The sequence below is a fragment of the Ursus arctos genome, unplaced genomic scaffold (assembly GCF_023065955.2).
Source record: "Ursus arctos isolate Adak ecotype North America unplaced genomic scaffold, UrsArc2.0 scaffold_37, whole genome shotgun sequence".
NCBI lineage: Eukaryota > Metazoa > Chordata > Mammalia > Carnivora > Ursidae > Ursus > Ursus arctos.
Window position 1 is genome coordinate 6,328,519 of NW_026623053.1, and position 67,665 is coordinate 6,396,183.

Sequence of the window (67,665 nt, forward strand, 5' to 3'; positions counted from 1 at the left end):
TATGTGCTCAGGAACCATTCGCCCAGTTCTGCAGCCGCTTCCTATAGCTTCCCAACAGAATGATTGCACTTGACAAGACGAATGCACCTGACCGTGGGCATAAGCTCATTCAACCAAAACAGCCCCGGGGCAGCTCCAGTCCAGGACAGATTTAATGGTATGAACAAGAAGTCTCACAAAATGCAGGTAAAGAACAGCCTTGGACAGCAAGCACAGCCGTGAACAGAAGAGAATAGAGCACGGAAGGTCAACACGGACCAGCGGCACAGGTAGCATCCCCTCACCGACGCGGAGCCAGAAGCCATCCCCACGCTGGGAGAGGAACAGCACGCATCTTGGAGAACATCTTAGCGTCTCCTCAGGAACAAGACTGGCAAAGACTTAAGAAAAGCAAATGCATAAGCGAAGCCCCTATATTCGTCTGCTAAGGCCACCATAACAAAACCTCACCGACTGGGTGCTTAAACAATAGACGTTTATTTCTCACAGTTCTAGAAGCTGGAAGTCCAAGATCAGGGTATCGGCAGGTCTGATTTCTCCTGACACCTCTCTCCTTGGCTTGCAGGCAGCCAGCTTCTCGCTGTGTCCTCCTATGGACTTTTCTCTGGGTGCTGGCTCCAGTGTGGAAAACATATCAGAACCTTCTCTATATCATTTAAAGTTCATCATAGCGGGGCGCCTGGGTGGCACAGCGGTTAAGCGTCTGCCTTCGGCTCAGGGCGTGATCCCGGCGTTATGGGATCGAGCCCCACGTCAGGCTCCTCCGCTATGAGCCTGCTTCTTCCTCTCCCACTCCCCCTGCTTGTGTTCCCTCTCTCGCTGGCTGTCTCTATCTCTGTCGAATAAATAAATAAATAATCTTAAAAAAAAAAAGAATACTTAAAGTTCATCATAGAGAAACACGCCCATGTCACGTGCATTCTCACGCTATAACAGAGTTTGTCTGGTCTTTGTCCCAGCTTCCTGGCACAGAGCTTCTAAAATCCTGGGACTTTCCCAAGTGATAGAAGTGTAGTTGCTATTCATGAGCCCCCGATCACACCTGCTAATAAGAGGATGGGCTGGTGGGGGGGCTCCTGGATAGCTTCCAGATGGGGGCTGGTCACTACAAAGACTAACAACATCCTTCGAAGGTTGGGACTGAGCAACAGTCCACCTCCAGGGTGAAGAGGACGGCCTGGAGATCACATGCAATCACTTGGTCAATGATTTAATCAATCGCACCTATGTGATAAAACCCCAGTAAAAACTGGACACCGGAGCTCAGAAGGGCTTCTTGGTTGGTGAGCTCATGGATGGGCCGGGAGGGTGAAACTCCTGATTCTCCCAAAGACTGCTTTCAGGACCCTTCTAGACCTTGCACCATGTGTCTCTTCATCTGGCTGGTCCTGTACTGTATCCTTTATAATGAATGCATAGTCCTTGAAGATAGTGCTTTTAGCAAATTATCAGACCTGAGGGGGCTGTGGGAACCTCGCAAATTTATAACCCATTGGTCAATAGTGTGGGTGACTTGAGAACTCCCAAAGTGTGCCTGGCATCTGAAGTGGGAGCAGGACTGAGCCCTCCACTCACGGAGTCAGCGCTGGTTCTGCGTGGTTAATGCCACAAGCGGATTACAGTACGCAGGTGGTATCAGTCCGGTGGGGGCTGAAACAGAATCCAGGCCGTATTTTGTTTCAGCCACTCTTAATTTCAAATCACAGAATCTCTTGTCAAAGGGAGTAAAAAAATCTTGTCTCAAGACTCAGATGGGGGCAGATTTGTCCACATGTGAGGAACACCACTGGCGTTGGGCAGCTCAAAATCCAGATCTTGTGACCTGGTGGCCAGGTAGGCTCCAGGTGGCCCCCAGAGACTTAGTGCCATGCATGCTTTCTCCATTGGCCCTAACACCACTTGGGGGGGAAGCCTTCGTATTCCCCTTCCTGGCCACCCTGCCACCACTGGTCATCTGCATCTGGGAAGTGCTGCCTTCCCTAGGCCTCAAGCTCGCACATCAGCACATCTCATTACGTCCTGCCACGAACTTCCTTCTCAACCACCAATGTACTCTTGATGTTTTGGTGGCCTCTGCAATGAAACTGCGGCCTTTCACACTTTTAAAAAACTAGCCACTGACATAAGCAGCATTTGCCAATACTAAAACCCCTCCTTTCGCACCCTTCCTGGATGAGCGCAAACCTCAGCTTCCCTACAGCTTTCCACTAACTCCCCACAAATTAGGAAACGCTGAGCTGTGCTTGGGATCAATTCATCCAAGAAATTGTGTTGAATGTCTTTTAGGAATGACTACAGTCAAACTTCCAGTCAGTAGTGGGCAGGGGGAAACACCCCTCTTCCAGAATGCTTTCTTCATCGGGCCCATTTCAGTCCAAATAGATCACAGTTGATACATTCAATGAGCCCAAGCAAAGCACGTGAATTAGAAAGATGGGGTCTTCATGATGAATACACCATTTAACCAGTTCTGCCATTAACGTCCTTCAGGTCTTTCTAATCATTTGTATTATAAATTTGGTTATCAAATTTTTTTAGAACCGGAAGTAAAATCCCATTACGAATGACTCTCCATAATGGTTCTCTTCCAAGCCGTCCACGGTGGCAATGCTTCGGATCCCACCGGTAGTCTGTGTAATAGTAATTGGCCAGGAAGAAAATCCCCAACTGCCTCTTCGCTCTATCATAGATAGAGCTGGAAGAACTCCACCAGCCATGCACAGAGCAATCCCATTTTCCCCCCACTGCTTTGAAGCAAATGCCTTTTTACCACTTGCCTCTGTCCCTGACCACCCCAGGCATTCTTACCATTTTCCCCAGAAAAACACATAAAAAACAGGTATTTCAATGTTTGGAAGTTGGGGAAAGAAAAGGAATGGGTTCGCTAGCCTTTTTCTCTTTGTTCTGGGTGTGGAGCTCCTGGTCGAGCACTTCAGAGGCGAAGGCTTCTCTCTGAGTCATCCCCAGGTTCTACAACCCCTGGCACCCCATCTTCTGCCTGAGCCAGTTTGGCAAGAACCACATAAAACCACATGATGTCGAAAGAGCTAGTAGACCCTGCCCCTAGCTTCCTGAGCTCCCCGCTTTATCTTGTGCCAACGAGACGAAGCGTAACCACAGGTTCCCATTCTGGGTCGACCTTATCAAAATTTCTAGGGGTCCCTAGAAATCCATCATTGCCAATTGTGTTCCTGAATATACAAGAAAAGAATAATATTCTCTATTGCAGAATGGACGGTAGGAAATATATGACATACCTAATTTACACACACACACACACACACACACACACATCGTTAACATATTTTGCCTCTGTTTTGTTTCTGTGTGATTTGGGATTATGCCCCCTCTCACATAACTTTCCACTTTTTTCAAAACATTGTCTCTTAACATAATATTCGGAGATATTTTCAGGTAGCAGTGACTGGAAAAGAAGGAAGTCCAAGTGCTTTCATAAACACTTACAGTTTTCACCAAAAACGAATGTTTTTATATTCACCTGGTCCTTATACGCATATAAGTGTAGTCATATTAAACCTGAAAATGTCACTGATGAGATTTTGTTATCCCTCCATAATTGGACCAACTCTAAAGCCAACTAAGATTGCTAATGTGTTATTTTTCATTCTCAAAGAAAAGAGACTTTTTTTTTTAAAGATAAAAACTTCTTGGTCCCGGCGAGAACCCCAAGGACTATTCTGTCTCTTTGCATGTATTTTACCTCAAACACACACATACAAAAATCTGCTTCAAACAAACCACTACCATTAACTCAAACCTGATCAATAAAGTCAGCAGAAGAGGACCTCTGTCCACGCCATTAGACAGAAAAAACACCACCATTATTTGGGAGGCCTGGGGAGAAGCAGATCTAAAACGTTTTTTCCTTTGGAAATAGTAAGAAAAGTAAATACCAGTCCTTTAGATTCTGTGAATGGGGCCATATGGGCTGGAGTTTATTATGCAAGGTCTTTAAAAAACCCTCGTGCTATTTTAAATGGAACATTAGACTTTTGCTAAATCTGGTGGTCGAAATACTGAAGACTCAGGTGAAACTAAATTCTGCTCTGCTGGCTGCAGCAGACTCCAGCGCTGCTGGTCCCCGGACAGACTGTCTTCTCATCTGCAGAAAGCACTTGGTATTCTCTCAGGAGCTGGAATAGGACCGCAAAGCAGGTCTGTAAAGGGCTCAGGATGGACACCAACCAGGGTCACTTGGTGCAGGTGGAACAGTGACCCAGCCTCCTGGGGAGCAGTGTGCTGGGGCCAAATCAATGGTGTGTGCTAGGGAGATGTCCAGCACTGCGCCCCCCCCCCCCCGTACTCTGCTGTTCTAGAGATGTGTATAAAAGGGGCCCCATGGGGGGAAGAAACATTTTAGATACGCACACGCAAGGGTTCTGATCTTAGGTGCCCACGGGTTAGGGGGACTCTCCAACATGCCCCAGCTTCTTCAGAGAACTTGCTAGCCCTCGGTCCCGTGGGGCATTGGATCTGAGAGCTGGCTCATTGCCACCTGACTCAGAGAGAGGCCCAGGCTCAGGGTCCCACACCAGGCAGTACTGCTGGTCTCCACCACAGACAGCAGTATATAGTTGTACTTGCATGAGTGCGCAACGTACACAAATATACGGTTGTCTGGGGGGGGTTGCAATTAATATATTTAATATTTTAGGGTAGTTTTAGGTTTCGGGTGATAATGACGTGTCATTGTAGATTCATGAGTTGTAACAAATGTGCTACTCTGGGGGGAGATGTTGACGATGACGGGGGTTGAGGGGTGGGGGCTGGGGGGGAGCTAAGGGAAATCTCTGTACCTTTCATTCAGTTGTGTATTTGTAATGTTCCAATTGAAACACATTTGCTTATAGTTGCCCGTTCCATCCATACGACCTAAAATAATATGGGTGGTAATTGTAACATTTTTTGAAGATTTTATTTATTTATTTGACAGAAAGAGAGAGAGAGAACACAAGCAGGGGGAGGGGCAGGCAGAGGGAGAAGCAGGCTCCATGCTGAGCAGGGAGCCTGATGTCGGACTCGATCCCAGGACCCCGAGATCATGACCTGAGCCAAAGGCAGACGCTCAACCAACTGAGCCACCCTGGCACCCCATAACATGGGGTTTTTTTTTTTTTTAAGATTTTATTTATTTATTTGACACAGAGGGAAAGAGACAGCGAGAGAGGGAACACAAGCAGTGGGGAGGGGTAGAGGGAGAAGCAGGCTTCCTGCTGAGCAGAGAGCCCGATGTGGGGCTCGATCCCAGGACCCTGGAACCATGACCTGAGCCGAACGCAGATGCTTAACTGACTGAGACACCCAGGCGCCCCGTGTAATGTAGTTTTTTTAATGCTCCCTTGACACTGGAACTATTGGTCCCCTCAAAGACTGAGAAGAGTTGATCAGCAGTGTTAACAATGAGAGCCTTGCTTTCAGGCAACATTATTGAGAGAAGAAAAAATCATTTACGTCCGCTGAGCACTCCATACTGTGTTGTCCTAGACGGTAGCAAATTGGTTCTTCCTCCTCTTTTCTTTCTAGTTTTCAGTAGCTTTGCCATCACCCCAGCTAGAAACCAGGAAGTCATCCTTTTTTTTTTTTTTAAGATTTTATTTATTTATTCGACAGAGATAGAGACAGCCAGCGAGAGAGGGAACACAAGCAGGGGGAGTGGGAGAGGAAGAAGCAGGCTCATAGCAGAGGAGCCTGATGTGGGGCTCGATCCCACAACGCCGGGACCACGCCCTGAGCCGAAGGCAGGCGTTTAACCGCTGCGCCACCCAGGCGCCCCCATGAAGTCATCCTTGCTTTATCTTCATCCGTCCGTGCTCCCACCACAGCCAGTCACCAAACAGTCCGGTCCTGCACTTCTCAAGTGTCATCCCCTCCTCCCGAGCCCTACTGCTCCCTTCGCTCACACCCTCGGCACTCCCGCCTGGCCCGCTTGGTGGTCTCCCTCCCGCCCGCCTGTTCTCCAGAGCCACCAGCACTGGAACACGAGTATGTTCCAAATGTTGAGGTCTCACCCTGAGCAAAATTGTATGTCTCTTACTAAAGACACAGGGGTGGATGAGACAGGTCCCCTGCTCTCGAGGACCTCACATCTAACATGCAAATTCCCTTTTGTCACTCACGTCACTCATTCGCCTGAAACGCTTCAGAGGATTCCCATTGCCTGGAGGACAAAGTCAAACCTAGCAGCACAGCACACTTTGTCAGTGTTCGTACTCACGGGATCCGGTCCCCATCAGACAGCCGGGCCTCGTCTGCCACCCTTCTGCCGCCCGCACGCAGGCCGCAGCCCCCTCAGCTCCCTGTAGCCCGTTCCCCGCTCCAAGATTCATGCAAACCCATATCCTCTCTCTGGAAGCCCCTCCCTCTGGGAGACTCCTGGAATTTTCTTCAAAACAAATGAAGTCTCCTCTTCTGCCTCCCTCCCCTGACACAGTCGATTCCTCCTGCCTTTTCACAGGTGGCCGTACAATTTCCATGCCCCTCCGTCTTCCAGGGGGCTGCCCACCCTGGAGGAAGGCGTAAGTAAGCAGGCAACTTCATTCACTCATTGACCATTTGTCCATGATGCCTGCTCTCTGCGAGGGCCTTCCAGACATCCCACCCAGCCCTCCCAACAATCTCAAGTGGCGTTGCAGTGTGGAAGAAAAGGAAGAACACAGAAGACCGGCAGAGGCTAGCCCACGGGGTCGCTGCCTAAGGGCCCCACAGGACATCCCTTTGGAGAAGTCGCCATGGCTGAATGTCTTCCTCGCAAGCTTACAAGCTCAGACGTCTGATTCTGCCTGCACAGAGAGAGTAGGCCAGCATCTCAGAGTCTAAGCTCCCAGAGGGCCACGTGGATGAACCACAGGGCCAAGTGAATCATCTTCCACAAGCACCTGCCCCCGGCCAGGCGCTGCGTGCTTTCACGCACGAGTCCCCACTGGTAGGAGGCAGGTACCGTTAGTATCTCCATTTTACGGATGAGGAAACAGAGGCCCAGGAAGGTCCAGTCCCCGGCCCAAGGTCACCGGTTAGGAAGTGGCAGAGCCAGAACTTTTTTTTTTTTCTTTTAGCCTTCAGCTTTTTACTGAACAGGTTCCAGAGGGGGGGTTAGTCAGACAGACCAAAGTGCACGGCCTCACGGGACCCCTCAGATTCTTCTTTGCATCCACTCTCTCCCCGGCAGGGACAGCCGTGGGGCAGGAGCCCCCGCTGAGGCGGCGACACGACGGTCACCTTGCTGCCATGCAGGCTGACGGCCCAGGAGAGGCTGCTGAGCTCCCAGACGAAGGCCCTGGAGCGGCGTGCAGGGCAGCACTGCGGGCCCAGGGCTAGTCGCAGAATGCAGCAGCGCCCTTGCCCAGCGGGGCCTCAGCCTCCTCGGAAGGCCGCTGGAGAGAGGGGAGGCAGAGCTGGAATTTGACCCTGGTTCCGAAGTTGGTGTTTTTAACTATTTGGGTGAACAGGAGAAACAACTCCCAAGGGAACCAGTTGTTCTCACCCTCCCGTAGGAAGTTTTATCCTCCCCGTGGGGCAGGCTACGTGGGAAGGCAAGGAGTGCCACGAGAGGGTTCCCTGGTGAGCACGTGACCTTGACTCGAATGTTCGATGGGGTCAGAGTGGTCAGAGGCATCCCTTTGCACACAAACACTACGCCAGTCCCCCGCCTGAGCAGCGCCTAGCCAGCGTGGACCCCTGCCACTCCTCAGGGCGCTGTGGCTCCTCCGCTCTTGTTCGAACGACTCGGTATCTGTATTCAGGCTTCAGTCCATCTCAAGAGGCCTGAGAGTCTTTCTGCCTCCTCCAAGGGACTTGGCGCTTCTCTGCTTTGGTCTATTTTATGCTGATTTTCTAGCTCAGAGAGCACTTAGCTCCCCGTTTCCAAATTCGTGCGGGTGGCCTCAGTGTTGCCTCCCCATTCTGCCTCCAGGTAATATGAACCCATATTTGAGGATGACAAAACAGGGACTAAGGTCACAGAGCTGGTTTCCAAAGCAGCACTTGAACCCACATGAGGCGCTCTGTGCTCAGCAGGGAGTCTGCTGGAGATTCTCCCTCTCCTTCTCCCCTGCCCCTCCCCCTTGCTCACATGCACAATCTCTCTCTCTCTCTCATAAATAAATAAATAAATAAATAAATAAATAAATATAAATAAAAAAAATAAATAAATAAATCTTTGGGGAAAAAAAGCTCTGCTGCTCCCCTACTGCCTGTGGCCCTGGATCCTTGGGCCCAGCCTGGAGCGTCTGCTTCCTCCTGCTTCACCCTGGCCTCAGCACCCCGCCCCAGGACCCTCCCCTTGTTCCAAGCCTCCGTGGTGTCCCCACTTCACATCCCCAGAGGCTCTGGACCCACTCCGTGCCCTACCCCCTGGTTTCCATCTGCACCAACCGCAGGCGTAGACCTGGCCTCCGGTGCCACTCGGCCCACACCGCCCTCTGCTGGCCGTCGGCAGCATTTGCACTGCCCTTCTGGGGCTTTGTCACCGGCTCTACTCACCTTCACCTTCCATACTGCAGCTCTCTGTTCCTTGGCCCTCAACCCCAAGATCTGACCCGATCTCCTCCGCTTCAGCTGGACTCCCAGGCAGACCCACTCCCTCCCGGTGCCCTCTGTCTAGCTTCAGCATGGCTTCCACTCCCCACCCTTACAATGATTTGGCACACTGACTAAATGCTCTGCATTTTCCAAGGCCATACTGATTTCAACTATTCTGTCCCATCGTCAGACCACTTGGCCCAATTTTTGGATCAGAAATAGAGTCAATGGAGATTTATTGCACCTGGATATCATTTTCGTAATTGGTGCCACACGCACAGGATACAAAATTCAAAAGGCATCAAAGAAGATAGAGGGCAAATGAAGTCTCTTCTTAGCCCTGGCCCCCAGGTCCACAGGCCCCCAACTCCCCTGTTGAGACCCTGTGACTGCGAGCAGTTTCTCATCCTTTCGAAGAGCCCACAGATCTCCGACCTGGATGAGACTGGCCATATTTCAGCAACAGCATTGGCAATTTCTTAATCATTTATAAATTAAAAATTATTTAAAGAAAGAAATTAGAAAGCTCAGCTTCAATCCCACTCACTAAATAAATTCATGTCATTTCTCTAAACTGCATTCTAATTTTTATCTATATGCACGCGTTTTTCATTGTTTAATCACGGTAATGTGAAAAGTTTAGATCTACTCCCATTGCTAATTTCAAATACACGTTTCATTTTCATTATTTTTAATGGTTTACGTAATATTCATTTCACTTAAAACCCAATTATCAGGCTTTTATCTCAAGTTTTAACAATTATAAATAATATCAGTATAATGACCTATAACTTTCTTCTTTGAATTATGGCTTTAGAATAAGTTCCCAGAGTGGTAATATTGAGTGCAAGGGACAGTTTCTGTCACATTTATCCAAATAGCTCTTAGAAAGTTGACAGAAGTTTGCAATGCCTCATACAGAAATGAGGATACATCTTACTTTCATTCCATAAAATACAATAATTATAATTATCAACCAAAAATGCTTCCTCATACTGTTCTCGCTTAAGTATTTTTGTAATAGATAACTCAGGTCAAGACCACCTGTTTAGGTTTCTGTGTTTCACGTAGACTTCTGTTAGAAGCCGTCCTCAGAGCTAACTGGAAAAAGGTGACCGGTTGGCTTTCTAGGACCTTGGAGAGGTGTTTGTGGCGCCCCACAGAAAGGGCAGTTTGGCAAGGTCATGAGTGAATGGGCACACTCTCATTCTCTCTCTCCCTCTCTCTCTCGCCCCATCCTTAGTGATATTGTTCCATATCCACCAACCTCTTTTTATGTTACTAGAAAGGGCAATAGTCTTTCCAATTGACATTCTTTTAAAAGTGATCTCTTTGAGTGTCTTTGCAGATGTATTTTCCTTAGCGTGTAAAATGTGTACCTAAGACCCTCCCACTTTGGACAGCGAGACTTGGACTTGAACTTGGACTATGCACTCACTAGTTATATCTCTTGAACAAATCATTCAGCCTCTCAGAGGCTAATTTCTTTTTTTTTTTTTAAGATTTTATTTATTTATTTGACAGAGATAGAGAGAGCCAGCGAGAGAGGGAACACAAGCAGGGGGAGTGGGAGAGGAAGAAGCAGGCTCATAGTGGAGGAGCCTGATGTGGGGCTCGATCCCAGAACGCCGGAATCATGCCCTGAGCTGAAGGCAGACGCCCAACCGCTGTGCCACCCAGACGCCCCTCTCAGAGGCTAATTTCTATGAGTAAAAGGAGAGAAAAGAAGATCTGTCCACCTCACACCATTGTTGTGAAGGGCCATGAGAAGACGCAGGAGCGTGAGAACTGTGTTGTAAATGGCAGTTGCTCTTGAAATGTTCTAAGGACTCTATGAGACCGTTTGATTCTTCTCGCTTCAAATCTCATCTCTTATTGGTTCTGGGGGAAATATTATTGCATTTGTAACTATTGACTTAGTGCCCTCTTTTTTGTCTGCTAATCCAGGAAGTCTGACTATGCAGAAATTGCGAGGCAGAGCTCCATTCCCCAGAACGGCCCTCCAGAAATGCTTCATTTCTTAGTTTAGTTTCTTAAAATTCTGGATATATTGCTCAAGGGTTTTTCTTGGGGTTTTTTCTCAACCAATTTAAGTGCAATTTCTGCTTTGTGCAGCCCAAACAACACCCTCAGTTTGTCTTTTGCAATGATCGTTATCTTCATTCTTTTTAATTCTGATCCTCTCTCCCTTGAGAGGACATGGTATCCACTTCATTTCTCTGAAAAGAGGCTCCAACCGTTTTCTGAATTCTGTGTGTGGCTCCCTGTGGTCGCTCTTTGTCAGGGTTAATTAAAACAAAGTTTTTGTATGTTCTCTCTTCTCTTTTTTTGAGTGATGACACTTTTTCAGGGAGGTCACATTAATTTTTCCAGCTTAACGCATTCTGCCTTAAGTTACCCTAGTGACTGAGATCTGCTGCATTACTGAAAATTCTTTAGTAAGGTTTCTGGTTGATTTTTTCTTTTAAAGATTTTATTTATTTATTTGACAGAGAGAGAGACAGCCAGCGAGAGAGGGAACACAAGCAGGGGGAGTGGGAGAGGAAGAAGCAGGCTCATAGCGGAGGAGCCTGATGTGGGGCTCGATCCCAGAACTCTGGGATCACGCCCTGAGCCAAAGGCAGACGCTTAACGACTGAGCCACCTAGGCGCCCCTCTGGTTGATTTTAATAGAATTTGTGATTAGGAGTTTCATTGGGCTTCTATTCACTCCACCATCTTCCTGGATAATTTCCCTACCCTGTCAGGTCTTTCTATCCTCTGGTTCAATAGAGTCTGGAAAGAACCCAAGGACCAAAGATGGGATTAGAACCAGAGAGACAAACATTTTCAATAGAAAATTAGAAAATGCCTTTTTGTGCTTTGCTGCTGCTGTCAAGGTTCATGCTGGGCACAAGAAAAAGGGAGCAAAGATGGAGCACTGAAATAAAATCTTATCACAAACCCCTTAATAACTCGATGTATTAGCTGCATTCCTAAAGTTTCTAAACCTTCCAGGCATCTTGCAAGCAGCAAAGGCTATGTTGGTTTCTCTAGCTACAAATGAGGGAAATGCTAAATTATTCCCAAGGTCTTTTTCTGGCTCTGAATTTCTTCAACATTAAATAATATTGAAGCTGTAGGTTCAGGCACTCATTGATGTGACCAGAATTATCCCCACTTCCTGCTACCTCACCTTCAAAATGCCCACGTGCGTGTGTGTGTGCGTGCGTGTGTGCGCGTGCGTGTGTATGTGCGTGTGTGTGCGTGCACACACGAACACCTACTCTGATTTCCTCATTAGTAAATTTTTCAAATCGACTGTTATTAAACGTAAAACGAAACCGCGAAAGGGACAGTAAGGGAACTGCATAGGAAGCTGGTCTCTCTGGAATCATGGCAGCTCTGCTCCCCCAGACCTGCTCCAACACATGAGGTGCCTTAGAGCCCACAGGACAGCACCCACAGCCCAGCATGGCGGAGGCACCAAGTCTCCACCCAGTCCGCTCTCCGAGGGGCAGCCCTGCGGCCCTCTGGTGGACACACTGTGGAATCGCAGCCTCCCACGCCTTGCGAGGGCACAGGAGCCCCCCGTGGGAAGAAAGCCTCTGGTGGTTCTGCCGAGTGACCTGAAACCCTAACCAAGGGCCCACCCGTGAAGGACAGGCTGGGTCTTCGCCTCAGAAATGGTGGACTTGTGTCATTTGGAGGCACGCTATCCTTCCAGCTGTTAGATCTGAGGCTCAAGAAAACTAGGTTGGATTTCACACTGGGCGATGTTGAAGGGCCTACCTCGTTACTAGTATTTTGGGTAATCCCCAAAGTAAGAGAACATTTTTTTAACTCAGAATGAAGTTTCTGGGCCCAGGGCTCTTGTCTCTCCTTTGAACTTCTGTTACTCTTAGTTTACACAAGCCAGACTCATGGGTCGAGAAGACACCTGTGGCAGCTACTAGGAGAGAAGTGAGGGGTGGGAGAGGTTTGACAGCCTGTGGCTGGGAGGGCGTGGCTCCCTTAAACAGTGATCGGCCAATAACAAGGCGTGGGCCTTTGCCTATTCAAATCATGTCAGCAACAAATACTTGTTATTCACTTTGTGCCAGTCATGGCTATTTGCTCTCAGATCTCTTCCGTGTGCTCTGCAAACACTGTTCCCTGTTTACCCTCGCCAACTGCCTTCCAGCTGGAATGGCCAGCAGGAGGCCCTAGCAGCAGGGGAGAGGCTGGGAAGTAAGAGAAACCAGATTATGTTTTCCATCCCTCTCTCCGTATTTTAAGCATCATTTTCCTGCCGTGGGCCCACCTCCTCACCAGACAGCCCCTCTCTGCAGGGTCCTGGGCAGTCCCTGCCGTAGTAGAGCCTCGGCTTCGGACTCTAGCGACACGACACCATCCCTCCCCTGGGTCCTTCGAGCCTTGGTGGTCGCGGCAGCTTCCTTCGGGTGCTGATAGCTGGTTGTTTCTTCAGCCCATTCAGCTTCTTTTTTTTTTTTTTTAGATTTTATTTATTTAACAGAGAGAGACAGCCAGCGAGAGAGGGAACACAAGCAGGGGGAGTGGGAGAGGAAGAAGCAGGCTTCTAGCGGAGGAGCCTGATGTGGGGCTCGATCCCACAACGCCGGGATCACGCCCTGAGCCGAAATCAGACGCTTAACAACTGCGCCGCCCAGGCGCCCCAGCCCGTTCAGCTTCTGAACTCCGTCCCTAACGTGTGTGATCCATTCCGTGTTTTCAATCCCAGCTGTGACGTGGCCAGGACGATGCTGTTGTACTTGGGAAGAGGGATAAGGCAGTGAGCAGGACGGGCTCAGTCCCCCACCCCGTGCTGCTCAGTCGATCAAGGAAAACAAATACTAAATAAACAATCTCAGTGTTAAGTATCTCAAAAGGGATTTGCACAGGAATGTGGCGCAGAGAGACCTGATCTAAAATCAGAATAGGGGCGCCTGGGTGGCTCAGCCGTTAAGCGTCTGCCTTTGGCTCAGGGCGTGATCCCAGCGTTCTAGGATCCAGCCCCACATCCGGCTCCTTGCTCGGTGGGGAGCCTGCTTCTCCTTCTGCCTCTGCCTGCCACTCCCCCTGCTTGTGCTCTCTCACTCTCCCTCTGACAAATAAATAAAATCTTAAAAAAAAAAAAAAAAAAAAAAGATAATGATGGGTCAGTTATGGTAACTGAGTCAGACCAAGAAAAAGAGGGAGCCCAGGCGTTGCTTGAGACTCTGGGCTCCATGAGAAAATGAAGCCCTAATGCCCTAGGGCATCTATTGTATGTAATAAACTACCCCCCTTTTAGAGTGGTATGAGCTACGAGCTACGTACCATCCTTGGGAGAACTGAGAAAGTAGTCACCCAAATAATATTCTATAGACCTCAATTCTCTTCTGGAGCCCCTGTTGAGGAAGGCCGGCCCAAGAGCAGAAGCTGGTTCCAGTAATACTTCTGTCACTCTCTTGAACCTGTCTAGTTCAAAGGACCACACACGAATGATTACACTCACAGCATTAGCACTAGTCTGGAAGGAGTTTATTTTAAGAATATGGGTATAATAAAGGCATAGTGAGAGAACCTGGAAAAGCAACCAAAGGAGCCCCCAAGAAGTCCACACCCTGGCCTCCTGATGGCCTTTTATCTTCCTTCTGCACGTGTGAGACCCAGCAGATGCTTATCAACTTAACAAGGTGTCCATTCAACGAACCAAACCCATTCAATTTTGACAGAAAACGAACAAAAACATTAGACCTATTTTTATCTGACCGGATCACCTTTGCAGGGTCCATTTTCTGGAGAGATCTCCATAGGAACGCCTACTCCCAACTACCCCCACAGAGCCTTGTAGGCAGGGAGGGGACTGAGACGCTGGAGTGAAGAACGGGTGGGGCATGGGAGGCAGGATTGTGTTATCCGCCTAGAACCTCCAGAACCCTCCCTGGGGCCAGGGAGAGCTTGGGGGGGAGGGCGGGGGAGAGATGCAATGGAGGGCTGGGAAAGAGGCGCAGATAAATAACACTTAGTTTAGCACTTTTTTTTAGCAGTTGTTTTCGGGATGTTTCATTGACATGTCCTAGCCCCTCAGCTAGATTTAAATTCCTTGCGTGCAAGGACTAAGTTCATGCCGTAAATCTTTAATCTCCTACAGTGTTCAGCACGGTGCTCCTCCTGCAGATGCTTAATCAGCATACTGTTGATTAATTAGAATCTGCTTTGGGTAAAAAATGTGCATCCTTGCAACAATTACAGTATGAGATTTATGTGAAAGTACCGCATGAATATTACAAAGTTTAAAATACTGAATACTCGGGCACTAGGAGCCAGCCCGCCCCACCGTGCCTCATGGGAGCCACCCCACCCCACCCGAATGTCCCACACAGATAGAACCCTGAGCTAGGGACTCTCTCCTCACCACTGGATTGAGCAGAGCTGCCCCTGGAGACAGAGCCGAAAGGCTTCTTTCTCACTTAATTTTCCAGAAACAGCAGTCAGGATGGAAACTGAGGACAAAACTAACCCCCACACACATTCCACCCCTGCTCTGCTCCCTCAAGTCGAAGCTTCCTCTTGCCCCACCCCCATGTGGGTGCCCACACCCGCTTTACGGCTGAGTTCTAGAGTCTCACCGTATCAGGAACCAGCTTGTACTGCCTCCCCCAGGGTTGGCAGCTCAGCTGGGCGGGGGTCTGGTACTCTTCTGCGGTCTTGGAACCGGTGAGATCTGACTGCGCATTTCAGGCCTCGCAGGGTCCTGCCCCTGGCATGGCTCCCCGGGCATGGCTCTCGGACTGGTCAGCCTAGAACTTGGGTAGTCAACACCTTGGGGGGAATATGATACTGACTCTCACAACCCAAACTCACATGAAATTGACTGAGTCTCAAAAACCAATGGAGTAGATTTCAGCGGGGAACGTTACCTCCCAGTGATGAGAAACGGTGTTAGCCGGGACCCACACCTCGTACTCGGAACAACAATCGGAAAGCAGCGGAACGAATGCAGAATCAGCTGGGAGGGAGTTGGCTGGTGCTGAAGGATCCTTCAACCAGACCTTGACCGTCCTAACAAGCACCCACCTTCCACACTGCAGCACACCTTTGGGGTGACCAAGATGGCCGCATCTACCAGAAAACATGGCTTTCCCCCAGGACAATACTAGAAACCCTATAAATTCTTACCTCACAGCTGTCTTTCGCCAAAACCTCATAAGCTGACCTCTCCTTCCTTTTTCCTTAACCATTCCATTGAATTTTCAATATTATCTTAGCTCTTTACTAAATATGGACCCAATCTTACATCATGTACTGACAACTAAGGATCTTCGACTGACACCACAATGGCAGGGCTCCCGAGGCTTTGCTGGGGAGATGGGTGTCTTGCCCTTTCTTTGCTCTGCCTTCCAGAGTTCATCTCCGCTGCACTTTGGGAGCTGGTGCTCTTTTCTCTCCACTCATGGCCTCCAGGGGACTGCGGCAGCCAGGTCTGCCCTGGGACCTCTACTGATCTGACCTACAGAAGCTTGTCTGACCTCTTTGCTCGGTCTCATTGGCTGTTGGGGATCATGGTGATGTGTCATCCTCCCTTCCTTTAAGGGTCCTGCATTTAGCCCCCCTGGGGAAATGCAGAGCAATTCTGAACACCCCACCTCTCTCCACCGAAGGCCAGAGCTCTGGGATGAATATTCTGCCGTGCAGTCAGGCATACCCTCTGGCTCTGCTCCAAGGCAAACTTGGTCTTCCTATTTCTGCCAGTCTGCAAAAAATGAACACTCAACCATCATGACCTTTATACCATATTTATCAACCTTAGCAAAGGGAAATCTGGACTTTGAAAGCTATTCGGCAGGCTTGACTGCCCAAAGAAGTTCAAAGCCCAGCCTAACCAATTGTGTCAAAGTTGATGGTGTTCTCTAGGCCCATGACTAATGCATTTTTATTCAATATCTTTTAAGTCGCTGTACTCAAATAGGCAATAAGACCTGGAAAATGATCCGCAGTTCTGAATTTGGAGCGCCCAGGAAACTTTCCAGCTCAGTGAACTCTACACAAATAGAGACAGCTTAATGTGCTATAGGACAGTGGCTTTCAACCTTTTTAGCTTCCCAGGAAGAAATGCAAGTTAAACGGCAACCCGATATACAGACACCCACACGCACGCACACGCACACATGCTCACACCTCTACGTCACCGAAACAGAGCTTTCTTAAAGAGATTTATTTATCTCTTTCTTTTTTTTTTAAGATTTTATTTTTATTTATTCGACAGAGAGAGAGAGCCAGCGAGAGAGGGAACACAAGCAGGGGGAGTGGGAGAGGAAGAAGCAGGCTCATAGCGGAGGAGCCCGATGTGGGACTCGATCCCATAACGCCAGGATCACGCCCTGAGCCGAAGGCAGACGCTTAACCGCTGTGCCACCCAGGCGCCCCCTATTTATCTCTTTCTGAAAGAGATTTATTAAGAGATATTTTCAGGGAAAAGAGTTAGAGGAGGTGAGGAGGCTAGGCCACGTAAGGTGCAATATCGAGCCAAGTCACGCAGAGGGTAATCTGGACTTAGGGGGGCTTGGGGGACACTGTGGGTCACACCTCAAAGGCATCTCAGGGAGAAGACAAAAAGATTTAGAGTGTGTGTATCTCATTCCCAACGGTCTTTGGTTAAGGGCCGTGGAGGGAGGGAAGGGACATTCTTAGGCCCCTGGCTCTCCCGTACCTTCCAACAACATCCTGCCTTTGGGGAAAGAGCAGGCCCTGGATTTCCCCTGCCCTGCACGGAAGTACAGAGAACCCAGGGGACGCGGGCAGAGGAGAGACTGCTACGTTTTCTGCTCTGGTTTTTCATTGCTGCGTTTTGGTTTTTTATTTGCTGGCCATGGATTTGCATCTCAACGCAGCCCCTTAGGATCTGTTATTTTACCTGCTTGAGGCCTTTCCTCATTCCTAAAATGAGAATAATAATATCAACTTTGCTCGCGGTGATAAGAATCAGAATTGACACAGATATCCCTAGCAAATAGTAGGCGCTCAACTTGTAGCTATTATGGTCAATAAATGTATCCTCAAAATGACTCCAAAGAGTAGTACAAAAATTTCCTTATGCTCTTGACTGATTTCAAGACACGCATGCATAAAAACCCAAGGGGTGGAGTACGGGCTCCTTTGCAGAAGTACCAACGGGGCGTCTGCACGAATATTCACCACTTCCTGCCTCCGTGTCTTTGTTTTTTGGTTTTTTTTTTTAGATTTTATTTATTTTATTAACAGAGAGAGAGACAGCCAGCGAGAGAGGGAACACAAGCAGGGGGAGTGGGAGAGGAAGAAGCAGGCTCACAGCAGAGGAGCCTGATGTGGGGCTCGATCCCATAACGCCGGGATCACGCCCTGAGCCGAAGGCAGACGCTTAACCGCTGTGCCACCCAGGCGCCCCTCCATGTCTTTGTTTTTTATTCCCTTTGACTAATGAAGCTCATTAAAGCTCCTCTTAAATGTCTCTCTTTCATAAAGCTTTTCCAGACCACCCGAACTAAAAATACTCTCTCCCTCCTCTGAATTGCCATGCCATTCTATTTGAAATTATTTTATGGCACTTTTTCCACTTTCTTTTTTCCTCTCTGCAATAGCTATTAAAATCCTGACTTGGGAACAGATAGACAAATCAATGGAATGAGATAGAATCCAGAAATAGGCTCAAATACATATGGGAATAATGAAGAAATCAAGACGTGGAGGGAAAAACTCCAACAGGGCTGAGATAACTGGCTAACCATTGGGGGAAAAGGTTAACCTGGGTCTCTATTTCACTTCTCATACAAACACAAATATCAGATGGCCCAAAGATTTAAACACACACACATATTGAATAACTACATGAAAACATGTATTTCTTTATCCTCTTGGAGTAAGAAAGGCCTTTCTGAGCATGACATAAAACTCAGAAGCCATAGGAGAAAAGATAAATAAATCTGAGTCCATAAAAATTTAAAACACCTACATGACATTAAAAAGACATAAATTCAACAGTCAAACTGAGAAAAATATTTGCAAGTCACGACAATCAGTTAATGTCCTTTCATAAAGAGTTTATAAGACTAGATAAGAAAACAGAGTAAACAGGGGCGCCTGGGTGGCACAGCGGTTAAGCGTCTGCCTTCGGCTCAGGGCGTGATCCCTGCGTTATGGGATCGAGCCCCACATCAGGCTCCTCCGCTATGAGCCTGCTTCTTCCTCTCCCACTCCCCCTGCTTGTGTTCCCTCTCTCGCTGGCTGTCTCTGTCTCTGTCAAATAAATAAATAAATAAAATATTAAAAAAAAAAAAAAAGAAAACAGAGTAAACAACCCAATAAAAGTGGACAAAGGACACGAATAAGCAGTTTATGAAACAAGAAATACAAATACCTGTAAACATATGAAAAGATATTCAATCATCTTAATAAAGAAATGTAAATTTAAAAAAAAATGTTTTCACCCAGATAGGCAAAAATTAAGATGTTCGGTGAAACTACACGCCAGGAGGCTGTGAGGACCCGGGCGCCATCCCACTGAATTGCCCTTTAGGAAGGTTCCCTGAGACCAGAGAAGGGCAAGCTTTTCTGGAGGGCAACTGACAATTTCTATCAAATGCCAAAAGTACATATCCCTGGCTTAATGACTCAACTATTGACGTGGGTTTAGTATGAGTTCTCCTAGCTATGTGTACAAAGATGCTATTGCAACATCATCTGTATTCGAGAAAAGTCAAAAACAACTAAAAACAACAGGGGACTGGCACATGATAGTCCATCCAGATAATGAAAGAAGGAACAAGAATGAAGTGGATCTGTATGGCCCTGCTCGTCAAAGATCTCCAAGATACACCAAGCAGGTTAAGCAGCGGACGCCCCCCCACACACACACTGGCACAGGAATGAGTGCACATAAAAAATGAACACTGAATAGGGCCTTCGCTCTAGTTAACTGTATTGCATCAGCGTCAATGTCCCGGTCTTGATATTGTATTACAGATGTCACCTCTGTAAGGTGTCGTCACTGGGGGACACTGAAGGCAGCATACCCTGGGACACTAGGTCCTACTTTGGAGTCTGTCAATGCTTCAAAATAAACAGGTTGTTTTAAAAAACAAGGTGCAGAATGTATGCATCGCGCGATTCTTTATAAGAAGTATCAGAAGGTAAGAACCCTCCCGACGTCATTACATTCAAAATGAGTGGGTAGAGCGTTCACAACCAGAAGGACAAACACACCCATGCCCTTCACTCCCAAGGGTTTGCTTGAGACAAAAGGATAATAAATGCTTCCCCATTTCCTTTGCAGAGATTAAAAGGAGTGCCGTTTGGCTCAAGAATTTGATCTGGATTCCAAATCGAATCCATGGGGCGCCTGGGTGGCACAGCGGTTAAGCGTCTGCCTTCGGCTCAGGGCGTGATCCCGGCGTTCTGGGATCGAGCCCCATGTCAGGCTCCTCCGCTGGGAGCCTGCTTCTTCCTCTCCCACTCCCCCTGCCTGTGTTCCCTCTCTCGCTGGCTCTCTATCTCTGTCAAATAAATAAATAAAATCTTCAAAAAAAAAAAAAAAAAGAATTTGATCTGGCCCAACAAAGGAGAAAGCCCTCAGAAGCAGACTGCTGGGTCCTTTGGCAAGGCTTGTGACGGGGCTTATTCCCTTCATAGCACAGGCCTCGTACACTGTTCTGACAGCAAGGTAAAGGAACTGAAACTGCTTTGCATAATAATGTCAAATGTTATCTCCAGAGAGGGCAGGCTGGCACCTCTGGGGACACGGCTCTCTTTCTTAATGTAGCTTTGGGTAGCATTGTCCCTGAGAATGGCTGCTGGTCCTTGGAAGGATGTGTGTGTGTGTGTGTGTGTGTTCAGTTCCTCACAGGAAAACGGAATACCTCAGGAGAGGCAAGGGGACATGTGCTCGTCTCACCCTGCCAGGGAGATCTCACGGGAAACACGTGGAGTTCCAGAACCAGACTTGCACTATCGTGCCGGCCGGAGCCAGCCAAAGCCCACCCTGCAATTTTCCACCAATGCCCCCCCGACAAATAAGTCAAACTAGCAGGAGTTAATAGCTTCAGGAGACTCTTGCTTCAGACTTCTCCGAGGCTCTGATTCCAAGCAAGGCCAGATCCTCTGGGAGAAGAGCTCCTGTTGTTGCATTGGAAAGATTCTGAAGAAACTGTTAACTGTGCTTCAAGGCGAAAGACCTTTAGCCCTTGATCTGTGCCCTCTAGCTGATGGCTGAACTAATTATAGCTTCTCTGGGATGTCAACAGAATACCGACTGTGAGGAAATAAGGAACCAGATATTCTAAGAAGATCAAGCTTGACCACACTAGAAACTAGGCTTCCCCTGATGCTAGCAAGTCTGCTTGCGATCATATCAAGAATAATGAACTGCTACATGACTGCTTCCCCAGCGTGTGGACCCTCACCACTTCCCGGTGCTTCCCCCTGAAAAACCCTATTTGGTCCAGGACTTTGGAGATGGTCTTTGGACACTAGTCCGCCATCTTCTCGGGTTATCCGCTTCCTAAATAAAGCAAACTTTCCCTCCCAACCGACACTTGTCTCTAGAGTATGGCTTTCGAATGCCAAGCAGCCACACTTGGGTTTTGGTAACAAAAGAGGCTGCCAGTGAGTCCTCGGTGAAGCAAATGCCTGGTTGGAGTCAGGAGTCAAAAGGGTTGAGTGGGAGTAACACCTGCAAAAGGAGAGGGAGAAAGAAGCACCGAGGAGGAAGAGCTGTTGGACGTGAGCACATCTGACAATAAGGCCAGCCCAACAGGAAGCTCTAAAGCAAAGACGGTGTGTTAGAGGAGCCCCGTGTTGGGCACAAACAGGAAGGTCCTTGTTCCGCTGCCCTGCTAATCAGTGACTGGGGCCAGCCTGAGAAGGAGTTAACTGGCGGCTGACGGCTGGCCGCTAATCAGCCTCCCAGGAGCCAGCACCAGTCCTTTCTAGAAGGAAGATCTGAGCTGTTTTCTGCATCTCCACACCTGCATCTTATAAGGACTGTCTCTGTGGGAGAAAAGGGGGAAACCACAATTTTGAAAACAGGGAATTTGTGCCTATAAGGGACCCAAGAGGAAGTCATATTTGGCATCCCTTTGGGGGGATCTCTCCCTCTATATTGTAATTCACGCTACCCCCAATTCCTCTGAGAATTTCTTGGCGTGATGGGATCGTGAGGAATAAAGAATGAGGCAGCTGGGGAAGAGTGGCCTTCCTCATCTTGTCCCTGCCCCAAAGCCTGCAACTCAGCATCCACGTGGAAACCACAAGAAAGCTAGGATCCTGGAGTTGCCAGAAGGGACCAGTAGCAGAGAGCACTGAAGCCCAAGATGGGGCCAACTGCTACCTGAAAATAGACTGGGGAACACCCCACCACCACCGCCACCCGTTCTTAATAAAGTGGCAAAAGCAATCCTGGGCGTGAGGGAAAAGAGAAGCCAATGCCTGTCTTATAAGAACCTTCTATCTACTGCTGCCTGGAGCTCCTGAAAAGGGCCTGTACAAAGACTGGATGCATGAAACTAAATGGTGTTCATGAACAGCGACCTAAATACAGGGCAATCGGGGACAAAAATTGAAAAACCAGAAACTCAATAAGCTATACAATAGAGTTAGGAGCTTCTAGACAGGTCAGTATCTCACAAAATGAATAAGCCATTGCATTTCTACTTTTCCTTAGTTTGTTTTGTCTTCTGTCAACTTGACACCCAACATAGGGCTTGAACTCACACCTGAGATCAAGAGTCACGTGCTCTGCGGACTGAGCCAGCCGGGCGCCCCAAGCAAGCCACTGCATTTGAATGACCAGAGACGTGTCAGTCTCTGTCACTGACAGATATGTTCGCTGCTTTAGTTTTGGGTTTTGTTTTGGGGGTGCTTTTTTGGGGAGGGGATGTTTTTGCTTTTTTTTTTTTTTTTTTAAGTAAATTAGTTGCCTACATTCAAAAATCAAAGAGTTCATATGAAAATCCAGATCTCTACCTTCGGTTTAAAAAATCCTAAGATCTGGGGCACCTGGGTGGCACAGCGGTTAGGCGTCTGCCTTCGGCTCAGGGCGTGATCCCAGCGTTGTGGGATCGAGCCCCACATCAGGCTCCTCCGCTATGAGCCTGCTTCTTCCTCTCCCACTCCCCCTGCTTGTGTTCCCTCTCTCGCTGGCTGTCTGTCTCTGTCGAATAAATAAATAAAATCTTTAAAAATAATAATAATAATAAATAAATAAATAAATAAATAAAAAATCCTAAGATCTGGCATCACAGGGCTGGCGCCTTCGAGAGCGAACGTGGGCGGAAGTGAGTACCCATCAAGCGTGCAGCCTGCAGGTCAGCAGGACCCAGCAACCTCCACAGGCTCCCAGCCACCAAGGCCACACTGTGTCACCACTCTTACCAAGCTTCTGCCGTCGACCAAAGTTTAAACCATTCTATGTACCACGTAGCAGAGGTTAGGACAACAGGAAAACCCACTTGAAGAAAACAAATCCATCAGAACTGGTCAAACCTTTTTCAAGGTAATTTGACCATAGCCATCAATTGAAAACATTTGACCCACGGTACAAATGTACTTGCACCAAACACAAAACATATATACACCCAAGCTTGTACACTGTAGCTCTGTTTGAAATAGCAAAACACTGGAAGGGACTTAAATGTTCATCACTAGGAGACTGGCTAAATAAATTATGGAATATCCACACAATGGAATACTGTACAGCTATTTTTAAAAGGGAGAGAGAGAATAATTGTGTACCACTCAGAACATTTTCTAAGAATGTATTTTAAGAAATGAAAGAAATAAAGGAGAAAAGGGGAGAAAGGAAGGAAACAAGCAGTTTGAAGGACAGTATGAATAGTGTTCTTCCATTTGTGGGAAACATTTTTAAGGGAAAAATGCATGTAATGCATAGGAAACTTCTAGAAGAATATACCAGACCAGGAGTTACCTGGGGAGCAGATAGAAGCAGCATAAGGAAGAGTTACCTTTTTACTTTTCACTTTAAAACCTTCTGTTTCTTTTTAAAATCATGAACATGGGGGCGCCCGGGTGGCTCAGTCGTTAAGCGTCTGCCTTCGGCTCAGGGCGTGATCCCGGCGTTATGGGATCGAGCCCCACGTCAGGCTCCTCCTCCGCTAGGAGCCTGCTTCTTCCTCTCCCACTCCCCCTGCTTGTGTTCCCTCTCTCGCTGGCTGTCTCTATCTCTGTCGAATAAATAAATAAAATCTTTAAAAAAAAAAATAAATAAATAAATAAAATCATGAACATGTGTTATTTGTATAATTTAAAGACTAGGTATTTAATGATTAAAACAACAGTGCTGAAAGGAAAATTCCAGTTCAGAGAAAATTAATTTCTATGAAAACTGTCATTCCCCAACAACGTCAGAAAAACGAAGCATAGCTATTCAACATACACAGCAGGTCAGAGTGTCATGACTCACTCTGATTTCACATGCGGGGATAAAAATGCTTCAGCAGATTAGAAATATTCAATAAAATGTATAAAAAGCACCAACCCCTTGCCACATTTAATAAGTAGGCGTTCAGTAAAGGTCGCTGTTATCCCACAGCCCTCCCACGCTGCCCAGTCCAGACTTGTGTCAATGACCAACCTAGGATGATTATTGCAAAATGCAAGATTTAAATGCCATCCCAGGTGACTGTCCACCTCAAGGAAGATGGGAGTGTCCCCCCAACAGGAAGGCATTTCCTCAGGATCTGCAGATGGTACCGCCTCCATACATACAAGAGCCATCCCATTGCCTATTAATGTTCCCCGTTTCAAAGAGACGCCTACACAGCCACACATTTCCCCCAAAGATTTCCTTACCCTCCCTCACCCCCCATCCCCCCCCAGTCTCCAACAAACCAGCTTGGTGAAGAGTAGGAGCTAGAGACACCCACACCCCTTGCCTTCCCTCTACCTTCTCCTGTCCACAGATCCCCTCCCTAATGTCCCCTTGCTCTCTCCAAAGAAATGGTGCTGGAGACCAAATATCAACCCTGCCCAGGCGAGGAGGGGCCATGTGATCTTCACTAGGCTCCCAGGCCAGAATTTCCTTTTTTCAGAACCCTTTGCTCTTTGAGGTGTGGGCTCCCTCCTCCTCCCCCAACCTCAGCCTCCCCCCCCCCATCTGGCTGCCCACCTCTGGGCAGGAGATGAAGAGAGATCAGATTTGCCCTGGAGGCCTGTCCCTGTGAACCCAAAGCCCTGAGAACGTGAGCTCCAATCCTACGACACTCTCCCCACACCCACAGGTGGAGAGCACTGGGAAGGGTTCCCACAGTGCATTAGCTCTGAACAGGGGAGGAGGAAGAGGAGTGTCATGCTATCCAGCCTCTGTTGTCAATAATTCATGAGGTTCAGACTGAGGGGCACCAGTCAGAGAGTCAGGTTTCCCCGGACATGGGGAAAATTAGACTTGAACTCTCTTATCTCGTCAGGATGTGCTGAGTACCAGAGCTGAGCACTGCGGCTGTAGCGCCTTGCTTGAGGAATACGCTATAAACCCAGTGCACGCCCGACAGACCACTTGTATCCATACATCCCCTGTTGAGCACAGAAATCCTTTTCTCGCGGCTCTGCAGAGCTACACATAGACTAAATCTCTAGCAAGTATGAATTCTATTAAACAGCGACTTCCCGAACTGAATTTCACAGACCAGGATTCTCTCTCCGCTCATTGTAAGGACTGACATAGAGTTGCCAGACTGGTGATTTCACCAACTAAGAACACTTTTCTCAAACTACCCATCTGCTTTCATCATCTTTTCTTAACAAAAAGACTAACACCCAAAAAAAGAAAAAAAAAAAAAAAAGAGCAAAAGCATATCCCCGAATAAAGAACTGTCAAGTTAAACAAGCTTAGCTTTTTGAAACTCACCCTTTCGTCTTTCTCTGTCTCAGTTCGCCTGGAATGAGTGCCAACTTTGCCATCGACCAGCACCCCCACTGCTCAGCCTGGCATTTGGAGGGCACTGGGCTAAACCAACTCAGCCACTGACACTTGGGTCTGTTGGGGCCTTTCTGCGGTGTCCCATAAGCCATCCAGATTTATTAATTCTCCCAGAAACCTAGAAGGGAGATCATTTCAGCCTGCTCGGCAGAAGTGTAGGGTGAAGTCTTGGACACAGAATTTATAGCTCGAGAGGACCTGATTCACCATTTCCCCCACTGTCCTCTGTTTACAGATGAAGAGCCTGGCCTGTAGCAACGATAATAGTAAGTCTACAGTGGCAATAATTACTATGTGTTTAGAAGTTTCCAGTTTATAAAGCGCTTTTACATTCAATAAATATTTATTGAACCGGGATGGAGGCTAAGACCTGGGGACATGTGATTATGGAGAATTGAGTACCCCTGAGTTTGTGTTTCCACCACTGGCTGGGAGACCCTCTCACCTCTTGCTACCACTCAGGCCCTGTACAACGGGGCAGTCCTCTTGGGGTGGAGGGTTCCAGAAGTCTTGTGCAGTCAGGATCTTTTTCCCTGCGCACTGGTTACCATAGTGATCAGAGTTCGCCCTCCAGGCCTGTGAGGATGGAGGAGACCCTGAGCCAGTGAGAAGGGCCGTGACAGACCTAGCCCCGCGGCTCCCCCTCATCACATCTCTCTCCCAGGCTCCTCCGCCCTCACCTGAGACCCTCACCTGGTGACTCCGCGGGGACCACAGGTCTCACTTCCATGAGCAATCTCAAAACATTTGCCCTCTTGTGAGCTATCACCTATGTAGACCCAGACTTTCCTGGAGATGGAGGTCCATCTTGACGTTCTGGGAAGAAAAAGCAACCAACTCAAAGCTCCCCCACCCCGAAAAATAGCAGGGTCAAGCGGCGGGACGTTGCCGAGGGCGGGGAAGTCTCTGGGTTCGGGCAAAGAAACCCGGGGAGGGAGGGGGACCGCACAGTTCCAAGTCTGCCGGGGCGAAGCCCAGGACCGCGGGGCGCGGCGGGCCGTCCGCCGGCAGGGGGCGCCCCGCGGCCACAGCCCGCTCCCGGAGCGAGAGGCCGGCACCCAGCCGGACTAGCCGCCCAGCCCCTGGGCTGGCGCGGACGGGGGCAGGGGGCGGGGCGGAGATCGAGGGGCGGACGGAGGGGCGGAGCCGGGCGAAGAGGAGACCAGCTCCTGGTTCCTCGTCCTTCCCGGGTTGTTACCTCCCCTAGGAGCACAGCGAGGTGGCGCCATGCGGAAGGCGGCGCTGTTGTTGGCCTGCCGCGCCCGGGCGTGGAGATCGGTGCGGATGGCCAGCTCCGGGATGGCGCGCCGGGACCCGCTCGCCAATAAGGTGGCTCTAGTGACGGCCTCCACCGACGGGTGAGTGCCGGGGCCGGAGTCTCTGAGGCCCACGCTATCTGGAACATGTACTAACCCCTTGACCTTTGCGTCCGGCCGGCGTCCTTAGACCTCAGACCTCACTCCCGGGCAACGTCTGACCCCCGAAGAAAGGAACCACGTGGCCGGCCTGCAGCACCTCCGAATCCTCTTGCCTTGGCCTCATTTCTGCCAGTCTCCTGTCCCTGCTGCCCCTGGCTCAATGGCGCCACTTCAGCCGCCCAGGGCTCTGGGCTGCCCCAGTCAAGCGGCCCCACCTAGAGTCTGGGAAGACCAAACACCAGAAATCCCAAGCCAGTCCAGATTTCAAAAATCCTATCCCACGGCCTCCATCGGCTGTGGAAATGTTCCAGACACCCCATCTGGCGCCCCTTATCTGGACGGGACCCAAGACCCATGTGTCCAGGTTTTTGTTTAGCTCAGTACATTTTGCCCTTGCCCGACCTGTTTCTCCCCACCGCTCTTGTCTATCCGTTTCTCATCCCCACAGGACTTTGCTAGGTGCCCGCACTACACAAATCTAAAATACAAATGTATGCGAAATGCTAACGGCTAACAACTGCAAAGCGTGGAACCCTTACTCCCAGGGGAGTAATGTAAAAAACTGACATTTTTACTGGAGACCCACCCTTTCACCTGCACCCCCGAACATAATTTAACAACTGAATTTTGAGATGGTGTAGACTAGTAAGGGAGGTATCTGGGGACAGGGGCTCTTTCAAGTGAGGCCTTCCAATCATGCAGGTGGCTGTTGCCACACCCCTAAGTCATTTCTCTCCCCTCAGTCCCTACAGGGTGTGGGGCTGTCACTGTGGGGATGCCTGTGGAAGGTAATGCCAGTTCCTGAGAACCTAGCTTGAGGGCCAGAACCCTAGGAAAAATAAGTAAATGGGTGCTAACAACACGCTAAGCATGTCCATCTGTATGGTAATGGCTTTTTTACACACATAACGCAGACAGGAGGTCCTACAGAGGGAGAGCTGGAATTCAGACCTGGGCATTCCGACTCCGGAACCCATCTCAGCCATTTCCCCTGACCTGGCATTGACAGGCACCTCTCTCTGCCGCAGGATCGGCTTCGCCATCGCCCGGCGCCTGGCCCGGGATGGGGCCCACGTCGTCGTCAGCAGCCGGAAGCAGCAGAACGTGGACCGGGCAGTGGCCGCGCTGCAGGGGGAGGGGCTGAGCGTGTCGGGCACCGTGTGCCACGTGGGGAAGGCCGAGGACCGGGAGCGGTTGGTGGCCACGGTGAGCAACAAGGGTATGGGCACAGAGCCAGGAGGTGGCGGAAGGGAGCCTCCGTCCCTACTTTCCTAGACAACACTGATGTGACGCAATCCAGCACTATTAACTAAAACATAACCGGACGTTCTGCATACCAGTCCGCCAGCACGTTTTTATTGTGTGCCTTTCTATGATGTCTCTCAGAATCATCCTATCCCAGTCAGAGCATCCAAAACCACTCTAATGCTTCAACCCTGCATCACCCCTTGGGTCACCCAGGAAAACAGCTGGCCCTGGTTCTCCAGTAGTTTCCAATCTGATTGGGCAGATGAGAAGGGTAAATGCAATTGCAAAATAGATGTGTCCACCCACGCGCTAATAATCTTTAGCTTGTAGAGTCGAGTCCCTGGGAACCTCTTCCAGGAGGCAGCCCACCATGTTTCAACCACCTACTGTGTGCCGTTCACTTTGTCCAGAGCCTTCACGGGTTCTCTCTAAACCTGACAACAACCCAAGCATGGCAAGGACTATTCTCCTGGTTTTGGAACATTCGAAACATTCTGCTCCGAAAGCTGGAGCAGCATCCCGAGGTCCCACAGCCAGTTAGAGAGAGAGCTGTCAGTCAATCCAGACCCGCCAAGCTGACTACAGCCCACCAGGCATTTCTTCATTACCATCGGGTCAGGCCTTTCGTGCCCACTTGGACGTCAGGCTCAAAGAAAGTGTCAAAGCCAGTGTCAGAGTTGGTACTTAGCACCAGCCTCCCAGCGACACAAGAAAATATGAGTATCTGGCAAAGGAGGCTGCTCTCCCTCAGGCTCAAGACACACACTTTATTTCCTGGAGTAGAAGGGAGACTCTACCCTAGATGGAAAGTATAACAGACTGGAAGTCTGGAAGAAATAAGTTGCTAATCATAGAAGAGGGGCACCTTAAACAGTGGTAAACGGTGGTATGATAGACAGGATAAAGTCCTTCTGTTTTAAGAGAACCATTTGGCAGATGCCCAACTGTGCATTGGAGAGAGCCAAATGTGTGTCTAAGAAATTCACCTTGGGGCACCAGGGTGGCTCAGTCGGTTAAACGTCCAAGCCCTGATTTCAGCTCAGGTCATGATCTCGGGGTCCTGAGATCGAGGGCTCCATGCTGAGCATGGAGCCTGCTTAAGATTCTCTTTCTCCCTCTCCCTCTGTCCGTCCCCACCCCCTTTAAAATAAATAAATAAATCTTTAAAAAAAAAAAAAAGAAAAAGAAAGAAAGTTACCTTGTCTGGCCTTGGCTGCTGAACAGAGCCCGAGACTGGGACCTTGATCCTGAGGGTGAAGAGAGCCATCTGGAATCCTGGGCCAATTGCTGACTAGCCAATTGAAATGTGCCCAGTAACTTAATGTCAAAATCCTGCCAGGGAAACAACCGCTCATCCCTACCAGGTCCACTTAACCTGTCCTACAGCCCTGGCTCAGAGGTGGGGCTTGAGCTAGACCTTCAGGAGGGGGGAGACTAGACAGATGGAGGAACAAGGTTCCAGGTGACCCTGAAAAATGAATAGCCGGCCAAGGAGGGACTGAAGAGGAGAGTGAAGCACTGTGAATCCACAGCAGAGAGCACAGGCTCCGGAGTGCCGGTGGATGATGGCCTGGTGGGAAGGATAAGGGACAGGGCCCTCCGTAGCCTCCCAAAGAAGTTTACATGTTCTTGGAGGAAGTAAGTACGTGAGGTTTTGGGCAAGATGAAAATGGGTATATTTGAAAAAGATAATCTGGCACCGGTAAGAGGATATATTAGAGTAGAAAAGACTCTGAGCCAAGGATGTTAGCAAGGACGCTGTCTCTGTCATTTAGGTCTAAAGCAGTGGCCGTGGGACCAGAATGGATACACCCAAGAAACATTCAGTGGGAACCGAGCAAGATCTTTTTCTTCCTAACCCAGTGTCAAGAAATGGGAAATAGGAGGGATCAGTCCAAAACAACTCTCAGGAGCGTCTGGGTGGCTCAGTCCTAAGCATCTGACTTTGGCTCAGGGCGTGATCCCAGGGTCCTGGGATCAAGTCCCACATCGGGCTCCCTGCTCATGGGAGAGTCTGCTTCTCCCACTACCCCTCCCCCCTGCTCACGCACCCTCCCCCCCAGGCTCTCTCTCAAATAAATAAATAACATTTTTAAAAACACACACACAGGGACACCTGGGTGACTCAGTCGGTTAAGCGTCTGCCTTCAGCTCAGGTCGTGATCCCAGCATCCTGGGATCGAGCCCTGCGTCAGTCTCTGCTCAGCAAGGAGTCTGCTTCTCCCTCCGCCTGTCACTCCCCCTGCTTGTGCTCTCTCTCTCTCTCCCTATGACAAATAAATAAATAAAATTAAGAAACACACACACAACTCTCAGGTAATTTGTATGGCCAGTGTCAGGGTGGAGAATGACCAGAGAGGATACTTATTAGCTATTGGAGATGGGTTCTGCCTGTTGCCAGCTGTTACCCTACAATGGGGAAAGCTGCTCGTTAGGAAGGGTTACTATCCAGGGCACTTAGGTGGCTCAGTCGGTTAAGTGGCAGACTTGATTTTGGCTCAGGTGATGGCCTCAGGGTTGTGAGAATGAGCCTTGAGTGGGGCTCTGAGCTCAGTGGGGAGTCTGCTTAAGATTCTCTCTCCCTCTGCCCCCCCGCACTGAAGCACCCGTGCTTGCTCTCTCTCTCTCAAAATATAAGTAAATAAAAAGAATGGTTACTATCCAGTGGCTTCCACTTCCAGTGGCGCTGCAAAGCTTCTCAAAGGCGTGGCGAGCAGAATTCAGACCAGCCGCTTCTCCACTTGAATATACTTTTTCTAAATAATACACCTATCAGAAAACAGAGCACCCAACTCCTAACCACTTTAGTGTAGTGAGCAGGCCTAGGAGACACCTCTGTGGTCATGGTGCCTTTCTCAGGAACCCTCTATGGTTCTCTGTTGGGTCAAAACCTGGAGTTCTCCCCTCGCCGAGCCGCGAGGCTCCCTGCCCCCAGCCACACACCTGCAGAGCACAGCACCCATCCCTTTCCAGCTTACTGGGCACTTTGCTCAACACAAGTGCATCGGCGAGACTCACGCAGAGCCAAGGCGGGTGACTGGGGCCTTGTGCCGGGACACCAAAACTTAGAGAGCACCGGACAGTATTGATGCTGGCTTTAAAAGCTTACGGGATCTTAAATGTTGTTAAACTTACGTGTTGACAGCCCAAGCCTTTCCTTAAGCAGTGTGGAAGCAACTGAGCTTAGCACCTAGTTAGCAAGAATAATTAGTTAAAACGGGAGCTAGCAGATGGTACACATTGTTAATAACACCCCTCTGTGCGCCAAATCATGAAGCATGGAGTTGACCGAGGGCCCGTGCGGCGCTGCCCGCCCGAGGCGTCAGAGTCGCCTGTTCTGGGCAAATGCATAGGCTGGTTTCAGAGGCACGTATTGGTGGCATGTTCTGCTTGGCCACTCCTCACTCTGGCTCGTGCCTTCGCCGCCCTCTTTCAATTTATTAGCGAGGTGAGATGTGGCCTTTCTCGGCTTCCCCGGTTTAAATCTCAGTTTCTGCCTTGAATCTTCCATGCCTCCAAGCCAAGAAAGGGGGAGGGGAGAGAAAATGACGTCATCATTGAGTGGGAAACCGCTCGAAGCCCAGGCTGGTGTCTTCCCCACCGTGGCTCCTGGGTAGCCAGTTTCATGGTGACCCCCAGCTCACTTTCAGAGGACTCTTTAAGAATTAGCTCTGTGGTAGAAGGGAGACTGACCTCAGGTTGCCACCACGAATGAGCTTTGTGCCCTGAGCAGAACGCTTGGCCTCTCCCAAAGACCCCGTGAGCGGCAGCCTCCTGTTCCTTAGCCAGGCCTCATATGTCATTACTGAGAAATTCACTCCCCTGGGCCTCAGCTGCGCCATGGGCATCCCCTGCGCCATGAGGACATTGGGCTCGGTGATCTGAAGGCCCCTCCGAGTGGTGACGTTCTGTTGGTCTATCTAAAACAGTTTCTCAGGGCGCCTGGGTGGCTCAGTCTGTTAAGCGTCTGCCTTCAGCTCAGGTCATGATCTCGGGGTCCTGAGATTGAGCCTCATGGTGGGCTCCCAGCTCAGCAGGGAGTCTTATTCTCCCTCTCCCTTTCCCTCCGCCTCTCCCCCGCCCCATGCTCGCGCTCGCACGTGCTCTCTCCCTTTCAAATAAATAAATAAAATCTTTACCAAATAAATAAATAAAATCTTTACCAAATAAATAAATAAAATCTTTACCAAAAAATAAATATGAATAGATAAATAAGATGAAACAGTTTCTCCAGGCAGGTAGGTGTGGACAGGTTGAGTTTTCGATCATGGTAACTCAGTCAAGGAGAACTGGACAGTAAGCACTCGGACAATAGGGGCTGGGACTCGGTGCGAAAAGTGAAAGGGTCTAGAAATGGATTTCAAGGTGGGACCCGAAGTCATGAGAATAGAGGAGCTCCCCCAAAAGGGAAAGCATAAAAAGTAAAAGGTCAGCAACAGTCCTAGAAAGGGGGACAGGAAGAAAAGCCTGCAAAAGAAACTAGACCCGAAATGTTTAGCCGCAGAACTTAGGGGAGCTGGGGAGAGAGATGTTTCAAGAAGAGATGTCATTTTGACAACAGTTTATTCCTAAGAAGGAATTCGTTATCCACATTGATAAATGCACCTCCCTGACTGGCCTGCAGTCCTAATTCAGACCTTACTCCTCTCTCTAGGCTGTGAACCTTCACGGGGGCATTGACATCCTGGTCACCAACGCCGCCGTCAGCCCTTTCTTTGGAAACCTAATGGATGTCACGGAGGAGGTGTGGGACAAGGTGAGAGGGGATTAAAGGAGCAGGGGACAGGCCTCAGAAAGCAGCCAGAACAAACTCAGGCTGCTTTTAGAATGCGTTTGTCAAGTGCCGTGGAAATGTGAGGAATCCTTGCGATCTGCACACACCTGGAATGCACCTGGTAAAGGGCAGGTGGGGGGTGGCTTCCTCTCTCCTTGCCCCCCTTTCATTTCTGCTTCTCCCCAGTTTGGCTCTTCCATTTGCTCTTGCCTAGCCTTCTTCTGCTTCACTCCCCAGCTCTCTCCCCCCACATGCTCATCCAGGCCCTTCTTCCGGGTGTATTTCCAGCAGAGACCTGGCAGCTATCTGCCAATAGCTAATACACTTAAGCCTACACAACCCCCATCCCCTTTTCAGCAGCCAAAAAAGAACGATTTCGCATTAGCTGGAAAACTTTAATAGCTGCTAGTTGAGCGAAATGACCTAAGTTACCGCTTTATAACTTACAACCTTTGAAAAAGACCCGTGCTCTCTTCTTCTTAACTGCAATGTCAGGGAAATCTGAGATCCAGATGTCTAAATTCAAGTGTGGAATATGGGGTTTTATGTGAGCATGCATAATTACATTTATGATAGATTTCACACATCTACAGGTTTTAATTATGAAGCCTTAATTAAAATATTTGTCTTTGTTTACTGAGGTTAATATTCCCACATGATTTGGGAATGCTAAATTTTTTATGATCTCCCCTGGTTTGGCTTTCCACTCTGATGTCATCAATAACTTCTCAGCGCTGAAGTTTAAGGATACTAAAATATTATAGTTTGTTTATCAGTGTTTCACAGACATAAAGACCAAAGTGCCAAACGTGCTTCGGTGAGTCAGTTCCTGATTGATATTCTTTAAAGTAGAGAAACATCTTTCATGAGCAGTCTGAATAAAGACCACATGAAAATCAGTTTTAAACCAAGTGATTTTCCTTTTAATTTGCATTTTTTAAAATGTCACAGCACATCAAATATAAATTCAATGGCTGATCCTTGATTAAACTCTGGATTTTTAAAATAAGGACACGTGGGAGACAAGTGGGGGAAATTTTGTTAGGGACAGCCTATTAGGTAAAATCATTATTACCGATGTTAAATTTCTTGGTGTGTTAATGGATGGTGGTACATAAGAATGTCCTTATACTTTGGAAAAAATGCTGAAGTTTTCCTGATAGAACATTGTGATGGCTGCAACTTACCTTCAGTGGTTCAGGAAGAAAAAACTATACAGATATGTAGATAAGACATATGGGACAACATGTGAATAATTGGTGAATCCAGGTAAACGATATCTGGATATTCATCGTACTTCTATTTCGACTTTTCTGTAAGATTAAAATTTTCAAAATAACAAGTGGGCCTGGCGGGGCACGGGGCAGGGCGGGGGGGGGGTGGATACCCCCCCAGTGCCTAGAACGATATAAACGAGGATCATGCATTTGTTTTAAGTGATGGGTGTGGTGTTTTGACTGGAGACTATGTCCCGGCTCCCCCAAAAGTGCCCCCTCATGATCCCACTTTCCAATAAATGGCCAGCCAGACAGTCCACCCTGGAGGGCCAAACGCATCTGACTTCTTAAGCTCAGAAGCCAGAGAAATGTTGGAACCACCCCAAGTGCCTGAGGTCAGGCCACGTTTTCCCTGAACAGCATGGCCCACGCTGGGGTGCGTCCAGGAGGCCAGCCCAATTCCAACTTCTCCCTAGTTGGAAGAAACAGAGAATATCCAGCTCGAATCCAAAGCAGGCCTGCTAATACAGGCCAAATCGTGCTCAGCTGGTTAGGAAACAAGAGGGACCAGGTTCCTTTCTTTCTCACCCGAACCTCATGTGTCATTTTCTAGCTGAATAAGCCAGTGAAAGGGGCTTCTCCCTGGGCCTTGGCTTCTGCACTTGTCAGGTCGGTCCAGGTAAACCGTCTCTGAGGTCTGCACCGGGGCCCAACAAACGTCCCAGGAACCCTGCTGCGAGTCCTCCTCGCCCTGCCTTCTCCAGCTCTTTCCTCATGCTCTCTCTCCTTCTCTCTCGGTTTCAGATTCTGGACATTAATGTGAAGGCTACAGCCCTCATGACAAAGGCAGTGGTGCCAGAGATGGAGAAACGAGGGTACAGACAATGAGAGGGAGCCTGGGTGCGGTGGACCTCACGTGGGCTGAGGGTCAGGGTTCCCTTTAGAAAAGGGTCACTCTCTTCTTTTTCCAGGGGCGGCTCAGTGGTGATTGTGGCCTCCATAGGAGCCTACCTTCCATTTCCTGTAAGATCCCCCTTCTTTGCTCCTTCCATTCCCCGCCCCCATCCTGCATTTTTCCCCTCCCCCAGTCACCCTAACAGGTGCACACCACCAAGCCCCTTCCCCCAAAATAGATGTCTTACTTCCACAAACCCTAACCTGGGGGCGGTTTCCCCCCAAGACAGTTTTCTAGCTGGCACCCTTCTTTAGAGGAGATGCCCTATTATCGACTACCCTTTATGCCTTACAATGAGAACCAAAACTGAACTGGAAACAGACACTAACCCATTATCTCCCTTCCCCAGGGCCTGGGCCCCTACAATGTTAGTAAAACCGCCTTGCTTGGCCTCACCAAGAACCTGGCCAGAGAGCTGGACCAAAGGAACATTAGGGTGAACTGCCTCGCACCAGGACTCATTAAGACTAGCTTCAGCCAAGTGGTGAGGACCGCGGGGACCCCAAAGGGGCATCTTCCTAGACGGCGAAGCCTAGTATCTTCTGCCCCCCGCCCCGGGCTTTTCAACATCCCCCCCCCCCCCACCAGCCACCTGTCCACATCCGATCCTACAGGCACCTTTCTTCAGGTGTGCTGTGGAGACAGGACTTCAGACCCTGCTCACACGGTTCCATCTCCTTAAGTGGATGAGAACTGGGGAGACCCAGCAACAACCTCACTAGGACCTGCAAAGAATGAAACAGCAGAGGGCGGCAGGGGGCGGCTGGGAACTGAGGACTAGGAAGTGGAAGGGGCTTCTCTCCAGCATTCCTCTCAGTTGACATGAGAGCAGCACTTTCTCCCCTCTCTGTCCCTCTGTCTCCTCTTCTGCCACATAAAAAGATGTCCCTTTTTCCTGCAGTTGTGGATGGACAAGGCAAGGGAGGAGAGCATAAAAGAAACCATGCAGATAAGAAGGTAAGGCTGTCCACGGGGAGGGTTAGGGAGGACAAGGACGAAAGTTCTCGTCCCTCACACAGCCCACAGCTTGCCGTCTTTTGGTCCCATAGACAACATGAGCGTGCTCTCTCCTGCCACAGACACACACTTCACAAGTCCGTGCACACCGCCTCGCTACAATGGCATGTGCAAAAACCAAACACAGAGGCTCCGGGTTTCAGCAGAGCACTGCTCCGGGAGAAGCCCGGACTCCTCTCTGCACCCGGCCGTGGCCTCCAGCTCTAGACATCCCTGGTGCCCAGGAACCAAGACCAAAACCAAAACCCTGCTTTTTTCTTAGTTCCCCTTGAATAAAACGGCATGTTCCCGAAGCCCAGATTGATGATCCTACAATCCAAAGAAAAGGAATGAAGAGCTTCACTAAGTCCCGAAACTCCTCTTGCTAAGAAAACTCCTCTCTTCCCCACAGGGCTAGCCAGACTGTTCAAGCCCCTTTGTCCGGCTTCTTTTCCTCTAACTTCCCTGCCTCTCTCCAGCTTTTGACTTCTCCGTCTTGTCCCCCGAAGGACACATTCCAGCAATGCCTACTCTTTACTGGTCCAGACATCCCAGACCCCCTCAGGTGCGCCCCAGGCTGTTCTGAAGTCAGGCACGAGCTACACACCTGGTTCACAACTCACTAACAAGCCAACTTATTTCATCCTGGGGCCCCGTGAATGTCTACACCCATGCTTCTGGGTCTCGGATGTGCATTAGAATCAGTAGGCTCTAATCCCAGAGATTCTTTTTCAACTGGTCCAGTGTAGGACCCAGGCATCTTTTGGGGGGGGCGGGGGGGCGGTGCTGTGGTGGAGGGAGGAAGTGAAGCCCCCTAGACGATTACAGTGTGCAGCTAGGGTGGAGAACCACACAAATGCAGGCCTTCTAGGTGTGAGGTGCCCACTCTACCCAGCTTTAGAGCATTCTACGGCAGTTAGGTCATGGCGTCCCCTAACTATCCAATCCCTGATACAAACACCGAGAATTAGCACATTCTCCCAAAATGAACCTGACTTTAAGAGACAAGAAGAGATTCTTGAAAAAGTTGCCCGTGAGTTGAAGCTGTACGCATGCAACCATTTTGAACAAACCGTGTACTGTCTCACAGACTCCCTGACACTTGAACAGCGTACACACATGCGAAACAAATAAAATCGCTGCTCACCAGTTTATCCGTATGACTTAGGATTTTGCTGTCCCGAGTTGTCGAAAAAACAAGATGTCTCTGTATTATTTGAATATAATGTGTGGTGGGTTTTGCAGGGTGCAGTATTTATTTTGACCGCTTATCTTCGTGCTAACTCTATTTGACTGACAGGAAGCTTCTACACCGGCCCTGATAAATCACCCGATACTTTTTGATTAAGCAAATTCATTCCCTGTGGGCCAGGTCAGAGGGTCTGACTGTTTGATTTTTACTCCCTCCCTTGCTGCCCTTCTTCCCCAGGATAGGCAAGCCGGATGACTGTGCAGGCATCGTGTCCTTCCTGTGCTCTGAAGACGCCAGCTACATCACTGGGGAGACGGTGGTAGTGGGTGGAGGGACCCCATCCCGCCTCTGAGGACCTGGAGAGATTGACCTCACCAGGGCAGAGATTGGGCTCCAGCTCCTGCACTCTTCGACGAGCCTTTCCAAACTCTGCCTAATATACTGCTCACCTTATACCCCCCCCCCCAATCAGTTCTGCCCTGTGAAAAGACCCAGCCTTCCCTGTGGTCAAGGTATGGTCATGATTCCCTCTGTTGCTGTAGCCTTGGATAAAGACCTCCCCTGAGAGCATAGGGCAGGCCTGCTGAGAAAGCTGAGTCCACCTTCACAAATACCAAGTAACATTCTTTTTTCCTGAACATGGGGAATTTGAGGAAGATGGGATTGAAGGAACCCGGGTGGAAAGAGCAGGGTGGAAAATCAACAACTTGCAAAGAGAGATGCAAATAAAATGCAGATGATCGTGTTGCTTTGAATTGGTGTGTTCATTTTTCACTGTGGGGTACATAGGTGTGGTAGCCAAGCAGAGATTCTTTGTGGACTACATCTGTGCCTCCCCCCAGTCCTCCTCCCTGTCTCCGGGAGCTGAAAGTGATGCTCAGGGGTGGATGTGTCTGCAGAACTGCCAGCTGGGAGGAGGTGGCACAGGAACTCCCGGGTGATACTCTCGTCCTCACACCCGTGGGGATGGTGCCAAGGACGCTGCAGGGATCCCCGAGGCTGGGCAAGCGGGAGGAAGGATGAACACCCCCAGATCTGGCCAGGTCCTTTCCTGGCATCGCCCTCGGCCCTGAGTTCCCTTGCGGGTCAGCGAGTAGGAGCTGGACGCGTCCCGAGCAGTAGGGCAAAAGGGAGGGGCCTTGCAAGGATGAGCCGGGGAGGGGTACCCAGGCCCACAAATAAAAGAAATGGGTTCAGCTCACGGTGCCCGAGGAGTGGATGGCACGGAAAGTAGACGCCACCCCCGCCCGGGAGACGGCCCAGGCTCCAGGCGACATGCACAGGGCGTCGCACGCGGGAGCCTGCGGGAGGGGTGGGTGCGAGCGCGCGCGGGGTCTCACGCGGCTCGGAGGCGCGGCGCGCATGCTCAGTCCCGCACCTCTCCGGGCGGGGCGGGAGACCCGGGCTCCTAGGCCTGGGGCGGGGGGGGGGGGGGGAGGAGCGCTCGCGCAGCCGCCCCTGACAGGAGCGGGCTCGGCGGCTGCTGCAGCGCTCAGCGCCCGGGCCCTACCGGAGCCAGGTCTAGCATGTGCCGCGGCTCCCCGGCGGCGGCGGCTCCTCTGCAGCAACGGCAGCAGCAGCGGCCGCCATGGCCAAGCCCAGCGCGGAGCTCACCCGCGAGCTGCAAGGTACGAGGCTGCGGTGGTCTCCGGGACGCCCCGTCCCGGAGCATCCCAGACCCAGTGCGTTCCACCCCGCGGTACACCCCAGCCCCGGTGCCTCCCCCCCTCCCCGCGTCCCATGCATTCCGACTCCAAGGCAGCCCCCTGCCCCTGCATCCTAGCTCGGGGCATCGCTGTCCCCGGAGCATCCTCCGCTGCCCGCCTCGCCTCACCCTGTCAGGACCTTCCAGTCCCAGAGCCGCCCGTCCCGATCTTCGGTGACAGGTGCAGTCCCCTGTCGCTCCCTGGGGCTGACTCTCATTGATCCCGGCCCATCCCTCGGGGAGGTGTCCAGTCTCTCCTCCGGAGAGTCCCCGCTTCCCCGTCGGGCGGGGCCCGGCCCGCCCCGCCTGACCAAGGGAGCTGCCCCTGGTCCTGACCGCCTCTTGGCTCAGCACCCTCCCTCCTCCCGGCCCCGCCCCGGAACTGGCCCTGAGAGCCCCTCCGGCAGCCCGGCAGCTCCCAGGCCAGTGGGGCAAAGAAGGGAGTCAGGGAAGAGGGCCCGCACTGGAGCTAAAACCAAGAGCAGGGTCTCTGCAGCTCGCCTCCCGGAGCCCCGGTCTTAGCCTTCCCCTTCTCCGTACTCACACCCACACCTCAAGGTCTCTCCTGTTTGCGTGGTTCTCAGACTCGGCCCAAACCAAGGCCGGACCCCCCAGCACTACCAAATCCCTCACTCGCCACCTGCCCCAGGCCCGGAGCACAGGCTAGCCCACGCAGAAACCAGGACGCTCAAGGATACTCAGAGGCATGCTGCACCGTGGCAATTCCCATACCTACACACACACACACACACACACACACACACACACACACACAATCATCAGATGTGTGTGTACACACATCTTTAAAGAAACTGCACCCCCACCACACACGCACACCCACACATACACACACTGGGATATCCGGATGGTTTTGCTAGGAAATGGGTATTGAGCTCATTTAAACACTAACTCCTCACCACCACCACCACCACTGCCCACCCGCACCCCCTCAACCCCTCAACAGAGCTGTCTTTCACAACTACAAGCACAGCACACTCATTCACCTCTCCACCCCTACCAAGGCCACACACGGCTCCCTGGTGTCTTCGGAAGGCAGGCACACATGCATAGTAAAAGGCAGACGCTCACACCCAGACCACCCAGAATATAGTCAAAGGGACACCCCCACGCCCCCACACACTGACTCACTATGTATGTGTCAATGGCTGCTGGAGTGCATGGGTTGGAAAAATCCTTCACACCCTCAGAAGTGTAAGACACACCCTCCCACAGACAGTGTCACTCAGCAACTGTCCCCTGACTCAGGAGCCAGGGTTTTCTCCACACACCCCTCCTCTAATGGGAAGAGGAAAGCCACCCAAGAAGGAAAGCTCTCTCTCTCTCTGTTTATTTCTCCTCTCATCTGACCCCATACCCGAGAACCCTGGGGAGGTGGGGGTGGCCAGGGTAAGGGGAGCTCTGAGCAGGCCCCCCACCCACCCACAGACAGCATCAGGAGGTGCCTGAGCCAAGGGGCTGTGCTCCAACAACATCGGGTGAAGCTGGAGACGAAGCCCAAGAAGTTTGAGGATCGAGTTCTGGTGAGGGCACTGGGCTTGTGCTTGGGGGGGGGGGGGCGGCAGGCAGAGGAGGCGTAATCAGGGGCAGCTGGGCTGCTGAGAACAAGGAGACCAGAAAGCAGGGGAGACTGGGGATGGTGGGGGCACAGAGGAGCCGAAGCCCGGGGAACGGGGCAGGCTGGACTGCATGGATGTCCAGGAGCCCGGGGTGGGGCGTGAGAGAGACAGAGGATACCCTGAGCAGAGGGCCACTGCTGACAGGGGTTGCACACAGGCGGTGGGGGCTGAAGGAGGACAGAGGGCCTAGGCCCCAGGAACCACCATTTGCTGCTGATGTTCTTTTCCTCCCTCCGAAGGCCCTGACCTCCTGGCGCCTCCACCTCTTCCCTCTTAAAGTCCCAGCCAAGGTGAGTCGGGCTGAGGAGCAGGGGTGCACCTGGCCTACTCCCTCCAGAACCAGGCAGCCAGGCCCTAACCTCAAATGAGCATGCCTGTGCAACCCCCCCCCCCACCCATAGGTGGAGAGTTCCTTCAATGTCCTAGAAATCCGCGCCTTCAACACGCTCAGTCAGAACCAGGTGAGTGGCACAACTTGGGCCCTGCTCTTGGGCCAGCAGGAGGAAGGAGTTGGTGTCTGAGGCCCTGGTGCTGGTGCTCCCTTTCCTCCAGATCCTGGTGGAGACAGAGCGTGGCCTGGTGAGCATGAGGCTGCCATCGGCTGAGAGCGTAGACCAGGTGACACGACATGTGAGCTCTGCCCTCTCCAAGGTCTGCCCTGGCCCCGGGTGAGTGGCAAAGGAGGAGTCTCTCAAAGGGCTAGACAACAAGGAGACTTCTCACTCCTTCTCTCCTTCCCTCCTTCCCTCCTTCCCCTGGCCCTAGGCTCCTGGAACACCAAGAGGAAGAGTCCTTATGTCCCCACTCCTGCTTCTTCCCAGGGACCCAGAAGCTATAACAGGGAAAAAACTGAGAGCCTCTTTCCACCCCTCTCTGGGATGGATTTGTTTATTTTCCAGGTGTCTAATTCGGCGTGGAAATGCTGACACCCCAGAAGGGCCCCGAGACACATCCCCCAACTCTGAGACTTCCACATCTACCACTCACAGTGTCTGCGGTGAGCAGGGGCAGACTTGATGCAAATGGAACCCCAACTACCCTGCCCTTGTCCAGAATCCTTTGCGCATGGGGCTCTGCCTGCCCTGAGGACTCCATCGCTCCCAGACCTCAGAGGTTCATGGTGTAGCAGGAACCCAGGACACTCGCCACATAAAATGACCTTGACCTTTCCTTGAACCCCAAGCCTATTCCCCATGTCCGTACTCCTCATGGAGCCAGCTCGTGTCCTGCCCCACAGGTGGCTTCTCTGAGACCTATGCTGCCCTGTGTGACTACAATGGGCTGCACTGCCGTGAGGAGGTGCAATGGGTATGTTGGGCAGGGACCCAGCAGGTGGGCAGGTGGGACCCAGAGGGAGGGGGTAGGGGAGGAGGGGAGCAGGTGTGAGCCAGTTCCACCTCTCCAAGGATGTGGACACCATCTATCATGCCGAGGATAACCGGGAGTTCAATCTTTTGGATTTCAGCCACTTGGAAAGCCGGTAAGCAGATGAAGCAGAGACTCAATTCCTCCCACCCCCTGCCCTTCTAGCCTCAGCCCGACCCTGGCCCTTCCAGGCTCCCTCTTCTAGTCCTACCTACAGCCCCAGCTCTCTCCCCAGCTCCACTCCCCCTTGTCTTCTACCTGGCTAGACTTTCCCAGCCCAACCATCCCATCCCTAGATTCTTCTGTTCACCACTTTCCTGCCCCAGCCACCTGCTCACCACTTTCCTGCCCCTTCAATCTGCCCACAGAGACTTGGCCCTAATGGTGGCAGCCCTGGCCTACAACCAGTGGTTCACCAAACTCTACTGCAAGGATCTGCGGCTGGTAGGGACTAGGAGGGGTGGAAGGAGGGGCCAGAGAGTAGCGCCCTCTCTGGCTCCTGATAGGAAAAACCCCCTCTGTCCTTAGGGCTCTGAAGTGCTAGAACAGGTGCTCCATACCCTGAGCAAGTCGGGGAGCCTTGAAGAGCTGGTGCTGGACAACGCCGGGCTTAAGACGTGAGGCCAGCCTCCTCCCTGGGCAGTGGTGCCCCGCTGATGTAGTCTTAGGGTCCCAGAACCTCAGAGCATGATACGGGCCTCCATGCTATCTCCTCCAGCTCCTCACCCTACAGAAAAGGAGATTTAGGCCCGAAAAGGACACAAAGCAAGTTTATGGTCAAGCTGGGACTCAGACCTAAGCCTCCTGGCCCCCCAGCTCCATGGCCTCTCCCACTATGCTCCCTGCCCCATCCCCTTCTTCTATCGACTACCCAGCAGGGTGGGCTGCTCTAGTCTCAAGGACCCAAAGCTAGGCTTTGTCTTGGCACAACTTCCCAGCTCCTTCGGAGTGATGACAAGCTCCCACGCTGGCCCCAAGCTGGTCCCCACCTGTGGGGGCCTCTGACATTTGCAGCCCCATGCAGGCAGGCAGGTGGAGGAAAAGGGGAAGCCCAGGGGCTGGGACAAACAAATCCTTCCTCCCCTTCCCTGAAGGGACTTTGTCCAGAAGCTGGCCGGGGTGTTTGGGGAGAACGGGAGCTGTGTGCTGCATGCCCTCACTCTGTCCCACAACCCCATCGAGGACAAGGGTGAGCCCCAGCCCTGAATCCTACCCCCACCATAATACAGACCCCTGTCTTCACCCAGAGCCCAACCCGGGGCTGAACAGGGGCTCTCTGGCCTGATGCCAGCCCTTGCCCCAATACTGCTGTCCTTAACCCCAGGCCTGTACCCACTTTAAGCCCCCACCCTGACTCTGCACCCCCGTGCCCACCACCGGCCCCTCACTGGCCCATTTCTGTCTCCACTCCCCAGGCTTCCTTAGTCTGAGTCAGCAGCTCCTCTGCTTCCCCACTGGCCTCACCAAACTGTGCCTGGCCAAGACTGCCATTTCCCCTCGAGGTACTTGCACCGGGGCCCCTCACCTCTGACCTCTGACCATCCTCCAGCCCTCTGGAGCTTTGAGTCCCACCAACACACTCACACAGCCTCCCAGGGATCTGAGGGAGGGGAATGGAGCCACATCGTAGGGTGGGGAAGAGTTGGGTTGAAGGGGAAGAGGTGGGGATGGGGCCCAACCCAGCTCAGTGTCTGCTATGCTCAGGGCTCCAGGCGCTGGGCCAGACGTTCGGGGCCAACCCTGCCTTTGCCAGCTCCCTTCGATACCTGGACCTGAGCAAGAACCCCGGGCTGCTCGCCACAGACGAGGCCAATGTGAGTCCAGAGAACATAGCTCAAGCCCCTGCAGAAGCACGCTCAGTCTTCAGGACCTGGGAGTCTCCGCCCCGTGGCTCTGCCCTTCCCTGGCAGCCCCTCTGTCCTTGTTCCCAGGCCCTCTACAGTTTCCTGGCCCAGCCCAATGCCCTGATGCACCTGGACCTGGCAGGGACCGACTGCGCCATTGACTTGGTGAGGGCTCGGTGATAGGAGAGCCAGCCTGAGGTGATTCGGGGAGGCCAGGGTGGGTCCCTGCCTCACCGCCCCTGCCTTGAGTGGACAGAGCTCGTGGGAAGACTCCAAGTTCAGCTGAATTCTAAAGCTATGCCCACAGCTCACACCTGTGGGGTATGCGATCCAGGTCACTGCCCAAGGTTGTGGGGCTGTGCCTAAAAGCCAGCCCTCCCTCCATTCCCCAGCTGTGCACCCTGGCACAGAGCTGAGCCCATCAAGGGGAAAGGATTCTTCCTCTCACTTGAACAAGGCACCTTATGAGCCCCTGGTGGCCCCAGCTTTACACAGTCGCTGCCCGTGAGCCTCTCCACCACCCCTGGGATCAGGCAGGGAGTAGACCCACTTTCCACAGACACTGAGGCATCAAGAGGCAAAGTGGGCATTCATAGAGGGGCTCACACAGACTGACTGCCGAGGGCGATGAGCCAGGACCTTGACAGGGAGGGAGGGAGGAGTCCTTGCCAGCCCCTGCCGACGCCCCTCTCAGCCCCTGTGAGACCCACCCTGTCTCTCCCCACAGCTTCTGGGAGCCCTGCTCCACGGCTGCTGCTCCCACCTCACCTACCTCAACCTGGCGCGCAATAGCTGCTCCCACAGGTGGGAGCACAAGGGGTGCAGGGAGGGATGGGGCGAGCCTGGGCGCCCCCCCCAGGCTGACTCCGGGTGTCTCCGCAGGAAGGGCCGGGAGGCCCCGCCGGCCTTCAAGCAGTTCTTCAGCAGCGCCTACACGCTAAGCCACGTCAGCCTGTCGGCCACGAGGCTGCCCCTGGAGGCCCTCAGGTCGGGTGGGTGCAGGGTTGGGGGGCGTCTAAGAGGGAACCGTGAGAGAAGAGGGTGAGGGGTAGAGGTGGGCCCGCTGACCTTCTTCCCACAGGGCGCTGCTCCAGGGCCTCTCCCTCAACAGTCACCTCAGTGATCTGCACCTGGACCTCAGCAGCTGCGAGGTGAGCCCTCCACCCCCCAACACCACTGCCAGTCCCCCACCCATCGCCCCACTGTTCATTTCTCTGACCTTCCTCAAACCCTGGCTCCATCTTGCCTCTGTGCGGCACCTCTGTGGCCCTCGAACCTGACCACACCTCCACTTTCCCTGCTTAGTCTCTAGTCTGTGTCCCTCTTTTCAGAGGTCATTTTCAGCCTCCAGTCCCCCCCCCTCACCCAGAGCTTTGGGGTGGGAGATACCAGACTTTCCCACCAGAGGGCAGGAGCGAGCTATCTCCAGAGCCCCAGCCTGGAGATCTTTCTGGCTACAGGGAGGAGGGAGAGCCTTAGGGAAGGATCTGGTGTGGAGAAGGGGCCTCCTGATCTGACACCTGAGACCTAGCATGGCCTTGAGTCCTAGTGTGACTACTCTGGTCTCTTAGCATTAAAGGTGCCCTCTCCCGCTACCTCTGCTTTCCCCACCCCACCCCACCCCACAGCTCCGCTCAGCAGGAGCCCAGGCTTTGCAGGAGCAGCTGGGGGCTGTCACCTGTGTGGGCAGCCTGGATCTGTCAGACAACGGTGAGTAGGGGCACTTCCCTTCCTGGGGATCAGTGAGGTCAGGGACTGGAACATGGGGGAGAACCCCCTGGGGGTACTCCAGGGAGCCCTGGGCCTCAGTCCAGACCTCTCCCATTTGTTGGCCAGGGTTTGACTCGGACCTCCTGACGCTGGTGCCCGCACTTGGAAAGAATAAGTCCCTCAAGCACCTGTTCCTGGGCAAGAACTTCAATGTCAAGGCCAAGTGAGGCCCCCTCCCCATACCCACAGACCTCACTCCATCATCCAAGTACCCTTTTGGCTCACTGTATTACCTCTGGCCCCTCCCTACTCAAATCACCTCCTGCCCCTCCCCTCCTGCTCTGAGCCCTGACTCCCCGCAGGACCCTGGAGGAGATCCTGCACAAGCTGGTGCAGCTGATCCAAGAAGAGGACTGTGTGAGTGCCTGGGCCTGGGGAGGGACCCTCGGTGGCAGGGGCTGCGGGGACCGGGCCCAACCCCGCTCTTGCCCGCGCAGTCCCTGCAGTCACTGTCAGTGGCGGACTCGCGGCTGAAGCTTCGCACCAGCATCCTCATCAATGCCCTGGGCAGCAACACCTGCCTGGCCAAGGTGGACCTGAGCGGCAACGGCATGGAGGACATCGGGGCCAAGATGCTGTCCAAGGCCCTGCAGATCAACTCCTCCCTCAGGTGCCGGGCACAGCCAGGCCCCTACCTGGAGTCCCAGTCCGCACCCCCACACGCCCTCCTTCCTTGCCTCGTTGATCTGACCGGGGCCCCCTGACCTGGAGCCCCGTCCACCCCTCACACACACACACACACACACACACACACACATGCCCTCCCTGCTTGCCCCGTTGCTCTGTACCCCAGCTTCCGGGACACCCTCAGGCCCAGAAATGTTTCGGAGTCAGCCCCATCACCCAGGAAAGAAGGGAGGACTCCAGAGTGGGCTGTGTGAGGGAGAGGTCACGAGCTGCCGCTCACTGTCTCTCTAGAACCATCCTATGGGATCGGAACAACACGTCTGCCCTGGGCTTTCTGGACATTGCAAGGGCCCTGGAGAGGTGAGCGGACTGGGGCTCTGCCCTGACCCCAGCCCCGGCCTCCCTGGGCTTGGACCAGACCCGCCACACCAGCCCCTACCCCCGCTTGCTCCACCTGTTTGCACAGAAATGTTAAGAAAGGCCAAGGGTGAGGGAAATGGTCAGCAAGGGGGGTCTGGGGAGCAAGGGCCCCTCCTCACCTCTCGCCCTCCAAAGCTGTGCCACTATGCCCCACAGCAACCACACGCTGCGCTTCATGTCCTTCCCCGTGAGTGATATCTCCCAAGCCTACCGCAGCGCCCCTGAGCGCACCGAGGACGTCTGGCAGAAGGTAGAGGCCTCAGCTGGGGGGTGGGGGCGAGGTGGTCGCAGAACAGCAGGCGACAGGGGCCAGCCCACATTCCGGACCCCGACCCCTCCCACCCCGTCGTCTCCAGATCCAGTGGTGCTTGGTGAGGAACAACCACTCCCAGACGTGCCCGCAGGAGCAGGCCTTCAGGCTGCAGCAGGGCCTGGTGACCAGCAGCGCCGAGCAAGTAAACGTTTCCCTCTGGGACACATGGGGCACACGCAGGGCACGCTGGGCTCAGGTGTGGTGGGATAGAGCGGGCACGCGCAAAGGGGGCGGGCAGGAAAGAGGCATTCTGTGGCGTCCATAATTGGACGGAGCGCGCACGAGAGCAAAGGGCAGCACGTTCGGGGTATGGCCTCAAACGCGAGAGCCCATGTGGGGGGCCCCAGACGAGGAGTGTGCAGGACTGCGGGAGCGCCCCTGGGCCTTCCAGGGCATCCCAAGAAGAGAGAACAGGCCATCCAGAGACACCCCCACCACCCCGGCAGTGCCAGCACCAGGAGCACCCCCCAGGGCACCCAGCAACGGGGTGCCTGGGTTCCCACCTGGGAAGATGAGGGTGCAAGGGGCCCCCCTGACACTTTTGCTGGCTGTGCTGCAGATGCTGCAGCGGCTGTGCGGCCGAGTGCAGGAGGAGGTGCGGGCCCTGAGGCTGTGCCCCCTGGAGCCTGTGCAGGACGAGCTGCTTTACGCTCGGGACCTCATCAAGGACGCCAAAAACTCACGGGCGGTGAGAGCCCTCCGCAGCCCCACCCGCCCCTGCAGACCGAGAGCCCGGAAGGCCAGCCACGTGGCCCCGGGAGCATCGGCCGACCCAGGCATCTACCCTCCCAGCCCAGCGCCCCCAGGGACGTGGTCGGGCCCAATTCCGACCCTCTGCGGATAACCCCTTCCCTCTGCAGCTGTTTCCCAGCCTCTACGAGCTGGGCCACGTGCTGGCCAACGACGGGCCCGTACGGCAGAGGCTGGAGTCAGTTGCCAGCGAGGTGTCCAAGGCTGTGGACAAGGAGCTGCAGGCAAGTCCTGAGGGAGGCAGCCCAGTGTTGAGGCTCAAACCCAAGGGCTGGGGTCAGCACAGGGAAGTTACTGGGGACAAGAAGGAAATGCAGAGTTGAGGCCACCCCCACTCCCGATGTGTCAGGCATTGCTAGATTTTTTTCTGCTAGCTTCCCGTTGGCCCCCAGCTCTGACTTCTCCCCTCTGGACTCTGATCCTTGGACTGACTCTCTCCCCTGTCCCTACGGTCGGGTGGCAGGGACACTGACCAGGATGTGGGGAAGCCTGCGTGTCCTGGGCTCTGCCTGGTAACCAGCCCTGGCACGTCGGCAGGCCCCTCAGTCTCACCAGAGGGGGCTGGAATAGACAGGCTAGCATCTCTTCCAGTGCGGCCCAGCCCTGACCCTGCACCCCCTGGGGCTCCGACCTCCCTTCCCCCCCACACCAGGTGATCCTGGAGTCGATGGTCAGCCTAACGCAGGAGTTATGTCCCGTGGCCATGCGAGTGGCCGAGGGGCACAACAAGATGCTGAGCCACGTGGCTGAGCGCGTCACGGTGCCGCGGAACTTCATCCGAGGGGCGCTGCTGGAGCAGGCGGGCCAGGACATCCAGAACAAGCTGGAGTGAGAGGCGGAGGGGTTGGCACTGGGACAGGCTGGATTAGGCCCAGAGCTCACGGGGACTTGGGGCCCAGCTTTCAGCAATGAATAATGAATGGCACAATCTCCATTACAAGGGATAAATCTTTAACTAACTGCAACCTTGGCTATTTAGGGTCTGGCTGGCCTTTGCTCTAGAAATCGAAGTGCTGAGCCTGGGCTTAGGAGCCTGGCTGTGCACACACACAGGAGTAAACACACACACACATAGCCACACGCATACACCGAGAATCGCGTCCCGGAAACAACGCACAGCGTCCTCGGAGGTGTGGACAGACTTGATGAGTAGGGGAGCGTGGACTACACTCTGCCCCCCACCCCAGTTCTTGTTGCCCGCCCCCCCAAGCTCTCATTCTGGGTGCCACCGCTCACCAAAGCAAAGGAATATGATTACACATATCCGTGAAATGGCCAAGCTTAAGAAGAGCCAGTTTCTGGGCTTCCAGCAGAGACCAGCAGGGTTCACTCAGCAACCCAGTTTACCCAGTTCTGTTCTACTGGAACTCCAGGAGCGTGGCCTGGAGCCCCCTTGCTCCTCCTCCTCATTTCCTCTTCGCCCACCCTCCCTGTCCACACACACCCATGCTGGGGGTCAGTGGGTGGGATGGGGCATGCCTTTATGGAGACATAACAGAGACCTAAGGTGCCTCTGTGGACAGCCAGGCCAGCTGTCCACTCCCTTAGGCATCTGGGGAAGGGCAGGGCCAAGGCTCAGGGGCCAGGGAGGGGGTGGCTGAGCTGTCCCACCTGTGCCCACAGTGAAGTGAAGCTCTCAGTCGTCACCTACTTGACCAACTCCATAGTGGACGAGATCCTGCAGGAACTGTATCACTCGCATAAGAGCCTGGTAAGGCTTCTGAACCCCAGCCAGGCTCGGGCACACCCCCCCACCTGTCACCCTATCTCCCCCAAGCAACCCTCTCCCAAAGCCCTGGAAAGTGGGCAGCTTCCCAGGGAACCTGTTCACACCTGTCCTTCCTCAGGCCCGGCACCTGGCCCAGCTAAAGACACTATCAGATCCACCGTCGGGGCCAGGCCAAGGGCAGGATCTGTCCTCCCGGGGCCGAGGCCGGAACCATGACCATGAGGAGACCACAGATGATGAACTGGGGACCAACATTGTAAGTGCCCCCCCACTCCCCACCTTAAATGAGGAACCTCCAAAACACTGTCCCCCTCCATTTCTCTGGACGGCACTGTCCCCTGTCCCTGGGCCTGGTCTCATCTCCCCCACCCCCCCAAATCCAGCCTCGCCTCTTTCCTCATCCCAGTAGCTCAGCCACACAAGGGCAGGGAGGCGGGAGGGGGCCCTAAAGAGAAGTAGGAGGCTCCGGGGGAGGCTCCTGGGACTTGCAGCCCGGCCCCACCCTTCGTCTCCACTTCTGCAGGACACCATGGCCATCCGAAAACAGAAACGCTGCCGCAAGATCCGGCCAGTGTCCGCCTTCATCAGTGAGTCCCCAGCCTCCATTCCGATGCCCACCAGCTTCCTGCACCCTTCCCAGCCCCGGGTCCCTTTCTTTTTCATTCTGTCTCACCCGCCTGCTTTCTCCCTGTGCCTCCTGCTGGTCCCTCTAACGCTGCTGTGTCCACAGGCGGGAGCCCCCAGGACATGGAAAGCCAGCTGGGGAGCCTGGGGATCCCCCCCGGCTGGTTCTCAGGACTCGGGAGCAGCCAGCCCACAGGCAGTGGCTCCTGGGAGGGTCTATCCGAGCTGCCCACTCACGGCTATAAACTAAAGCATCAAACACAAGGCAGGCCCCGGCCCCCCCGGACCACACCTCCAGGACCTGGTCGGCCCAATGTGAGTCCCTAAGTCCTCACAAGAGGACCAACTTCACTCAGCAATGCCACAGCCAGAGGTTCTAGCTTTAGGACCCCAATGCCAGAGACATCAGCCTTGGGGGATCAGGCAGGGGCCCGGGCAGGCCACAGAAAAGAGGATGGAATTATCCAGTTTTCCCAGATGAGAAATCTCTGTCTGCCAGATAGTGACAGTTCCCATTTGGGTGAGGGATAGAGCCAGGAGCCACCAAGCTTAGGAAATGCCCAGGGGGACTGAAGTCTCAATTTCCATGGGTCCCACAAGAGGCAAGGCCAAGTCCAAAGGGAAAGGCCCTGAGTAGACGGGGCGAGGGGGGAGGACTTCCTGATCCAGATAAGATACCCTACAGAACGTTCCTCCCAGCAGGTGCCAGTGACTGGGACTCGTCAGGAGAATGGGATGGCCACCCGCCTGGATGAGGGGCTGGAGGACTTTTTCAGCCGAAGGGTCATGGATGAAAGCTCCAGGTGTGGCACCTAGACACAGCCCCCTTTTCTGCAGGCCCAGAGGCCCTGAAGGGCTCTCATGTCCTCCCAGCCATCATGGAGGCCTGTCCAACTGCAGGGTCCCAAAGCCAGTCTCTCTGGAACGTTTCCCCATGTTCTCATGCTTCCCCACCCAGCTCTTAACTCCCACGTTCTCTGACTCTCCTCAGGACAGCTGGAAAGGAGAGGGTCAGGGAGAACCACCCCAATGGGGTAGTGGGGACAGGGGTGGGCGGATGGGGCGGCAGCAGTTCCTGGGATGGGATGACAGTTAGTGGAAAGAGGCCTGGAGGGTATATTCTCTGTCACAGTCCTGCAGACTCCCCAGCATCTGTCCAGAAGGAACAGAGTCACTTGGAGAAGCTGAGAGAAGGATGGGGGAATGGGGGTGCCCAGGAGGAAGGAGTTGCTGGGGAGATGGGGGGAAGGACGCTGCTGGAGGATTATGACAGGGAAGGTGAGGACGCCATCTCTCCTGAGAAGGAAATGGAAAGGATTACGGGGCGCAGGAGAGGCCGGGTGAGAGAGGAAAGTGGGAGGTTTGTTGGACCCAGGGCTCCACTAACGCCAGCACCCAGCACCACCAGGGCCCTGCGCGACCTCCGCCTCTGGTATTTGCATCTGCCCTTGGCTTTGTCACTAACACACCCCAACCCTGCCCAGCTACCCCCGGACGCTGCGGACCCTGCGGCCCGGCCTCTCCGAGCCGCCGCTGCCTCCACTCCAGAAGAAGAGGCGCAGGGGCCTGTTTCACTTTCGCCGGCCCCGGAGCTTCAAGGGGGAGAGGGGGCCAGGGTCCCCCACCACTGGGCTGCTCCTCCCTCCGCCCCCACCCCCACCCCCAACTCAGGAGAGCCCCCCCAGCCCAGATCCCCCCAGCCTCGGCAATAACTCCTCCCCCTGTTGGAGCCCAGAGGAGGAGAGTGGCCCCCTCCCTGGATTTGGGGGGAGCCGGGGGCCTTCCTTCCGCAGGAAGATGGTAAGTGAGGTGAAGTGCGGCCTCCTCCCCCGTTGCTGTCCTACACACAGCCCACCCACTTACCCCACCCCCGGCAGTTAATGGGAGAATGCTAGGACTCAGGCTTCTGGGGGACTTTGGGCACCCCAATGGCCCCGCTGCTTGAGCGGTCTAAGCCTGGTGACCCAGTGCATGCTGGGAGTGCTGCATGCAAAGGAGGGCAAAGGAAGGACTCCTCAGAGGAGGGCTGGAGGGTCGGGGCCGGGCAGCCCCAGGGCTGGGGGCTCAGCGGGGCAGGGGCCCTCCCCTACTCCCTTGCTGCCCACGGAGCCCCTTCTCCATCAGGAACTGCTTGTAAACCCGAGGCCTTGTTCCAGGGCACTGAGGGGGCAGAGCCAGGGGAGGGGGGCCTGGCCCCTGGGACGGCACAGCAGCCAAGGGTCCATGGTGTTGCCCTTCCTGGGTTGGGAAGAGCCAAGGGTTGGAGCTTCGACGGGAAACGAGAGGTGAGGGGAGCCCAGGCACCCAACCGTTCCTATGGATCCCTGTCTGCCTTCCTTTCCGAGCCCCGTCCCTGCCGGGCCGGCGGAGAGAGAGGTTCCGTGGTGTTAGAAGGTGTGAGCTGCAGGCGAGCTCACGCCACACGCCTGCCCGCCGCGACAGCCTGGGCGGGTCACCTAACCGCCCCGGCCTCGCCCTCCCTGCCCAGCAGGCAGTCGTATAAATACTTACCTCTAGAGCTCCCTCTCTGGAACTTTGGTGACTTAGACCACGTTTATGACCGATTTTTACTGTCTCCACGTGCCACCTGTATTAGCGGTTAAATATTCTTCTTTCAGTCAACTCGCCTTTTTAACTTACTCTGGTCCTAAGCACGATCACTTTTTCAAATCGTGGGCTTATTGTACTAGTCATGTTTTTTTTTCTACCACGCAGAAAATAAACACGGAACTATTAAAATAACAGTATGCTCCTTCGTGTAAACCATTTCTTACGCCCCTCGGGTGGTAGGGGTGCCACTTTGGGGGGAAGAGGGTCCGAAAGTCTAGGGACCAGTGCCGTGAGAAAGGCACAAGGTGCCAGACCAGAAGCCCCTTGTTAACTGCAGCGCCCCGTGTGGACGACACTTTTCTTATGACCTGACTCAGCTGTCCTTTCAGGGCACAGGCCCAGACCTGGAGGGCAGCGTCCAGGCTTGGCAGAAACGGCGCTCTTCAGACGATGCAGGTGAGAATGGTCGCCCTCACATCCTCTCCTTGACCCCTCTCTCAGGGCCCCCTCCTGATGTGCCTTTCCCCTTCCTCCCCCTCCCCTCCCCGCTCTCCAGGGCCCGGAGCCTGGAAGCCCCCACCACCACCCCAAAGCAGCAAGCCAAGCTTCAGCGCCATGCGCCGAGCCGAGGCCACGTGGCACATAGGTATGGAGCACCTCGTCCCGGGTAGCCCCACTGAAGGCCCGTGGTGTGTCACAAGGACCAGAAGCCACAGCCCCTGTGTGGGGGAACTTTACAACCAAGGTGGGGCAGTGAGGAAGTCACCACAGTAAAAACGTTTACAGATATTGACAAAGCTACATCCGAAAGAAACAAGCCAATCCAAAGCAAGGTCCCTCAGATCCAAAGTGGCTTTGCCAGCCAGGGTTAGGGGAAAGGAACACTACTTTGTGGATGGTTCCAGGGAATTCTGTAGGGCAGGCGCCACCTTGGCACCATCAGCAGAGCGGCCCCCCTATAAAGGAGCCCCCACCCCGCACGGCAGCTGGGAAAGAGGGTGGGCAAGTCCCAGCCGGGCCAGACCCACCTCAAACATTCCAGTCTCCTCTAAAAGTAGCCGGCCAAGCACAGAGATGTGCCGCAAGGAAGGGGCGAGAGCCATACCTTGGAGGTCAGGAATCGTGGGTGTCAGTCCCGGCTCAGCCACCACCACCAGTGCTGACCTTAAGCAAGTCTTTACCCTCTGCCTTCAGGATTCTGAGGGGTAAATAAATTGTGATACGGTGCCTGCTTTCTGCTGGAGCACCTTTCACTTAAGGAGCCTCTAAATGAAAGCTGGTCAGCTCGCCATCAACTTAATTGCCCACAGGCCTCGAATATAACCCTCCAACATCATTGACAGGGACAAATCTCCCGACAGAGGTAGATGCTTGCTCCCCTGCCCCACGCCCATCGAAGGCTAGGGCACAAGGGCGAGGTGCAGAGCCCGTGCTCCTGGCCCGTCCTCCAAGGCCGTCCCAGCACTGGGGCCATCCCACACACAGACCAGTTAGAACACCTAAAGCGAGGCTCCATCCTCATTTAGGAAACCGCAAGAATCAGATGCGCTGTGCACACACCTACCCCCGGCACCCTCCAGGTCCCTCTTACTCACACCACACAGATACACACACACAGACAACACCTTCCGGGTGGCACGCCCTCGGGCGCAGATTGCATAAAGCCACAGAGGCGGCGGCGGGGGGGCGGGGGTGTGTGTGCCAGGGCATCTCTCCCCAAGGCTCTCACCGTCTAAATCAGACTGGCAGACAGAGTCCTGGGAATGCCAGGCTGCAGGCTTGGCAGGGCCCCGGGGCACTGCGGCCCTGGATGGACAGCCATGCCTGTGGACCCAGCAGTCCCTGGGCCCTGGCTCTGCCCCAGCAGCAATGGGCTCAGGCCCTGCTCTTCAAGAGGAACAGCCAGGCCAGAGCGCCCCCTCCCCCCGAAAGCTGATGGGCTCAGGACAATCCTGGAGACCAAGGGCTATGGTAACACGAGAGGACGTGCAGGGCAGACACAGGAGCAAATGGGCTTGGAGGGGAAAAGTCCTGGTCTCCAGACGCCTTTTCCTGCAGCTTCTCCTCTCTTCCCATCCCCCAGCTGAGGAGAGCGCCCCCAACCACAGCTGCCAGAGCCCCAGCCCAGCCTCTCAGGATGGGGAGGAGGACAAGGAGGGGGCCCTATTCCCAGAGAGGACTGTTCCCACCAGGAATGCCAAGGTGAGGGCCGGCAAGGAGGACGGGATAGGCCCTTGGACGAGGTGAAAAGACTAACTGACCCAGCATTTTTCTTCTTCTGCCAGCTGCAGGACCCCCTTTTAGCTCCACGGCCCCCCAAGCCCGTGGCTGTGTCCAGGGGCCGCCGCCCCCCGCAGGAGCCAGGGAGCAGGGAGGAGGCTGAGGCTGGGGGTGCAGCCCCAGGAATGAACAAAGCTCGGCTGAGGCTGGGCTCACAGCAGGACCAAGAGGAGCCTGAGATCCAAGGTCTGCTCCCTGGCTGGAGGGGGGTCAGCGTGCCTCTGGGACCTTGCTGCCCATATCAGGACCCCCTCCCGGGCTTGGAATGAGTCACAGCCTGGATAAGCATCCAGCGGATGGCCCTACTCCTGTGCCAGGCCTGCCTTGACTGTCATTTCAGGGCCCCCAGATCCAGGCCGCCGGACTGCCCCCCTGAAGCCCAAGAGGACACGGCGGGCACAGTCCTGCGACAAGCTGGAGCCTGACAGAAGACAGCCCCCTGACCCCGCAGGTGCCAGTGGGGTGGGGGAAAGGGCGGTCCCCCTCTGCCTGACATGGCATACCCCACACCGAGAGGCTGGCTCTCCCTGCCCAGGAAACAGGACTCCCTGGATTTGTCCCCAGCAGGAACCAGTGAGCCAGGAACAGACTGACAGCCACTGCAGCACCCTGCCCAGCCCTCCTCTCGACATGTGCCTCACAAGGACTCAGACCCCCACCCACCCCCCCACACCTCCAGGCCCTCTGCCGGCCCATCCCACAGGGGCAGAATGGCAGGATGAGGTGTGGGGACAGCAGGTGGGGGACAGGAAGGGAGGGAGCAACCTGGAGAGAGGGAAGCAGAGCTTGGGGCAGGGCCGTCTCCTCTCCTGGAAGGGCGGATCCGTCCCTCTATCCCCAGGGACTCTCTCCCTCATTGTATAGAATAAAAAAACAAAATCACTGCCTGCCTCGTCTCTGCTGTCTTCCCCATTCACTGCGGCCACCCCCCACCATCTGCTCCCCTTTTGTGCTCAGTGCTTGGCCACAGTGGGGAAAAGTAAGGAATCCCCCCACAGGGATGGGAATGGGACTCTGACAGGAGAGAGAGGGACCTGAGAGGTGCGAAATGGGAGGGGACTGAAAAGTGCCCCCTAAGTGTGGGCTGGGGGGTCATGTTCAGGATCTGGACGGAGCTGGCTGGAGCAAAGACCAAAATGACCAAAATCAGTACCAGTGTGTGTCCAGCTCTGGGGGGTGCAGTGGGATCGGAAGAGCCCAATGTTCCAGGAGGAGACTGAGGAGCAGTGCGCTGTGCGGCGTGTGTGCAAGCTTACACACAGGCAGGCTCACGAGCGGTGGAATGAAACAGCGTTGCATTGTCTTAGGGGGACCATCGGTAGTCAGAAACCTCAACAGTAGAGTGACCTGAAGGTGAACAGAAGTGTTTATGGTGAGAGATGATCAGATTAATTGCTCCCCATTGGTGTACTAACACATACTACCTTGGCATTCGAGGCTCCGTTCAGGGACCTCCTCCTCTGTGAAGCCCTTCCTGATGCCTTCCCCTGACTCATCTAAATTGAACCCTCCCTCTCTGTGACCCATTGCTTCCCAAACCGGTCTGTAGTTTTGCACCCGTCACACTTCATCGCATTGGTGTGTTAGCTTATCCTCTCTCTGTCTGTGGGTCTGTCTGTCCTTTATAGAGGCACCTCCCCCAGGGGCAGGAGCTGCGTCTCAGTGACCCGTGCAGCCCCAGCCCCAGGCGCCCAGCAGATGCTCAACAAATGGCTGCTAGCTTAATGTGCAAGCAGCATAGAGGTTGGAGGGTACGGATGTTCTGGTGAACCCTCTCAAAGACTCACCCCAGGTCACCGTGGACCGAAATGTCTTCTCACGTGGCGTGCAGCTCCCCAGGCAATCGCTCCCTTTCCCCGTCTCACCAGGGAACGCCTAGCGTCTTGTTCTGTCAAGATCTGTGTGTGACATGGCCCCTCCCACAAGGATGTGACCACATGGGTTGAATCTCGGGGTGGGGGGCTGAGTTGTGGGCACTAGGAAGCTGCCTCGGGGATCGGTCCTTCGGCACATCTCCCTCCTGGCAGCCCCTGCTTCAGGATGGGAGGCGGCGCGCCCTGAAGGGATTGCGTCCGTTTCTTTGTGTGTCCCCGTTGAAAAGCAGCTAGGGAACTGGACCTCATTCTCAAAGCTCTGAGAGGCAGCGTGGTGCGGGATGGTTTTGAAGGAGCACGTGAAGATCTCCATTCTGTTGTATTTGGGTTGGTGTGAATGAGTGTATGTGTGTGTGACAAGTATAGCCCCGTGTTCCTTGATGTGTTACTGCGAATATCCTCTATAAGCGTGATGTGGAGAGGGCTGTGAGACTGGGTGTGTTTCCTTATGTGTATCCATAGGGCTGTGACTGTCGTGGTGTCACAGTGAGTTTATGTGCCGGCGCCTGTGTGTGTCAGGATACGTGTGAGCCCATGAGTCGTGGGTGCATGTGTCTCCATCATCTCCCAGTGTGAATGTGTGTGCGCGCACGCACTGCCACAATGTGTGCATGGGCGTGGGTGTGGTGTGAAGGGGAAGATGTGTGTCACTGTGTCTGTGGGGGTCCTGCCTCTGAGCCACCCCCAGCCCGCCCTCCTCCCCCGGTTCTGTGGCTCCCTCCCAGGCAATGGCCCTGCCCCTCCCCTCTTCTCCCTCCCAACCGGTCTGTGCGGGGGGAGCTGGTGCTGCGGCCCCCCCACCCCTCCCCATCCAGGCCCCATAAATAGCAGCAGAGCCGGAGCCGGAGCCGGCGCCAGCGGCTGGAGCAGCAAGGGAGTCAGGGCCAGGGCCAGAGAGCCGGAGAGAGGAGCCCCCGACTAGAGCCCAGGTGAGCCTACCCTTCCTCCCTCGCTCAGCCCCAGCCTGGCCCAGCCTGACCCAGTCTCCATAACAACGTCTCCCCCAGCCCCCAGAGAGGTCTCCAGTCCTGCCCGATCCCCTCACCACCACATGCCCCTGCCCATCTCAGGGACCCTTCGAGAACTGGGAGACTTGTGGCTGGAAGGCAGAGACCCCTACCCACCCACCCAGACCCTCCCTCACATTTCCAGAAAGGTACGCGCTGTGGGGGGGGGGCCCAGCCAGAGAAGGGTCCCAGTTCTGAGGGCAGTACGGGAAGTGGCACACCCTCCTGGATGCAGACACACGGCTAGGGGACAGACACACAGGGAGGGGGCATTCAGACACACCAACGCACACCCGCTTGGGGGAAGCACGACACGGGAGCAGACAGCCTCACCCTGCGATGTGGACAGACACAGATAGATGGACTGACCAGCCGTGAACTCGGGCCAGCATACCCCTGCCTGCTGCTGCCCGAGGCTTGGTACCACTGCTGGGGGAGGGTGACATGCGTGCATCCCACGGGCAGCATGGAGGGGGCTGTGGCTCCCCAAAAATCCTGTCGCTAAGAGACAGTGCCAGTGCTGCCAGGAAGTGTGAGAACAGGGGAGGTGGGGAGGGAAGAGAGAGTTGTCATAGTGGGAGCCCCTGCCAGGAACCTGGAGGAGCTTTCAGCAGGGACAGGGCTCTGTGTCTAACTGCCCAAGCCCACCCCCCACTCCTTGCCATAAGCCATCCAGAAGGTGAGTGGGGGGGGGGGAGGCAGAGAGGGACAGCCCCGCCGGGCATCTTGCAACCTGTCTCCCCCTGCCCACTGCAGACTCTGTTCCTGAGGCCCATCCGCTTCAGGCTTCTGGGGCTCCTCCACCCATTTCCCCACCCCCCTGCCCTAGTTCAGCTCCCTCGTGCCAAGACTGAGTGCAGTGCTGGCTCAAACCTCAGTCGGGAAATAGCAGAAGGTGCTGAGGTAGCAGAAAACATGAATCAATTGATGGCCTAGGAGCCAAGACTGCCAGGAACCCCACACGCACCCCCAGCCTTCTCTATCCCCATGCACCCCTACTAGGCCAGCAGGGGTGACAGAGACACAGGGCTGTGCAAGGGTGGGAGGCTCAGGTCCTCCACCCTCCCTGTTCACAGCTCCAGGGAAGCCAAGCTGAGGGCAGGGGTGGGGGTGAGTAGGGGGGAAGCAGGAGATCCATGAGATCCTAGGGCCTCAGGAAGCAGGACACAGTGGGAGTGGGGCTCAGGTTCCCAGAAGACAGACCCCTCCTCTAGCAGATGTTCCCTTTCCTGTGTCCAGGCCATCTGCTCTGTCCCCACAGTGCCATGTCGGATCCTGAGATGGGATGGGTGCCTGAGCCCCCAGCCATGACGCTGGGGGCCTCGCGGGTGGAGCTGCGGGTGTCCTGCCATGGCCTCTTGGACAGAGACACGCTCACCAAGCCCCACCCCTGCGTGCTGCTCAAGCTCTACTCTGATGAGCAATGGGTGGAGGTGAGAACCACGGGCCGGGCCCGGGCTTATCTGAACTAACCTCCTGGCCTGGGAAGGAGGGGGGCTGGGAAGCGGCAAGGAAAGCTTCAGCAGGGAATGTGAAGACCCTGAGGGGCCTCTTCTAGGCTGTGAGGGTAACCCTGGAGGCAGGTGTGCCATCATTACAAACACAAACCATTTTACAGCTTCCAAAGTCCGCAGAGTCCCAGCGGGTCCTCAGATGGGCCCAGAGGAAGCGGCAGAGGTCCCAAAGGCCTTCTGGGAGCCCCAAAGGACTGATGGCTCAGGGGGCTGGCAGCACCCCGAGCTCAGGGTTGAACCTAGCAAGGGAAGAGCTAGTCACTGGGGATACGGGAGCCCGAGGAAAGCTGGCATGAGCAGGGTGCTGCAGGGCAGGGGAAAGTAGCCTGGGTTCCCACAGGGCCCTTGCCCCTCCTGCTGCAGGTGGACCGCACCGAGGTGCTACGCTCCTGCTCCAGCCCGGTCTTCTCCCGGGTGCTGGCCCTTGAGTACTTTTTCGAGGAGAAGCAGCCCCTGCAGCTGCACGTGTTTGACGCTGAGGACGGAGCCGCGGGCCCCAGCAATGACACCTTCCTTGGTTCTACAGAATGCACCTTGGGCCAGGTTTGCGTTCCCACCCACCACCACCCCCGCCCACATCTGCTTCTGCCTCTGAAAGCCAAAATAACAGAGAATCAACTCTGGAGCGAGTTCTGTCTGGGCTTGGACCCCATCTCCACCATTGCCTGGCTGTGCAGCCTTGGGCAAGATACTTAACCTCTCTGAGTCTCAGTTTCCTCATCCGAACAGCGCCTATTCTTAATGTTGCTGTGGAAATTAAGTCCAACCGTAGCCCGAGTACAGCCCCTGTGAGCACTCTAAGGACGCTTACTACCTTGTCCCTTGTTCCCTGGCCAAGGCAGGTCAGGGGTGTCACAGCTGGGGCTCCCTCCACTTCCATCTCCAGATTGTGTCACAAACCAAGGTCACTAAGCCATTGCTGCTGAAGAATGGGAAGCCTGCGGGCAAGTCCACCATCACGGTAGGCAAGGTCACCTGTACTCCCCCTTGGGTGGGGCATTCAATGCCCCTGCATGGACATCCACGGCGACATTATGTCCAGGACCGGCCCCCACCTAAGGGAAATGGCATAAGGTGGCCCTTTGGGTGGTAGGGGGGCATCTTGCTACTTGTATTTCCCTTGCAGATCGTGGCCGAGGAGGTATCGGGCACCAATGACTATGTGCAGCTCACCTTCAGAGCCCACAAGCTGGACAACAAGGTTGGAGCCCCAGAGTCTAGGCCCCCGTCTTCCTTGTTAGAGAGCCTAGGCCCCCCACTCCAGACGAATCAGCGCTGCTCCCCTCTCGGTGTTAGCCGCCTCCCCCTGCAGACCTCACCAAGCTCACGGGTCCTTTCCTCCGCATCCCCAGGATCTGTTCAGCAAGTCTGACCCCTTCATGGAGATCTATAAAACCGACGGGGACCAGAGTGACCAGCTCGTCTGGAGGACTGAGGTTGGTGACTGGGGCCGTGGGGAGGGAGGGAGGAAGAGCAGAGTAAGGGGACCTAGCTAGGGGGTGACCAGCTCTCTGGTGCCTCTCCCAGGTGGTGAAGAACAACCTGAATCCCAGCTGGGAGCCATTCCGCCTGTCCCTGCACTCCCTGTGCAGCTGCGATGTCCACCGGCCTCTCAAGGTGAAGCCCCCTCCGTGCAAGGGCAGCCCGTCAGAGCATCCAGCCTCTGTCTGAGACATTGCCCCTGAGTGTGTCAAGACCCTTCCTCTCCCTCAAGCCCTTCCCACTGTGGGGTAAAGACCAGGTCACAGCTCGATGTTCCCACTTTGTATACCTTTTATCAAGGCCAAAGTCCCTGCCAGATGGAGCCAAAGACTGAAGTTGAGCAGGTAGCCTCTTTGGGCAGGTTGAGGACATCTGTTTGGGCCTAGGCACTGTTAGCCCCCACCTCCCTAAATCCCTCGCCCTGCCCCCAGCAACCACTGCAAAGCCACCCTGACCCTTTCCCCTCCCTGCCTTCTCAGTTCCTGGTGTATGACTATGACTCGAGCGGGAAGCATGACTTCATCGGCGAGTTCACCAGCACCTTCCAGGAGATGCAGGAAGGAACAGCAAACCCTGGGCAGGAGGTGTCACCAAGATCCCTGGGGGAATTCCGAGAGTGCTGGAGAGCCCAGTATATGTGATGTGGAGAGGGTGGAAAGTACCGAGGCTCAGTCTAAGGACAGAGCCCTAGGGCTCTTGGTCTGGGAGGCTCTGCTGGAAGGGAGACAAGGGGTCTCCTGATAGAATTGTGACTCTGGGCTTGTGGGGTGTGGGGGGGTCTAGATGCAGTGGGACTGTATCAACCCCAAGTATCGGGACAAAAAGAAGAACTACAAGAGCTCGGGGACCGTGGTACTGGCCCAGTGCACGGTAAATCCCAGTGCCCCCCTCACGTCGGACCCTCAGATTCACCCCTGCCCTTGTTCCAAAGACCAGTTTCTCCTCTTCTGAGAACTGAGAAGCCTTGCCCTACCCACCGGGAGCTTCAACCTCAAAACCTTCCCTCCACTTCCCCCACAGAAGCTCCCCCCCCCAGCTCCCTCCTCAAAGGACCATCTTGCTACTTTCCGTGTTCCCCTCCTGCCAGGTGGAGAAGGTGCACACCTTCCTGGATTATATCATGGGCGGCTGCCAGATCAGCTTCACGGTAAAGGCCCAGGGGATATAGGGGACACAGGCAAGAGGAAGGGGCTAAACACATAGTGAACAGAGGAGCCCCCAATCCCGCTGCCCCTACTGGGGCCTCTCTGGAGCCTCAGCATTGCCATCTTGTACCCCTCACGCCATGAGGATGCTACCCGTGGGCTTGACTGGATTTACCTCAGTCTTCCCTACAGTCCCTAGCTCTGGGCCAGCCCCTCTGTGAGCTCTCATGGATGCTGTGTGACATTCTCTCCCCCGCCCCCCGCCCAGGTGGCCATCGACTTCACCGCCTCCAATGGGGACCCAAGGAGCAGCCAGTCCCTACACTGCCTCAGCCCCCGCCAGCCCAACCACTACCTGCAGGCCCTGCGCGCAGTGGGAGGCATCTGCCAGGACTATGACAGGTGGGAGGGGGATAGGCTGGGGAGGAGGGAGACGAGTAGGGAGGCCTTGCCCGATGGGCCCCACAGCCTTTTCTTCTCCCCAGTGATAAGCGGTTTCCAGCATTTGGCTTTGGCGCTAGAATCCCCCCCAACTTTGAGGTAGGCTGGGTTTGAGAGGAAGGGAGGACTTGGTGGGAGAGTAGGAGGAAAGACATCTTCTTGCTGTTCTCACCTGACTCTCACAGGTGTCCCATGACTTTGCTATCAACTTTGACCCGGAAAACCCTGAATGTGAAGGTAAGAGGGGAGATGTCCACCAGCCCCACCTCCCCCCATACAGCTTGGACATTCTGTACACCCCATGCAGGGGCACAGACTCCGTCCTCATGGACCAGCCCCCAGCTGATCCCACCACTCACCTCTGTCTTCATTTGGGACTCGGGGCCCCTGACCCCGCATCTGAACAGCCTCCTCTCCCAGAGCCTGGACCACCCAACTCTCCTGCTTAGTGTGGAATTTAGAGGGCCAGGCAGTCCCGAGACAGGGAAGGATGTCCTCGCTTTAAGGGTGTCAGAAAGGGCTCCCTGCTAATTTCTGCTGGCCTCACCTCCTCGCCTGCAGAGATCTCGGGGGTCATCGCCTCCTACCGCCGGTGCCTACCCCAGATCCAGCTCTATGGCCCCACCAACGTGGCCCCCATCATCAACCGCGTGGCCGGGCCGGCTCAGCGCGAGCAGAGCACCGGCCAAGCCACGGTGAGGAGGCGAAGCAGGCAACCAGGCGCTGCCCCACTGGGTGTCCTCCGGTGGGGCCGGGGCCGGGGCCCTGACTTGGGGCGGGTGCCAACGCCCTTGCACAGAGCCTACCCTTCCTCCCCTCTGCCCGCCCTCAGAAGTACTCCGTGCTGCTGGTGCTCACGGACGGCGTGGTGAGCGACATGGCCGAGACCCGCGCCGCCATCGTGCGCGCCTCCCGCCTGCCCATGTCCATCATCATCGTGGGTGTGGGCAATGCCGACTTCTCCGACATGCGGCTGCTGGATGGCGACGACGGTCCCTTGCGCTGCCCCCGAGGGGTGCCCGCGGCCCGCGACATCGTCCAGTTCGTGCCCTTTCGGGACTTCAAGGATGTGAGTGCCCGGCGCCCCCTCCCGGCCGAAGGACTCCTCAGCTCCTCAGGCCCTCAAATCTGACCCGTCGCTCCCACACCGGGTTGACGGCCTGAGAAGGACGCTGGAGCCCAGCGGGCCACCCGAAGCCCCGCCCCCTCGCCCGGCCCCGCCCCCACTCTCCGGCCCCTAACGCCGTCCCCGCCCCTACTCCACCAGGCCGCACCTTCTGCGCTTGCCAAGTGTGTCCTGGCTGAGGTGCCCAGGCAGGTGGTGGAGTACTACGCCAGCCAGGGCATCAGCCCCGGGGCTCCCAGGCCCTGCACGCCGGCCACGACCCCCAGCCCTAGCCCGTGACTGCCTCCCACCGGACCGACACTCCCTCGGCCTCTCAGTGAGTCCTGGGGGGCCAAAGGAGTGGGCAGGGGTGCAAGGCGGGCCTTGGTGGAGGGCATCTGGGCTCGGTGTGGCGTAGAGGAAGGTGCTTATGACTATCCCACCCTGCCCCAGGTGCCTGTCCTGACCCCTGTGACTCGAGTGACCAGTGCCTCTCCCTCTTGGACCAGCTGTGGCCCCTAGGTCCTGGAAGTATGTGGTGAGCCCTGCTCTTTCTCTCCAGGCCCCATGCCCCTCAGCCTTGTGACTTTCTTCAGTGATCCTGACATTCTGGTCGTTAATAAAGGGAACCACTCCTAGCACCTCAGCCTCTAGCTATCGTGCCTCAGATGCCCGCCGACCATCTGTAACCCCCACCCCTCCACACACACCATTAAGAAATGAGGACCAGCACCCTTCGGATCTGAGCCAGAGCTCCCATGCAGCCTAGTATCTCAGTGGTTTCACCCCAACTGTGTGCCAGTGGGATCGGAGGAGCCCCTGCCCTCACCTCCCAACCCCAGGGGGCCCAGCACCATGGAGGTTAATTATCAGAGATGGGGGGCGGTAATGAGGGGCTGTCAAAGGGGCAGGTTGATGCCCTCTTACAGCTGTCTCTAGAGAAGCCCAACTGAGTCCCCCAGGAGCTGCACTCCAGCCCCCACACAGCTGTGGGGCGGGCCGAGCAGGGGTACTGGGGGGACCAAAGGAGGGCAGCAGGTCTGTGAGTGAATTAGGAACACAGAGGGGGCATCCGAGGTCTGTGTGGCCTGGTTTTCCTGGGTGTGTGAATGTGCGTGTGTGTTCACGCACTGCACATCCCTGCCTCTCCACGAGCACAGCCTTCAGGTTTCAGAAAGTCAGGCTGCGTACCCTTAATAACATCAACAACAGCATGAACATTGGTGTTCGGCATGTGTGAAACTTCGTGCAATGTGCTGTAAACGCATTCACTCTCACAAGGTGCCTAGCATCACTTTCCCCATTTTTCTGGCAAATCCCAAGGGAGGGTTCATTTAAATCCACCCATCATCAAAGAACTGGTGAGCCTGGAATTGAGCCCAGACCCATCTGACTGAAGTGCTCACACTCTTCATCACTAGTGTGCAACTTCTGTGTGGGTCTCATCTCGAGCCCCAGGTGTATGAATACGTGGGCCGATTGTGTGTCTGGGGGTAGGTGCCTGTGGATGGCATCCCTGCCTGTGTGTGTGCTGTGCAAGGCCTCAGCCAGTTAAGAGAGGTGTGCGAGAGCAGCGCTGGGTCTGAAGCTGCAGAGAGCAGGTGAGGACCCAGGTGATATCCAGAGCGAGGGAAGAAAAGACGGGATCCTGGAGGGACACTCCCTGCCCCAGCCTCTCCCTTCAATGATGCGTGTGGAAGGAGATGAAGGAGGAGAGGCCAAAGATGCTGTGAGCCACTCAGGAGAGAGGAGCCAGAGCCAGACAGGGTGGCCAGGGGCCAGGGGTGGAGAAGGAGAGAAGAGAAAGAAATCCTGGGGGAGAGAGAGGAGATACCCCCCATTGCAGGCTCCTGAGTGGAAGAGGGACGCGCTGGGCTAGAGGAGGGGGAGGAGGGAACAAGAACTGTGATGGGAAGAGACAGCTGGGGAGGGGGTGGATGGAGGGGGCAGAAAGGAAGAGAGACATATGGGAGCCTCTTCCCCACCCTCAACTGCTTCTCCCTATTTATTATGTCCCTTAGAGGACCTACGACAGTGGCTGGTGAGGCAGCTGCTCCCAGCTCAATGCCTCTGCTCTGCCCAGAGCCCCCGCCTGCCTACTCTCTCTGTAGGCAGATGAACCAGAGGGCTGGGTAACCATGGCAACTGCGGGACCTCAGGATAGCCATAGGCAGGCCCGGCCCAGTCACCGATGCTCCTGGGCTTCTGTGAGTGGTGGTGGGAGGAGAAGGCTCCATCTGGCCCAATCCCCACCCTTCCACCCCATTTTCATTGGGCCTCCAGAACCGAGACTCACCACACACACACATACACACACACACACACACACACACACACACACACGCACACGCCAGGAGGAAGGCTAAAGAATGAACACTTCTTAAATGGCAAGAACATTTAGCCAAGAGTATAAAGTTCTGCCTGAACTTCAAGTTTAATTCACAAAAACTGCATTCTTTCAGCATCTTGTCGTAGGGGGTAAAATCTCACCTCAGCCCACAGCAAGGCAGGAGGTAGCAAGGGTACCCCATGCAGGTCTGGAGGCCAAGGCAGCCAGGAGGGAGCCGTGGAGGACCAGTGTGTGGCCTCACCCACTGCCTAGGCTGCAATCAGAAAGAAGGAGCAGGACAGGAAGTCCGTTTGGTGAGGTTGTCCTGGGGGCTTCTTGGGGAGACTCTTGGGGCTCCCACACCAAGGAGATGCCAGAACTGGAAAGCTGTCAGAAGTCATCCAACCCAGGATTAGAGGAGGTAACCAAAACCCAGAGAGCAAGGGGTTTTCTCAAGGTGATAGAGGTATCCTGTGGCAGAGCTGGGACTAGCACCCAGGTCCCCAGACTCCTGCCCAGAGTTCTCCCCCAGCCCACATCCACCACTCCCAGAGTTCCTCAGGCCTTTGCTGCTCTGGGCCCTGGAGGCCACTGGACTGGGTAGGAGGAAAGCCTCTTGGATAGAGTCCCTAGTCTGTCTTGCTGTTGGTAACTGAAGTCTTGAAAATGCAGTAGTCCTAAAAGGGGGAGTTTACAAGCCTCGGAATGAAAATACGGCTTCATTGCTAATTACCACCTTAATGCACTACAGGTTGAAAACCCTGAATTAAAATCTAAACTGAGGGGGAGTCACACCACTCCCTCGCCTCCTATTCACTGTCACCCAGCTATCATGCACGCCTCCCCACCGTCCCCCTCACACACAGAGCCCGGCACTGGCTCCTCCAGATCGCAGGGTCCTGGTCACGTGGGGTGGAACAGGAGGTGGAGGGCTCTGTGTGCTGCCTGCGTGAGGGGAGAAGACCTCTCTCCCAGAAAATGACCAGCATCTAACCTCGGAGCATGCCTCGCGGGTCCAGGACGTTCGGGGATATGTATGTATAGTCATACCACGGTGTGTCTGGCACCAGAAGGCGCTCAGTAACCATCTAGTGAACGGTACAGTGGCCTCCAGGGTGGTGCCCCCCCACCACTCCGCGACCCCCAGCGGCTCAGAGGAAGAAGTGGGCGTGGTCCCCGGCCCCGGGGCCGCTCGCGGTCAGCCGGTCACAGCGAGCCTTGTAGAGGTCGCGCTCCCTGGCCAGGCGAGCCACCTCGGCCCGCAGCGCGTCCAGCTGGGCGGCCAGGCGGGCGCGCTCGGCCTCTAGCCCGCGCCGCTGCTGCAGCCGCTTGGAGCGACAGGCCTGCGCGTAACCGCGGTTCTTCAGCGTGCGGCGCCTCTGCTTCAGCCGCAGCGCCTCGTCGCGCCCGCAGCCCCGCAGCTGCCGGTTGAGCTCCCGCACAGACATCGACACCAGCGCCGCGTCCGAAAACCGCTCGGCCAGCTGCAGAAGGAGCGGGCGGAGAGCGGGTCAGCGCCGGGTCCGCGCGGGATTCCGCCCGGCTCCACCCTCGGGTCGCCAGCGGGAAGGCCCCGCCCTCGGGAAGGCTCCGCCCCCGGCCCCCGCCTTACCTGAGGTTCGCCCTTCCACCCAATTCCCCGCCGCAGTCCAGACCCCGCCCCACGTCCCAACAAGCCCCTCGTCCCTGGGGAATGCGCATCCCTCGGGGTCGGCCTCGCGCTGCAGGCCCCGCCTCCCAGGGTCAGGCGAGCCAGTCGCAGGTCTGACACCCGCGCCCTCCTTGCGCGGTCCTCCGCGTCGCGCTCCAGGCTGTCTTGGTGTCCAGTGGACACGCGCCCAGGCAGACCCCGCCCCGCCAATGCACCTCGCTCCCCTGTCCTGAAG

At 54.4% G+C, this 67,665-nt stretch overlaps 4 protein-coding genes and 1 long non-coding RNA gene across 10 annotated transcripts in view; 3 read left to right on the top strand and 2 right to left on the bottom strand.

Moving 5' to 3' along the window:
* Nucleotides 1-23,784: 23,784 nt before the first annotated feature.
* Nucleotides 23,785-29,380, bottom strand: LOC113246027 (uncharacterized). 3 transcript variants are annotated; one of them, XR_008957187.1, is made up of 4 exons: nucleotides 29,333-29,380; nucleotides 26,882-27,108; nucleotides 26,162-26,284; nucleotides 23,785-26,044 (listed from the first exon to the last, which is right to left on the bottom strand). It is a non-coding gene; the product is annotated as an uncharacterized LOC113246027 (long non-coding RNA). The 3 variants fall into 3 exon arrangements; XR_003312857.4 differs by lacking the exon at nucleotides 29,333-29,380 and adding an exon at nucleotides 27,883-28,296; XR_003312858.4 differs by lacking the exon at nucleotides 29,333-29,380 and adding an exon at nucleotides 27,838-28,296.
* On the top strand, nucleotides 26,608-38,023 carry LOC113246025 (dehydrogenase/reductase SDR family member 4). Of its 3 annotated transcripts, XM_026486445.4 has the most exons (8): nucleotides 26,608-26,826; nucleotides 27,915-28,092; nucleotides 32,789-32,890; nucleotides 34,930-35,000; nucleotides 35,097-35,148; nucleotides 35,430-35,564; nucleotides 35,982-36,037; nucleotides 37,506-38,023. In XM_026486445.4, the coding sequence occupies exons 1-8, from the start codon at nucleotides 26,696-26,698 to the stop codon at nucleotides 37,618-37,620; spliced, it is 840 nt and encodes a 279-aa protein (XP_026342230.2). In that variant the 5' UTR covers nucleotides 26,608-26,695; the 3' UTR covers nucleotides 37,621-38,023. The 3 variants fall into 3 exon arrangements, with proteins under 3 accessions (XP_026342230.2, XP_026342231.2, XP_057162387.1); XM_026486446.4 differs by lacking the exon at nucleotides 35,430-35,564; XM_057306404.1 differs by having other exon boundaries at nucleotides 35,430-38,023.
* Nucleotides 38,024-38,724: 701 nt separating this feature from the next.
* On the top strand, nucleotides 38,725-55,475 carry CARMIL3 (capping protein regulator and myosin 1 linker 3). The gene is made up of 40 exons (XM_026486447.4): nucleotides 38,725-38,896; nucleotides 40,420-40,514; nucleotides 40,850-40,900; nucleotides 41,012-41,071; nucleotides 41,163-41,278; nucleotides 41,510-41,607; nucleotides 41,848-41,918; nucleotides 42,017-42,090; nucleotides 42,344-42,419; nucleotides 42,504-42,592; nucleotides 43,070-43,164; nucleotides 43,391-43,477; nucleotides 43,680-43,789; nucleotides 43,907-43,984; nucleotides 44,547-44,623; nucleotides 44,702-44,806; nucleotides 44,901-44,970; nucleotides 45,448-45,529; nucleotides 45,656-45,752; nucleotides 45,892-45,946; nucleotides 46,027-46,199; nucleotides 46,508-46,576; nucleotides 46,793-46,886; nucleotides 46,993-47,091; nucleotides 47,509-47,637; nucleotides 47,810-47,923; nucleotides 48,352-48,527; nucleotides 49,323-49,410; nucleotides 49,547-49,684; nucleotides 49,952-50,015; nucleotides 50,159-50,367; nucleotides 50,755-50,855; nucleotides 51,537-51,852; nucleotides 52,209-52,337; nucleotides 52,992-53,058; nucleotides 53,159-53,248; nucleotides 54,686-54,804; nucleotides 54,888-55,068; nucleotides 55,223-55,333; nucleotides 55,450-55,475. Exons 1-40 carry the CDS (start codon nucleotides 38,857-38,859, stop codon nucleotides 55,473-55,475), a joined length of 4,119 nt encoding a protein of 1,372 aa, XP_026342232.2. The 5' UTR covers nucleotides 38,725-38,856.
* Nucleotides 55,476-59,028: 3,553 nt separating this feature from the next.
* Nucleotides 59,029-64,084, top strand: CPNE6 (copine 6). The gene is made up of 16 exons (XM_026486443.3): nucleotides 59,029-59,196; nucleotides 59,641-59,820; nucleotides 60,164-60,238; nucleotides 60,404-60,478; nucleotides 60,630-60,713; nucleotides 60,805-60,894; nucleotides 61,239-61,343; nucleotides 61,543-61,629; nucleotides 61,847-61,906; nucleotides 62,173-62,306; nucleotides 62,390-62,444; nucleotides 62,531-62,582; nucleotides 62,907-63,040; nucleotides 63,178-63,414; nucleotides 63,613-63,787; nucleotides 63,904-64,084. The coding sequence occupies exons 1-15, from the start codon at nucleotides 59,029-59,031 to the stop codon at nucleotides 63,748-63,750; spliced, it is 1,674 nt and encodes a 557-aa protein (XP_026342228.1). The 3' UTR covers nucleotides 63,751-63,787; nucleotides 63,904-64,084.
* A 1,792-nt stretch (nucleotides 64,085-65,876) lies between these two features.
* NRL (neural retina leucine zipper) overlaps nucleotides 65,877-67,665 on the bottom strand; it is a 2,704-nt gene continuing 915 nt past the window's right edge. For both annotated transcript variants that reach the window (XM_026486438.4, XM_044379607.3), the window contains exon 2: nucleotides 65,877-67,263. In XM_026486438.4, coding sequence (XP_026342223.1) covers nucleotides 66,931-67,263 — 333 coding nt within the window. In that variant the 3' untranslated portion in view covers nucleotides 65,877-66,930. The remainder of the gene's footprint in view (nucleotides 67,264-67,665) is intronic.

Coding starts and splice junctions, on each gene's coding strand:
- LOC113246025 (XM_057306404.1), top strand. CDS start 26,696: ATGCGGAAGGCGGCGCTGTTGTTGGCCTGCCGCGCCCGGGCGTGGAGA. Junction 26,827..27,914: donor GTGACGGCCTCCACCGACGG/GTGAGTGCCGGG, acceptor TCTCTGCCGCAG/GATCGGCTTCGCCATCGCCC. Junction 35,149..35,429: donor GAGCCTACCTTCCATTTCCT/GTAAGATCCCCC, acceptor TCCCTTCCCCAG/GGCCTGGGCCCCTACAATGT.
- CPNE6 (XM_026486443.3), top strand. CDS start 59,029: ATGTCGGATCCTGAGATGGGATGGGTGCCTGAGCCCCCAGCCATGACG. Junction 59,197..59,640: donor CTGATGAGCAATGGGTGGAG/GTGAGAACCACG, acceptor CTCCTGCTGCAG/GTGGACCGCACCGAGGTGCT. Junction 59,821..60,163: donor CAGAATGCACCTTGGGCCAG/GTTTGCGTTCCC, acceptor TTCCATCTCCAG/ATTGTGTCACAAACCAAGGT.
- CARMIL3 (XM_026486447.4), top strand. CDS start 38,857: ATGGCCAAGCCCAGCGCGGAGCTCACCCGCGAGCTGCAAG. Junction 46,577..46,792: donor ATTGCAAGGGCCCTGGAGAG/GTGAGCGGACTG, acceptor TATGCCCCACAG/CAACCACACGCTGCGCTTCA. Junction 48,528..49,322: donor GACATCCAGAACAAGCTGGA/GTGAGAGGCGGA, acceptor CTGTGCCCACAG/TGAAGTGAAGCTCTCAGTCG.